Genomic DNA, 72,089 nt, shown 5'->3' on the forward strand with positions numbered 1-72,089 from the left:
ACTAGTTGGATGCTTATGTGAAAAATCCTCAGATGAACTCTAGTCACAGAATAAAATTCAACTGGGGCAAAAACCTAAGGCAATTAGTCTTAAAGGAAATGATACTACCATATCCTAGTAGGCATTTTGGAAATGTACAGAACAATACAATATCCAGGGAGAGTACCAAACATCCTGTAATATATAGGGGGTTCCCATAAAAATAAAAATTGCCTCTTGCTCTCTGTCACTTGAATTCCTAGCTGGATATTCATATTGGTGAAAAAAATCTATTTACCATTAGCTAAATATTTGATATGCAATAAAATTCTCAGAAAAGCACTACTGTTTCAATTAAGGGAAATAATGCATTGTTCTGTTTGGAATGTTACCAAGAGTTGCTCACTATTCAGAGGAGTCACGTTATTGACAATATCATTCTTGTTTGTACCACCATGACATTATATTTACAACTGTCACTTTCATGCAGATTCTACATATATCTATAAACATTAGACAGTTCCATGCCCTTCATTGTAATCAAGTCTATACATACATGTGAAAACACATGTAACTGTAATTAAATCAACTCCAAACCTACTCTTCTGCTTTGTATGCTGGGCTCAGGAGTCAGCAAACCAGGGTTCTTTGTGCCAGATCACACTTTATTGGGCCTGCCAACAGGGGGCACTAGAGTGAATTACGGAAAGCAGAAGAAGGGAGATAGGAATGGTCTCTTCCTGTTTTCTTTTTTTTGTTGTTGGTCATGGGGCTTGAACTCTGGGCTTGGGCCCTGTCCCTGTGCTCTTGAGCTCAGGGCGAGCGCTCCACCGCTTGAGCCACAGCGCCACTTCCTAGGAATGGTCTCTTCCTGTGGTAAGATGTCTTGCACTTTCAGTTCTATTTTGTCTGATATATTTGCTATCCTTTTCTTCCCCTTGATTGCTGTTTTTCTGGAATATTTTTCTATTCTTTTATTTTACCCTGTCTCTTCATTTTTAAATGTATCTTTTTATGACATAGTGCTTTTTTAAATTTATTTTTTGTTGTTTTTTTTTGTGACAGTTCTGGGGCTAAAACTCAGGGCCTACAGTTTCTGAGCTTTTCTTTTTTTTGTTTGCTTTTTGTTTTGTTTCGTTTTGTTTTTGCTCAAGGCTAGTGTGCAACCACATCAGCCACAGCTCCACTTCTGGCTTTTGATGGTTTTATTAATTGGATGTGAGAGTCTCATGACTTTCCTACCTCAGTGGGCTTCAAATCACAATCATCAGATTTCAATGTCCTGAGTAGCTAGGATTACAGGCATGAGCCACCAGTGCCCAACAAGTGCTATTTAAAAAAAAATCCTATCTACATATCTTTACTTTTAATTGGTGAGTTAAATCCACTTACACTTTTATTATAGAAAGACCTATTTTATGTTTTCTATTTTTCATACTTCTTTTTTCATATATTGAAAGTTATATTCTGTACTTTTATTTTTATGGTGGTTACCCAAAATTAAACATTTTATTTTCCAACTTCCTTTCCTAACCATTACAGGTTATGTAAGTTTGGGTCAATGAAATGTAAGTCGAAGTGTGGAACTGTCTGTTCTTGTTAAAGAAAATATCTCTTTTTCTCTGCCTACCCTAAAATTGGCAACTAGAGTCCCCACACATACAGGGGACACTGATGTTATCCTGATTATGTCTACGGAGGGGTGGTGCTGAACTTAAGAGTGTGATGTCATCATGTGAAGTCATATCAATCCGGCCCACATCCCAAGCAACTTCTTTTACTTGAAAAACTAAGAGATTTCTTTAAGCCCCTTTAACCAGGGGTTTTTCTGCAGCTGGCTAGTAAGGTACTGCTCATTTCTTAAATTTTTCCTTTCTTGTTAACTTCCTAGGCCATGGGGGCATGGAGATGGTAATGGTGAATATCCCTCAACCTACTCCAGTTTCTGGCACATAGCCTTCCCTCTAGGCTTCTTCCACTCCAGCTCCCATACACTGCACTGAATTTTCTCAAAAGGAGAGCCTGAGACAAAGACCTGAGTGCAAGTACATTCCTTCATACCACAGGAATTGAGGAGGTGGAGGATAAGGGGAAAGGAGGAAAAGCTGAAGAGACCTACTGAGCTCCTAGTGGTGATCACTGGAAACCTGATCCCATTGAGACCTCTGGAAGACCATTCAGAGTACTTCTCAGCATTTTTCCCCAGAATTCTCCACCCAAAGAAAGGGAAACTGGAATAGGCACCCACAAAGTTTCAGCTTCTGTTGGCTGAGTTGTCCCAGTGGGTGCTTATGGAAAGAAGGGGTGCTTATGGAAAGAAGGGGTTTGCCCACATAGAAATGTTTCAGTGTAGAACTTCTGAAGAGGGGAACACAGAACTGAGGTAGCTGCTGTCATGATGAGATGAGGCTGAGCTTGCACAGAAATGCCCATAGCAGCTGCCATCAGCAGTAGACCAAGGGTAGGCGACACCCCACACCAGGGGTTTCACAATTGTTATGTAACCTTCTGAGGTCGGTCAGCTTCCCTCCGTTTTCTGTGGCAACCGCAGCATTGCCTTCCGGAAACAAAGCTTAGTGTTGATGCTTATGTGCAAGCATACCTTGAACTAGCCTCTCTATCTTTCTTTCTTCTTTTTGAATATAATTAGTATACAGAGGTTTTCTGTGCTATTTCCATTTATATTTATAATGTACTTTGACCAAATTCGCCCCCTATTGCTCTTTCTTATTCCCCTTTACCCCTATTAAAATAATTTGTTTCATTATTCTTTGTTCTGTTTTTTATACACAGGTATGAGACTCTTCAATCATATTTACCCCCTCCTTGCTCCTCTGCTTTCATTCTCCTCCCTCCCTTTAGTCTCACTCATCCCAAGTAGTCTTCTTCCCCATTTTGCTCATCATCTGGGATTTCTTTTAAGGCCAAAATCCTACATGAGAGAGAGAACATGCAATATTTGTCTTTCTCAGTCTGGTTTATTTCACTTAACATGGTGATTTTCAGTTTTACCTGTTTTCCTACAAACAACATAATTTCATTCATTATGGCTCCATTGTATACACACACACACACACACACACACACACACACACACACACACACACACACTCAATCCCATTTCCTTTATCCATTCTTCAGTTGACACATCAGATTCCAGTTTGACTACTGATACTATAATCATTGACGCTGTAATTATTCCTAAGGATATATGTCCAGGAGTATCACAGCATGGATGAATGTATAATAATTCTATGCTTAGTTTACTGAAGAAGCTCCAAACTGATTTCCAGACTGGATACACTGACACTCCCACCAATAGTGTATTATAATTCCTTTTCCAACCACATCCTTGCCAAGATTTGTTTTTGTTGTCTTCTTGGTAATAGTCATTCAGACTGAAAGTGAGAAAGAATTTCAGTGTGGTTTTAATTTACATTTCTTTTATGCTTAAGGATATAAAACATTTTTCCATATACTTATTGCTAAACTCTATGTTCTTTTGATAACTATTCGAGTCATTCACACACTTATTAACTGGGGTTTTTTTTGGTGTTTAATTATTTTTAACCTTTCAAAGAGAGTTCAAAAAATTCTTTTGATATAAATCTCTTATCTCAGGAGTAGCAGGCAGATTCTCTCCCATTTTTGGGATGTCTCTGATTGATTCTGATAATTATTTCCTTTGAAGTACAGAGGCTTTTTAATTTGATGCAGAGTTATTTATATTTTTTCTCTCTTATTTTCTATTTGGATGGGTTTTACCTATATCTTCAAAGGCCTTCCCCGTGTTTTCCTCTAGTTGTTCAAAGTTTCAAGCCTTACAATTACATCTTTAATCCATTTTGAAGTAATTTTTGTACAAGATAAGAGAGAAGAGTCAACCTTCAATGTTCTAAATGTGGATATCTCGTTTTTCCAGCACTGTTTTTTGAAGAAGTTGTCTTTCCCCCAGCATATCTTTTAGGAACCTTTGTAGAAAATTGGATCTGTTTCTCTATCTTTAAAATTCATTTCTCTCTGAATTCCTGTCTCTGCTCTTGATTTCAATGCATTATCTTCCCATTTCCAGTCCTTTGATGTATGGTATCTTCAAGTTCGTATTGTTTCTTTATTCTTTGTCTATACCATTTATTGACATTCTTGTATTTCAATGATCACCTTTAGAGACAATTCTCAAAACTTTATTGCCAGCTCAGGTTTTATTTCTGACTCCCTAGTCCAAACTTATTATCTCAAACCAGACATCTGAATATAGCTGTGATTATACAGATCATCAAACATACATACTGGAAAATTCACCTCATCTCTCACCACCTCAATTAATGGTACCTTCACCAACCTCATCCAAGCCATAAACTCCATCAACAGCTTTGATAGCTTTTACTCATGCTTTACATTACCTGAAAACATTTCCTATCTTATATTATTACTAGATTATATTTCAGGTCTACCATCTCCTTCCTGAGTCCTACATATTAATAACTCTTTTTTTTTTTTTTTGTTGGTCGTGGGGCTTGAACTCTGGACTTGGGCGCTGTCCCTGCGTTCTTCAGCTCAAGGCGAGTGCTCTACTGCTTGAGCCACAGCACCACTTCCGGTTTTCTAGTGGTTTTTTTGGAGATAAGAGTCTCACGGACTTTGCTGCCCGGGTTGGCTTTGAACCGTGATCCTCAGATCTCAGCCTCCTGAATAGCTAGGATTACAGGTGTAAGCCACCAGCGCCCAGCCATATTAATAACTCTTATGGGTTATAAACATCTTCTGAACTTTTACAAGAGTATCAGAAATTATTTTCTGCCTTTAGTTTTTCCTTTGCCAAGCAAACTTTGAATTATACCAGAATATGGTTTAATCAAGAGATTTTACAAAGTTTGTTAGAAAAGTTTCTGTCCTTCCCACCAAACTCTCAATTTCTTGCTTCACAGTGGCAATCTAGTTTGACTTTATGAGTGGACTATTATTATTTGCTTCTTTTCTTTAAGTACTGTGCCTATTTTACTTTTAATTTTTCTACATTGAGAATTGAACCTAGGGCACCTGCTCATATTGATACTAATCTAAAGCAAAATATCTGTTTTGTTTTATGTATAATACTATACACAGAGATAGGTAACACTTGCCAACAACTCCAAGCCTGTTTTCAACAGACCTCACACAATGAGTGGTTGCAAAGCATTGTGAAAATACAAGATGTCAACTAAATGCAGGACAATTAGGCTAGGAAAATAATTATAGTTAATAATATGTCTAGCCATCTTAAACTATAATAATTAATAATAATAATAAACATCATATGCTCTTGGTTGAAGCAGGAACAAGGAACCAGAATTTTGTAAGGAGCCTATTTCAATGTTGAACAAACAACAGGTAATATCTTCAGGATTCTAGTCTATGGAAAATTAATACATTTACTTGTCATTGAGTAGCAGAGATTAGCAACCAAAAAACAGGAAAGAACATTAGAGAGGCTCTTCCTGAGATCTGGATTTCAGACTTTATTATTCTGACACTACAATTTCTATTACTGATAGTAATAACAAACGTTATAGCATCTCTTCCAGCGGATCAGGCACTGTTACAATGATTTTCATTTATCGATGCATTCTTTTCTTTTCTGAACTCTGGGCCTGGGCACTGTCCCTCAGCAATTCAGCTCAAGGCTAGCCCCCTACCATTTGAGCTACAGCGCCACTTCCAGCTTTTTATGTGGTGCTGAGGAATCAAACGCAGGGCCTCATGCATGCAAGGCAAGCACTCTACCACTGAGCCACCTTCCCAGCCCTATCGATGCATTCTTTTAACACTTCATGAGCTAGGTGATATTATTCCCTTAGTTCAGAGAAGGAGACTTACAACACAAAGAGGTTTTGTTCCTTGCTCCAGGGATCATCATTGCTGGGGTTTAGATAAGCTACCCAGCTCCAGAGCCTCTTCTCTTAACTCCAGTCCATAATTCTGCACACAACTCTGCCATTTCTCTTTTCTCTGTTCAACTAATTCAATTATAAACACATAGCATTCTTGGCTGTGCAAAACGTACTACACCCTTATCAAGAACTCACTGGTCTTGGTACAATACCAACACTAGAATAAAATAAACACAAAGTTCTCCAGGATACCAAGGAAAGAACATTTTCCTAAGTTGCATCCACATAACCTAAAATTTTCCAGGCTGAATCATGTTTCTTCAATGAATAATACACAGTGATGGTTGTATTTTTTTTTTTTTTTTGGTACTGAAGTTTGAACTCAAATTGCCAGGCAAACTATCTATCACTTGGCCCACACCCCCAACCCTTTGTTCTTTCCTTGTTTTTTAAATACAGTCTTGCTTTTTGGCAGCTGGCCTAGACCAGGATACCCTATTCGTGCTCTGCACATAGCTGAGATAACATGCATGCACTAACACACCCAACTTAAAAAAATTATATGCATTAGCCTCTCTACAGATGTGTTATATATATGTATATATATATATATAGTAGACAAAATAGGTGTTTTGCAATCTGTTAGCAGTAAAGGATTATTTCTTTTACTTTTTTTTTTTTTGTCGGTCATGGGACTTGAACTCTGGGCTTGGGCGCTGTCCTTGCGCTCTTCAGCTCAAGGCGAGCACTCTACCTCTTGAGCCATGCAGCAGTTCCTAGTAAAGGATTATTTCTAACAATATATGATCATTTTATCAGTAATAGAAAAAATCCTCAATCTGAAACCATATAAAAAAGTATCCTAAACATTTATAAAACAGAGCTTGACATGATTCAAGGCAAAATTGGCAACTGTCTCTCATCAAATAAATCAAAAGGCAAAAAAGTGAACAGCAGGACAGAAAAGCTAAGAACATTAGAGCATCCATCCAGCAGTTCCAACAAACAAAGCCAGGCACTGGTGGCTCACACCTGTAATCATAGCTACTCAGGAGGCTGAGATCTGAGGATTGCAGTTCAAATCCAGCACGGGCAGGAAAGTCTGTGAGACTCTTATCTCCAGTAAACAAAACAAAAAAAAACAAAAAAAAAAGAGTTCCAGAGAGAGAAAATAATTTGTTTTTGCTCTTTGTTTTTGCTTTTTCTTTTCTTTTTTTTTATTTTTTAAGATCAAGTGAGACTGAAATCCCTTGACTGGACAGACAGACATACTAAGGTCTGGGAAAGCCAGGACGCTTACTTACCAATCTAATCCAAATGCAGACTCCCAAGGGAGCCTGGTCAAGATATGTCAGGACCCCAGGATGGAGGAGCTGCAGCTGTCTCTCCCACAGTCACCTGGAGAAGCCCATTTTTCTGATCGTATTCCTGCTGGCCATCCATCCAGTCTCTGGCCCACACAGTGCCATCACCAGATACCCTGATTCTGGTGTACCCCATGTTTCCTAGGGTAAGAAAAGCTACGTTTATTTCTGAAGTTTCATACATATAAGTGATAGAACTCTATAGTTAATACAGAAGTTTGTACAGTGATTCTTCTGGAAGGGAGGAGACATGGGATGGAGTGGATAATGTAATAAGATAATAAAGATCTGTTTCATTAAGAAGCAGTGTGTTTATTTGATTTTTTTAAATTGTAAGTGTAGATTTGACACATTCTTATGTTTTTGAAGATTTAAAGTTGATTTGTTTTGGGGGTTAGGAGTATGACAAGGTAGTTTATCCTAACAATTGGGAAATAAGCATCAGAAAATCAAATGCTGCCATACAAGTGTTTGAAGATGATAAGAGTCACTGTTTTTTGTTTTGCTTTATGTTGTTTTTTACTAAAGAGGGGGGCTTTGCCCTTAAAGGAGAGTGTTCATTGGCCTTATGGAAACCAATGTTAGCATGCACTAGTTCCAAACATGATAGTGGATATGGTAGATTCCATTTATTGTTCGATGTATTCACCATACCTCGGCATGACAGGATTTTACTCTATGGCTGCCAGGCTTTGCCATGGATTTGCTGTGGTAGACAAATTCAAATATGGTAGTTCTGAGCAGCACCATGAAAGCATGCGATTGTTCTGATACCCGTAAGGCCAACACACTGCAGACTTCTGTCTGAGCTGCTTCTCCAGCCCAGGGCCAGATATGCAGCTAGGCAACAAAGAAAACAGCAGAAGTAAGAGAAAAAATTGTTATAAACTAAGGCTGATGGTGATACTAGACTACAATGTGTGTTACCTTTCCTTGAACTTTGTAGTGAAGTAAAGCAGATGTCTAGAGTCTATGTCAAAAGGGTTTAGACAATCTGCGTAAGGTCTGGGTATGCTGAAAGGTGGAATTTTTGAATAATAAGGAAGACTGAAAATTTAAATCAGAGGGGGATGGCAGACACAAGGTACCAGGGCATGGATAAGGCTAAGATCAAAGACAAGGGGCAAAGATACCCAGGTGTTTATTGGTTGAGATGGGGAACTCCTAAACTTTTTGCCCATGTTGGCCTGGAAAGGGAATCCTCAGATCTCGGCCTCCAGAGTAGCCAGGATTACAGGCGTGAGGGAGGACACCTTACTCTGTTACATCGCTTTTTGGTTTTGCTGTTGTTTGGTGGCTTGTTGGTGTCAGTACAGGGGCTAGAACTCTAACCTGGCTTTTCCCACGCCAAGGCCTACACTCTCCCACGTGAGCCGCACTTCCACTTCTGGCCTTCTGTTGCTTCACTGGAGATCCAGAGTCTCACCTCCTTTCCTTCAGCAAGGCTGGCTTTGAACCGTGATCCTCCATCTCAGCCACCTGAGCAGTCAGGCTTGCAGGCCTGAGCCAGCTGACCCCGTGTCTTCACAGTCCCAGACAATTCCTATCATTTTTTTTTATTCTGCTCCTCAACTCCACCAATATTTTCCAGGATCATCTGATAACCTAACGGACACTACTTGGCCAGACTGTGCACATATCAAGTCCATGATTAACTTAGTTGTTTAGGGGACCCCCCCCACCCCCCCGCTCTGTGGCCCGGCAATGGGGTTATTCTAGTCAGTAAAGCCATTTCCCTGCATGGTTTGGCGTTTGTTCCACTTCCTTACATAGAAACCCCTGGTCCGTTTCTGTATTTTCTTACCAGGCTTCCCACCGTGTCCTTGGAAGGCCGACCGTCGGATGTTACCAACACTATGAGGGTGGTCAGGCCTTGCTTCACGTGGGCCTAGTACTGTTTCCGACGGAGACAGCGGCGTCTGAGGGGCGGGAGCGAATGGGAGGCGCCGAGGGGCGGCGGCAGCCGGCGGGGGCGGGCAGGCTCCGCCCCGAGGCCGGCTGAGGCCCCCTGCACGCCCCGCCCTCCCCCGCCCCGCGGCGAGGCCCCGCCCCGCCCGGCTCCCAGGCAGGTCCGCCGGCGGCGGCGGCGCCCCCTGCAGGCAGCGGCCGGCAGTGCGGGCGGAAGGAACTGGAGCTCGGCTGCTGCCACCGTGTCCTAGCCGCCGCCGCCGCCGCCGCCGCCACCGCCGGAGCTCCGCGGAGCCCAAGCCCGAGCCGAGCGCCCTCCTCGCCGCCCGTGCGAAGCGTCCCCGCGCCCGCCGCAGCCGCCGCGCCTCCGGTCCCGCGACCGCGGCCGGGCCCGGCCCCGCGTCGGCCTTCTCTGCTCGTCCTCCCCGCTCCGCACCGGCCTTCACTCTGGAGCGGCCCCGGCAGCCGCAGCAGGGGCGGCGGCGGCGCATCGAGGAGCTCTCCAGGTCGTCCCGGGAGAGGCTGCTGCAGTCCCGGGACAGGATGTTCTCCAAGTTCACCTCCATCCTGCAGCACGCCGTGGAGGCGGTAAGGCCGCGCGCGGGCCGCGGGCGCACGGCAGGCCGGGGCCGGCCGGGCCGCGGGCGCACGGCAGGCCGGGGACGGACGGCAGATGGCGGCGGCCTACGCGCCCCGCGGGCCGGGGCGGGCCCGGGCGGGCCCGGGGCTCGGCGACGCGGCCGCGCCGAGATCGAGGCCCAGGAGGGAACGGGGTCGCGGCGGGCCCTCGGGGGCGCCAGGCCGGGCCTGCCCGGGTGGCTCCCCCCTTCGTTCCTCCCGGCGGCCCGAACCTGTTCATTCCCCTCCCTCCCCCCGGAAGGTGGCTCCGAGGGCGGCCCGGCCCTCCCGGCGGGACCCGGTGGTCGCCTCCTCCCCTTGACGGGGACCGGGAATCGGGGAGCACCTGGCCGGACGCCCCCGGGCTCCCAGACCGTTAACCTCCTTTAAAAATAGAAGGTGGTCAGCGTTCAGCAAAACGGGGGCCAACGACCACACACGCCGGTCTGTTTTGTTTTGTTTTGCTTTTTAGGGGGGTGGGGCTAGCTGGGGGGGCAGAGGTGCGGTCAGGTGGGGGGGCTGGAGGAGGCAGAGGTGCGGTCAGGTGGGGGGCTGGAGTTTGGGGGGCTGCAGGAGGCAGAGGTGCGGCAGGTTGGGGGGCTGGAGGTTGAGGGGCTGGAGGAGGCAGAGGTCTGGTTGGGGGACTGGAAGGGCAGAGGTGCGGTGTGGTTGTGGGGGGCCGCAGGGGGCCGGCCCGCCGATTTCACGGCCGTGCTGGCTCGTGCTTCTTCAGGGGACACCCCAGCACCCCTCCCTACCCCTACCCCCATCGATTGATCGGCGATAGGAGATTGGTGGGTTCGATGGAGTTAGCTTTAAACAGCTTCCAAGCTCACCAGGCCAAGGCCATCTGTTTCCTTTTTTGTCTAATAATGCGCTTCCTGGACGCTCTTGGGTATATCCTGAAACTGTGCTCTTTTGAGGAAATAGACCCTGGCAATAGAGGGACATTATTCAATATCCTAACAGACTGAAAAGCCAAAAGAACCCTAAAAAGAGAATGCCTTCCTGTGTTTTAGTAATAAGGGGGGTGGCTGTTGCTTTATTTCAGTTGTTTCCTTTCTTCTGGGAGACTTGCCCAAACTGAATAATGCATTCTGTGAAGAAAACAGTTACTTTGCTCATTTTTCAAATGGCAGTCCCTCACGTTCCGATTATGTGATACAGCATTTTAAAATTCAATTTAAAAAGAATTATTTTTATAGTCAGGTAACAGAAGAGGACTTTCTAATTTGGCTTATGAAAAACAAGAACACTTTAGCATGATTGTCGTTTAAGTGAAATATGGGAAATGTTTAAAAAAAAAAAACCAGCTCTGAGACAAACTGTTGAGGAAACAACAAATCTAGAAAGACAGGTTGTCATGAATGAAGGACCCATTAAGGAGATAACAAATGTTTGAGTGTTTTTTTGTTTTGTTTTTGTTTTTGTTTTTGTTTTAAGAACAGATTTATTTCATTACTGTGATGGTTAATCGATCACATTTTTAAATGTCTTATTATCTTTAATTGTACAAGGGGTGTAAAATTTATAATGTCAGTTTATGAATACAGTACATCTTGATCAATGTTACTCCAGTTGTAGATTTAGCGACACAACTTTTGACTGTGTTATACACAGGCAGTCTACAAAATCATTATGTAAAAGAATTTTAAATTTATAAGAAAATGAAATTGATATTTTGCATTATTCTTCAAGATATTAAGAATCATTTAACTTTTCACATTGCATTGGAAGTAAGAATTTATCACAATCCAGAAGCTCAGCACCTGTGCTCAGGCCTGTGATCTAGCTACTCAGGTGACTGATATCTGAGGATCGCCCTTCAAAGCTAGCCCAGGCAGGAAAGTCCACTAAACTGTTATCTCCAATTAATCACCAAAAAGCCAGAAGTGGAGCTGTGGCGCTAGCCTTGGAGTACCACTGGCCATTAGCACAAAGCTCAAGGACAACATCCAGGCCCTGAGTTTCAAGCCTCAAGACTAGCACACAAAAAAGAATTCATCACTTTCCTTTATCAGGCTGACATTTACAAGACGGAGGATTAGGTGGCTTTTGTCCCCTTTTTTTACAAGCTTATTTTTGTCTAGAGGCCAGTGTTTTCTGTCCCCTTAATCATTTTATAATTTCATAACTAATGTATAGTATGCGTGTGTACCACATTGTTAGGTAAGTTGTCTGCCTGATCCTGTAATATTCAGGTTCTCTACTTTGATAAAGTTTATGAGAAAGGGTTGGAGCAGATTTTATCATCTGGTCCTAGAAATGGCTGCATTACCTTTAGAAATGCACTGTTTTAATTGCTCAGGGCTTGTCCCTCCAGCTGTGATGACACCTGGCCCAGTTTAACTAAGGGGAGGTACATATCCTGCAATGTATATATTTTGGCTCTGGTACTAGAATTTGAATTCAGGGCCTTGGGCCCTACCTCCTTAGCTCACAGCTAGTGCTCTACCACTGGAGCCATGCCTCCACTTTCTGCTATGTGCTGGTTAATTGAAGAAAAGAATCATACCTGTGTCTGCTGTGGTTGGCTCCCCTAAAATGTTTAATGTACCTCACCTTTTCGCGCTCTGCCTAGGAATGAACTCATATGTAATAAGTAAGCCTTCCTGTGGTATTTGAAGAATATTTTTTCATAACCCAAGATTCATTTCTAGTTATTCCTCTTGTTTTGCTTGATAGTTTCTTTATAAATAAATGTTACTGGGGCTGGGAAGGTGGCTCAGTGGTAGAGCGCTTGACTTGCATGCATGAGGCACTGGGTTCAATTCCTCAGCACCACATAAGCAAAAAGAAAAAAGCCAGAAGTGGCCCTGTGGCTCAAGTGGTAGAGCACTAGCCTTGAGCTGAAGAGCTGAGGGACAGCGCCCAGGCCCAGAGATCAGGCCCACGACCGGAGCCTCCCACCCCAATAAATAAATAAATAAATAAATAAATAAATATTACTGTTCCTCGGTTCATTAGCTTTTGTCTGTACTTCTTTTAATTTCTCCTGCAGTCTTCCAAATAACTTATAATCCGTGCTCTGCTGGGGTAGGAAGGACTCCTGTACCTGGAAGCTGACAGGCCTTTTTGCATTGTTGTTGTGTGAGTCTGCACAGCAAGGCTTTTCCAACCTAGTTTGTGTCACTGCCTAGGTTTCTGTATTCCATTGGCTCAGCCTTTCCATGGCTTGGTTTAGTATGGTTGACCAGATAAATGTTCATGTAAATGAGATTAGATGCATTATGTTTTGTATTGTTTGTTTTCCTTACTTCCTGTTAACTACTTACAAACAGAAAAATATAATGAAGATGTTTTTCAAAGACTAATATTTGAATATGTGTTCGTAAGCTAATAGACTTTGTTTTAGTGTGGTTGATAAATTCAGTTGGATTAAAAAGAAGAGCTCTAATGTAAACTAAGGGCCCAGTCTCTCACTCCTGTAATCCTAACTACTCAGGAGGCTGAGATCTGATGATCACTGAATCCAGTCTGAGCAGACAAATCCTAGAGAAAGTTATCTTTAATTAAAAGCCAGAAATGGGAGTGTAAGACAATGGATAGAGTGCCAACCTTCAACCGTTAAAAGCTAAATGAGAACGTGAGGCCCTGAGTTCAAGCACCAATACTGACACAAAAGCAAAACAAAACCCAAAGAGCTTTAATGTAATTCTTGCCTCCATTTCCAGAAGGACAGTCTTTGCCCAGAGTCTTGTACAATGAACATGTTCTTGTCCTTTTAACCAGTTGCCACACAACTCAAGTCTGAAATCAAGCCTCTTTTACAGTAATTTCAAGTTTCAATGGGATTCTTTTAGCACAACTTTTCCAAAGGATAAACAACACACTCTGTGTTTAGTACAGCTTTGTTTTTGTTGAAGGCCTCTCAAGTCACCGACAAAGCTAAAGGTTATCTCCTCTTAGATTCCAGCCATTTCCACCTTGAGGGCAGATTTAATCCACAGGATAAAGGGCATTGTCCCTGTAGTTTTATATGTTTTGTGGAGTTCAATGGAAATCATCCTTCAAAATGTGGGTATTACGTATTCTCTTTAAATTATAGGTAAGAGTAATGGTGATTACTGGGACAAGCTATTATTTAAAATCTACTCTGAGGAATTAAACCTCAAACATGTGAAGTAGGGTTTTTTTTGTTTTTTTATTTTTTCATTTTTTCGGGGGGGGGGGGTAGGGAAGGGGATGCGTCAGTCCAGGGGGTTTGAACTCTAGGCCTGGGTGCTGTCCCTGAGTTCTTCAGCTCAAGACTAGTGCTCTACCACTTGAGCCATAGAGCCACTTCGGACCTTTTCTGTTTATGTGGTACTGAGGAATCGAACCCAGGGCCTCATGCATGCAAGGCAGGCACTCCACCGCTGAGCCACCTTCCCAGCTGTGGTTTTTTTTTTTTTAATGTGAAGAAATTAATTTTTACAAAAGAATGTTCAATTGGAATTTGTATACATAAACATCTTGTAAAACAGTCCTAATATCTGTTTATAATTACCTACTTCATAAAAGATCATTTTACTTTAAACAGTTCATATTATGTCTTGAAAAATAATATTTATAAATATATACTGGTCTGTATTCTTTTCCAATTAGTGATCTCTAATTTCAGTCCTTCTGTCATTCAGCAAGTGTTTTCTGAGCTACCAAGAAAGCATGGCACAGTACTAGGGAAACCAGGTACATGTGTTGTTTATTACAGTGCTCACAGTCTTGATTAGGGACACAAGGCAGAAAAGTTCAATCAAATGCAAGAATGCACAAGAAGGCTGGGCACCGTTGATTAGGGACACAAGGCAGATAAGTTCAATCAAATACAAGAATGCACAAGAAGGCTGGGCACCGGTGGCTCACGCCTATAATCCTAGCTACTCAGGAGGCTGAGATCTGAGGATCATGGTTCAAAGCCAGCCCGGGCAGGAAAGTCCATGAAATTCTTATCTCCAATAAACTACCAGAAAACCAGAAGTGGCACTGTGGCTCAAGTGGTAGAATGCTAGCCTTGAGCTGAAAAGCTGAGGGACAGTGCCCAAGCACAGAGTTCAAGCCCCATGACTGACCAAAAAAAAAAAAAAAACCCAAAACAAAACACAAGAATGCGATCTAACCCCTACAGCCAGATAGAATAGGGTTGCATTTTAGCCTCTGTCTCTTACCTCGACCCATGGACAAATTACTGACTTTTTTGTTATTTTTCTTCATTTCCATTATTATGGAAATAACTAGATCTGTTTCATAAACCATTGTGAAGATTAAAATTAAATGTGCTGGAAATGCCCGAAGCAGAGGCCAGAACCTAATAGATATCCAAAAGATGTGGATTATTGTTAATATTTGGACAATTTAGATTTGGATGATTGGGCAGGTCATTGAGATCTATATGAGGAAGGAAGCGGGCATATTGGAGTACTTAAAAAAAGTTCAGGGAGAAATGAGATGAACTAGATTATGGAGAAGCAGGAAGATAGCAAAGGATGATAAGAGAGTTATGGCCTGCTACTTAGGAGGCTGAGATCTGAGGATCACAGTTGGAAGCCAGGCCACTTATCTCCAATTAGCCAGCAAAAAGCTGGAAGTGGAGGTGTGGTTCAAGTTGTAGAGCACTGGCCTTGAATGGAAAAAGCCAAGTATGGGAGGCCCTTGAGTTCAGGTCTCAAGTCAGTACCAGCAGGGAAGGAGGAGGGATGGAAGGAAGGAAGGAAGGAAAAAAGAAGGAACAAAGGAAGGAAAAAAAGAAAAGGCCAGGCTCTAGTGGTTCATGCCTATAATCCTAGCTCCTCAGGAGGCTGAAATCTGAGGATTACAGTTTGAAGCCAGTCCAGACAGAATAATCCAGGAGACTCTTACCTCCAGTCAATCAATCAATCAATAAATGCCAGAAGTGGATTCCGGTAGCTCAAGTGTTAAAGTGGTAGAGCTCTATCTAGTCTTGATCACAAAAGCTCAGGGACAGCACTCAGATCCAGAGTTAAAGCCCTAGGACTGGCCATAAAAAAGGAACATAAAAAAGAGGAGATGCCAACTCAATAGAACAGAAGCAAAATGAGGGTGGGGCATGGCCGCATCCTGGTGGATGGTACCAGTTGTAGCTATAGCAGGAGAAAGGCTTCCCCAAACAGAGGGAGGTCTCTGGTATTCCCATCCACTTTTGGTTGGAATGGTGATCGTATGACATTTTAAACATCTAATCTCTGTATAGCTTAAAGTTGAATGAGAACCTCTTGGTGCTGATTCACTGATAATTTTTTAACCCAGAGCATTAAACTTTTTATGCAATGATATATAAATAATTTGAATGTTAAAAAATAAGCTTACTAAGTAAGGAAATTTGTTCAGCATTGAATAAGCGTCTGTCTACCTCCTGGGAGAGAAGTATTCCTGAAGTAATGAATGCCCTGCTACTTGGCTGTGTCCTACAACATAAGTACCCCACAAATTCTGTGGTACCTCTGTGGTCTAGTGACTTACTGTCCATTTCACAGGTGAAGTACTGTGGGAAAGGGTGCTGTAATTCTGTCACTACCATAGAGATTGGAAAAATTGAACAAATGACTGCATTTACTCTTTAAAAACTAGGTAGGAGTCCTCAAACAGCTATGCTCATTTGTGTTTGTAACACTTGATAATACATTAACTGTGGAAAACTAAGCCTTCCCAGAGGTTTGACCATTTCTCCAAGTCATTTAGAAGATTTCACAGCATCTTATTAAAAGGAAGTGAATAGTTATAATCCCTTAGTCCATTTCTACACAGAGTGGTACAAAGAGGCAGGTGAGGAAGAGCAGGTATTCAAATGCTGAGGAGTGTTTAGTTTTCAGATCATTTTTTTGTGTCATTACACTTTCTGGATTGAAACACTTGAGTCGCCATGACCCCAGTGGTCACAGTTTGCCCAATAGTTTGGAAGTTGTTTTTACAGGGTTGTAACTTTGAGGTCAGTGCCCAGGACATTAAGATGTCAACAGTGGGCTAGTGGAAGTACAGGAGTAACCTGACCTTTAGGTCATCTGTGTAGATGAAGGGTATGAAAATGGAAGCTTACCCTGCCCTTTCCCATATTCCCAGAATAGAACCCTATTTTTTCTATCTAGGCTGAGCTGGTAAGCACTATGCTTTCTCACCAGTGATTAATGTTAGTGACTAGGAGAGCTCTCCTTCTTTCCTCTTTTTAAGAAAAGATGCTGGAGTGGGTGCTGCCAAATCTGTCTCTACCCATTTAACATATTTGGAAAATACTTACTGGTTTGCAGTGAGATGGCCGAAGGGTCATAATTCGGCCTTAAAAATTCTGAAGTGAATTTCAAAACTTAAAACACAAACCATCTTTGACTTTGTGGAATTTAAATTGGTAATGTCTTGTTCGTGTAGTTATTTTGCTAAAAATATACACTGGCCTAATCCAGGCTTAAAGAAGAAAAAGATTTACATCAGTATGTCATTGAAAGCCTGGAACAGTTTAATCTGATTATGGCATTGACTTGGCTATGTGTCTTAATAGTGGTGATGTATAACTAGCTGCAGAGCAGACCTCTTCCCTTTGCGTTTTAAAGTCCTAGGTACAAAGATCTCTTGTTATCAGTAATTTTAGATACCTCAGTAGTAGAAGATCAGTGTGTTTTGATTTAAGTTATTTTTAGAGCCATATAGTTTGAGGAGGGAAAAGGCCAGTGTTCTAATTAATATGATGTTGATAAAAGCCAGACATTGGTGGATTATGCCTGTAATTCTAGCTATTCAGGCACCTGAGATCTGAGACTCTCAAGGTTCAAAGCCAACCCATGTAACAAAACTGGCTAAATGGGAGCCTCTTGTCTCCTTTTAGCCAGCAAAAAGCCATAAGTGAAGGTATGTGATAGAAGACCAATCGTCAGTGGAAAAAGCTGGCTGAGCAAGAATGCAAGGCCCTAAGTTAAAGCCCCAGTACTGGCATGCACACAGACACAAAAAGGTTAATAATAATAAAGCGTATGGTCTATAATCATCAATCATTTTTACTTTCTTGGCTTCAACTCATTTGTCTTTGACATTCGCATTACTGAATCTAGTCAAAGCCAAAGTCTCATGTTACTTTTGCATTATAATGGACAAAGTAGACTTAACACTTTTGGGAAAACTTCTAATGCCATGTTCTTAATTGTGCCCTTTTTGTGTGTATTTGTGTAGCTTGCACCTTCTCTTCCTTTACAAGAAGATTTTGTTTATCACTGGAAGGCAATTACCCATTACTACATAGAGACTTCAGGTAAGGAACAATGCCAATACTAAAGCAACAAAACTTGTGAAGTACTAATATATATTTCAAAATAAGTTTCAAGGTTGTTTTATACTTTAAACAATTTCATCTTTAGTTTATCTTTTTTGTTCATCATTTTATTCATCTGAAACAATATCTGTTGAGCCTTTATTTGTCAGTCATTGTTTTTGGAGGGACAGGATAGAAGTAGCAGTCAATTAACACTCTTGTCCTGGGAAAGCAATGTATCTGGGAGGCAAACACAGAAAGCATGCCAGGTGATACATGTGGAGCAGGCAAAGGAGAACAGAAGTATGTGCTTGGGGTGAATATAGCCATTTGCTGCCTTAGGTTAGCAAAAGACACATTGTCCAAAGTGACTTCTGAGCTGAAATCTAACAGAGACTAGAACTAGGCTTGTGGCTCCTAGGGAAGAATGTCCCAGGAGGACTAAGTATCCCTAGGACTAGACGATGTGCTTTTCTGATTGGCAGATCCAAAAACTACACAGGAAGACAGGTATCAGGGCCTCTAAGTCATCAGGGCCTCTAAGTCATCATAAGGGCTTGGAAGCATTGGAGGGTTTTGAGTAGAGTTGTAAATAATCTGCTTTAAGGCTACCAGTGTGGCTTCTATGAAAAAGATTAGGTTAAAGAGATACCCAGTAATACTAGTAGAACAATTAGGGAACTTTTGCAGTGCTCCAAGCAAGAGAAATAATGGTGGCTTGAGCCACAGTGGTAAGAAGTTATTTTGAGTGAATTTGGATTACATATAGAGGACAAGATGCAGAGGTAACAAAAGTATGGGGCCTAAGCAATTGGAAGATTAGAAGTGTTACTTACAGCTTAGTACCAGTGGCTCCTATTTGTAATCCTTGCTACTTCAAGAGGCTGAGATCTTAGAATCACAGTTCAAAGCCAGCCCATGCAAGAAAGTCTGTGGGACTCTTATCTACAATAAACTACCAAAAAAGCTACATGTGGAGGTGTGGCTCAAATGGTAAAGCACTAGCCTTGAACAAAAGAGGCTTAGGGACGGCACCAAGGCCCTGAGTTCAAGCCCCAGGCCTGGGTGTATGTGTGTGTGTGTGCGCGCGCACACACACACACACACACACACACACACACACGTGCCACTTCTGGATCACTTGGGTACTGTGGGACAGCTGGTTTGGAAGAGGATTGGGGCCATGTTTGAGATTTCACACATCCAGTTGGCTACAGATATTTGGATTTCAGAGCAAAGGTGTAAGCCAGAGATAGGAAACTGAGCATCTTTGTCAGCACATAGAGCTGGACCTGGATGGAATTTCCTTTAAGGTCTCTAAAGAGAAACATTGGTGGACATACAGTTCGAACATATATCATTTAACAAAGGAAACATGAAAAAAGAAAAAGGAAACTTTGGCAAGCCAGTGGGGTCTTAGGTGATTGATAAATCCAGGTGGCTCACACCTATAATTCCTGCAGAGAAGGCAGAGATCAAGAGGATTGTTGTAAGACCTCATTTCAGCAAACAAGCTGGACATGGTGGTGCGTGTCTATGGTCTCAACTACATGGGAGGCATAGGTAGGAAGATTGTGACTCTCTCTGAAAAATCAAACAAAAAATGGTCTGGGACATGGCTCAAGTGGTAGAACACTTTCCCAGAAAGCATAAGGCTCTGAATTCAAACCCCAGTAACACCATAAAAGAGACTTTTATATTTAGGTAACAAGTGAAAAATAGATTTTATATATGTTTGGATTACAGTTGTTTTTTTTTAAACTTAATCTGGCATTTGGCTGGCAGATCTATAGAAGCAGATTTTGAAAGGAGCTGCCTTTTTAAATGATTATTTTTAACCCCGTGAGGTTTTCCCCCCTCCTCAGAGATTTTAAAGAAATGTGCCAGTTCTTGCTTGAAAAGATTTGTTTCCGTCTAGTAGGAAAAATAATGTGTGCATTTCAATGAGGTAAAAGTAGTAGAGGCTGAGTCCAGTATAGTATGAGTTTACAGAGAGGGTGAAGAAGGAGGAAGCAGGCAGGCCTGGGCTTCAAAGGATCAATAGAAGTTCCCGAGGTGGGATTTATATATTTGTTGATTTATTTGGGAAGTTTAAGTACTGTAAAATCAAATTCACATTCATTAGTTTGTTTATGAAGTACTGGGACTTGAACCCAGGGCTTTGGGCTTGCTAGGAAAACACTACTACTTGAGCTACACTCTCGGTCTTTTTGTTTTTTATTTTGCTTTTGAGATAGGGACTCACTACCTTTGCCCAGGATGGCTTTGAACCACAATCCTCCTGTCTCCAACACCTGAACAGCTGGGATTACAGGTGTGCACACCAAGCCTAGCTTGTTCATTTATTTTTTAATTTAAATCATCTCTTTATAGTTATTTCCCCATAAATAACTGTAATCAAAGTATGCTTGAACATTGATTCTTTCCTGGAGTGTTTATATACATTTGCAGGGGGGGAAATATCATTTTTTAAAAGCAAATTACAAGCTTACTTACTAATTACCTTTGATTAGTATGAGGCTACTTATTTTAGCAGAATATGAAATGAAAGCTAGTAAGTTAACATATGGCAAATTGTAACTGTGTGTAAGACCCTAGACTACATCACAGAAATCCTACAGAAGAAGCAGGTACTGTCACTTATTAGTTCATATTAGAGATGTCGGGGACTGAAGCTTAAGTACTAGATCATCCAGCTACAAGTACCAAAACCACGAATTGAATTCAGGCCGTCTTGACTAGACAGCATTCTGCGTCACATTAGTCACATGCGTCCTCATCCCACTGCTGTCTCCACTAAGCTCCGTGTCGTGGTTTCTCCTGCTTTGTGTGCATGTGAACAGACACTGCAAGATGGCCGTGCACGGCACACAGAGATAGGCCACATACTGTGACGTGCTAAGCGAATGCAGACACAAGATGATCACTCTGCAGCCCTTACACTTTATTATTAAAAGTAACTTAACCCTTACACGATAAGGAAATCTTGATAAGTCTAGTTTTCCAATGTCAGTGAACTTTTGTTTTTGAAACTATTAGTATTTAGTGAGAATTCTCTTGAGAAGCAACTTTAAAAAAAGTTTTGAGGTAGCTGCTGTTAATGAGAGGAGATAGCAGAATCTGTAATAGCAGGTTTCATTTTGGCTTCTCTGACTTATTGATGAAAATGGTTTGAGGGCATTAAGTGACCAACTTCCCAGTGCTCTAAAGTTAATCAAAAACAGTACCTGCCCTCTCCAGGTAGCCTAGGTCACTGAGCTTAATGTTCAAGGCCAACCTGTTTCTATACTAAAAGACTTCAAATTCAGGTCTTTTTTTTTTTTTGTGGATCGGTCGTGGGGCTTGAACTCTGGGCCTGGGTGCTGTCCTTGCACTCTTCAGCTCAAGGCAAGCGCTCTACCGCTTGAGCCACAGCGCCACTTCTGGTTTTTGTCCCTCCCCCACAGTATAACCCCTGCTTTCACTATATTTGATATTGGTATAATTTGTGGAGGAGAAGGGAAAAAACAAATCGTTTAAATAGGGATACAGGTGGACCCATTGCAACAATGAGATGTATAAATCGTTATGTCCAAAAACGAACTTTACAACTTTGGTGGGGGTAGGGAGGATGGGAGGGAGGGAGATGGGGAAACAAAGGAGGAGGCAACAATACTTGATAAGAAATGTACTCATTATCTTGCTTATGTAATTGTAACCCCTCTGTATGATATTTTCACAAAAAAAAAGTAAAAAAAAAAAAGTTTTATGAGAAAGACATTTAAAAAAAAAAGTCTCTCAGACTTTGCTGCCTGGGCTGGCTTTGAACCGTGATCCTCAGATCTCAGCCTCCTGAATAGCTAGGATTACGGGCGTGAGCCACCGGCACCCAGCTAAATTCAGGTCTTTTGAAATGACTAAGTAGAGAAAAAATTTTTTACTGACAAGTACATAGAAAATTTTGATGTTTCAGATATTTTCCTGACCTTGCTCCCGTCTGGCTCTCATTTCTAAATTATTGTGGGTGAATATTAGCTGACTGACTGTATTTCAGAGTATTGATTCACTGTTGGAATAAGAGTATATCAAAAGAATCAATTCTAGCAAAGATAGCCTTTCCATGACTATCACCCTCCTGCGCGTGATTCAGATAGGTCCTGGTTGGAATGGAGTGGGGAGGCATAGAGGGTGTTACAGTTGCAGACGAACGGCTTAAGGATATGTGAATGTTTTTGATGAGCATTTTTTATTGTGTAGATGATAAAGCTCCAGTGACTGATACGAACATCCCATCCCATCTGGAACAGATGTTGGATATACTGGTTCAAGAAGAAAATGAACGAGAATCTGGAGAGACAGGCCCATGTATGGAATATTTGTTGCATCACAAGATCTTGGAGACATTATATACATTAGGGAAAGCTGATGTGAGTTTCTAATCCATACCGTCTTCTTGCATGTAACACACACAGTAATGTCTTAGCAATATGCTCAGTTTAGTTATAGAGGAACATACTATACATGACAAGATTGAAGTCAAGATTCTAGGAAAAAGAATTGTGTGGCCTATACACATACATCTTCTGAGATAGCAAAGCTCCCAAATGCTCTAGACAACAACTAATACCTACACTGCTTAGAATTTCCGTGCAAACACTTATGAAAGTGACTCTAAGCCCCAATACTCAGAATGGAAGGAAATGAGGAAACACCTGGTAACAATGAGTTAGGAAAATTACTTTTTGTAGTCCTGCAAGTATAGATGTCCTGACCATAAATGAACTGATGAGTCGACAGTTCAGTGTTTATGTGTGATAAATTTTGAAAAGTCTTTATAAAGCTACTATCACATAAATAATGTGCACCGCAGCATTGCTGGCGATACTCATGCATTGCTTCTTGAGAAAGGATATGCTGGGAAATGTGTCAGATGATTTTGTCATTGTGTGACGTGCCATCGTACACACATACATGCACATAGCATATCCCTAGATGGCACAGCCTGCTGTATACCTGGGCTGTACAGCATGACACTACGCTGAACAGTAGCAACTGTAACACAGGGTGAGACAGCATATTAAACATAGAACAGGTATAGTAGGAATAAATGTCAAGAAATTTCCAACTCCATTATAATCCTGCAGGATTATGGGCCCTGTTGACTAAACATTGTCATGTGGTACGTGTCTACTTACAAAGCCAATGTTTCAGAGCCTGTAGTGGTGGGAGGGAAGAGGAAGAGCTGGGGTCCAGGCTAAGAGGCCCCGCTTTGAGACTAGTGATATTTACACCCTGTGACCATTAGTAAAGCTCTGGTTCGTCTTTAAAAATATGGAAGTGAAGCTTGGTGCCAGTGGCACCCATCAGTAGTCTCAGCTACTCAGGAGGCTGAGATCTGAGGATCACAGTTTGAAGCCAGCCTGGGCAGGAAAGTCCATGAGACTTATCTCCAGGAAGCTCCCAAAACCAGTATAAAGCTGGAAGTGGCGCTATGGCTCAAGTTGTACAATACTAGGTTTTTGCATAAAAGCTAAGGCCATGAATTCAACCCCCAGGACGCATGCGTGCACGCACACACACACACACACACACACACACGTAAGGAAGTAATTGTTAATGAACCTCCCGAAGTCATGAAGTCTGTTTTGTGAATTTCTATAATAATGTGAAAATTTAAAACACAAAACTATTAGGCACATTTTGTGCTGAATAAGGTTATGAAACAATTTGCTTTTAATTCTATAATGTTATAACTCATTTTTAAGTTAAATGCACTTAATTTTTTTTCTTTTTGTTTGCTAGTCCTGGGACTTGAACTCAGGCCCTGGGTGTTGTCTGAGCCTCTTCGTGCTCAAGGTTAGCACTACCACTTGAGCCGCAGAACCACTTCTGGCTTTTTCTGAGCAGTTTATTGGAGATAAGAGTCTCATCAACTTTCCTTCCTGGGTTAGCTTCAAACCATGATCCTGAGATCTCAGCCTCTTGAATAGCTAAGATCACAGGAGTGAGCCACCAGTACCTGGCTTCAATTTCTGTTTTTAAGCAACAAATCTTCCTATTAACCTGTAACTTATTCTCATCCTCCCTTTTTCCCCTGTCCTTTGGAGAGGGGTTATAAAATGGGAAGTTGAATAATATTCATTGATGTTTATAACAAAACTAGTAATTATACTAGTAAATTTATTGTGATATAGGTGGTTGTAAATACAGTATTGCAACTGTTGAAATAATGTAAAGCATTTGCTGTCTTAAAAATAATATTGTATTTTCAGTATTTTCAGACAGCATGTCTGTGAAAGTACTTCAGAAATACTCATTTTGTAAGAGTATTTTAACTGTGAGGCCATATCATCTGCTTAATTATAGCACAAATAATTGTTGGTTTGTACTTTCTCCATAGTGTGAATAATCATCAGGTCACCCTACTTTACAGCAAAATAACTGACTTGCTCTAAAAATTTCTGTTCTTTGCCTATAATAATGATCATGTAAAAACTTTTGCAAATAGTTTAAAACAGTTGTTAGAATAAATTATAATGGCTTATACTATTTTTATTTATTTATGTGTATTTGCATATATTAGGAGGCCTGTACAGATGATGGGAAGTTATTGATTGCCTGTCAACAAGCATGATAAGGTTCTGCCTTTACTCTGCTGGGAACATACTTTATCTTCTTCTTATTCCCCCCCCCCCACACACACACACTATCATCTGGATGACTTTGCCTGTTCAAATTCTAATCACAGCAGTGTGTTAGCACCATGCTGTTTGTGATCACATGAGGCCATGGTCCCCCGTTATGCTGTGGTCTCAGGTGTGTCATTGTACTTCTAAGAATGCCAGTCACTGATAGTAATTTGTATTATCTGTTCCTCTCCTGTTTGCTTTCCTTCTCGGCCTCTATTTCCAGTGTCCTCCAGGAATGAAACAGCAGGTCTTGGTGTTCTATACAAAACTTCTGGGAAGAATCCGGCAGCCCCTGCTCCCACACATCAATGTACACAGGCCAGTGCAGGTATTCTGTCCCCTTAATCAAAGTAGTCAGTTTGATTTCTCTTAGAATGAAAATATTTTTTATCACAATTAGCTTATGTTGCCTTGTAGTCAATTTCAGTTTGTCTTTTTCAAATAATTATTTTTATTTAACACTTAAAAGGAGTCATACTGTTTTTTAAGAATAAAGTTAACAAGCAAAAATCCTAAAAAGTAACATGCCAGTAAGCAAATAGTTGAATTTTTCTTATATGTGATTGTATCACATGTACTTCATGTATTTATGTTCTATTTAAAGACTTCTTCCATACTTTCATCAACCTTTTATGGTAATAAACTTGAAGAGATTACTAGTATAAGTGAGTGTATCGTTAGTGCTCTATCTAATTAATGTGAAGTATTTGAATCATTTGAAAATTTTAATATCCTGAAGGCAAACAGATGGCTAAAGATTTTAAATTGTTCTACTTTCTAAGTTAAAAAAGTTTTTTTTTGACAGAAATTAATTCGATTATGTGGGGAAGTGCTCGCAACACCAACGGAAAATGAAGAGATTCAGTTTCTCTGTATCGTGTGTGCAAAGCTGAAACAGGATCCCTACCTGGTGAACTTTTTTCTGGAGGTAAGCTGCACTTCTCAAACTTCAAAACATGCTTGCATTCAAATCGTTATGAAAATTGAATTCTATGAATAATCTTGGGAGGAATTTGTTTTGTAAGTTATCAGAGCTGATTTCACTTCCCAGAATTATTTTACATTTAAGATCACCGTTTATTCTAACTTGAAATCTCCTGGGAAAAGAGATGTTCAAAGAATGTGGTTGAGCCAGATCTGTGGGGCAGTACGGAGCCTAGACAGGCAAAAAGGTGAGGCTTGGACAGAGAGTTGCTTGGTAGAGAAATTATAGGTGAACAAGCTAGCAGATTGGTAGAGCCAGCAGCAGGTAGGCTGGCTCTACCATGCATCATGGGTCATGGCAGGTGCCAATCTAAACATGCTACAAAGTCATGGTTTACCATCCAGTCCAGTAGGATGATTGGGATTCATATTTTGTTCTGCTTTTAAAGTCCTAATCACCAAGTCATAGTTGATTTAAGTCAGTTAGTGCTTTGGATTTCACTTCCTGATGGTTTTTGGTTATTGTTGTTTGTATTTTTGCCAATCCTGGTGCTTGAACTCAGGGCCTACGTGCTACCCTGGAGTGTTTCTGCTTAAAGCAAGCACCCTACCACTTAAACCACTGCTCCACTTCCAGCTTTTTATGGTGGCTAATTGTGGGTAAAAGGTCTTATAGACTTTCCCACTCAGGCTGGCTTCAAACTTGGATCCTCAGATATCAGCTTCTTGAGTAACTAAGATTACAGGCCTGAGCCACCTTTAAAACTTCCAGTTTTAAAAGTTAAAAAAAAAAAAAGGCATTCTGCTTTCATCCACTTTCTTGTTTTTTTCCATCAGCAAAATAATTTATTAATAGATTAGAAAAAAATAGGTTTTTCTTCCCCTCCCCTCCCCACCATCTTGCTTTTTAGTTTAAAATCTTTTTCCAGCCAGACTTAAGGACAGCACCCATGTTCTGAGTTCAAGCCCCAGGACTAGCATTAAAAAAAAAAACCCTTCTTCCTTTTTTTTCATTTTGTTTCTAGTTACCTGCAGTATAATCCACTGTTTTTGTGCCAGTCTTGGGGCTTTAAACACAGGGCCTGGGCACTGTCACTGAACTTTTGTATTCAAGGCTAATGCTATAGTACTTGTACCACAGCTCCAGTTTTGGCTTTTGGGTGATTAATAGAAGGTAAGTCTCACAGATATTCCTGCCAGGGCTGGCTTTGAACTGTGATTCTCAGACCTCATCCTCCTGAGTAGTTAGGATTATAGGTATGAGCTACCAGTGCCTGGCTTAATCCTGTTTTTAATTTGCAGTTCTGTGTTAATTTTCTTGGCTGTTAAAAAACACCTGCTTAAGAGAGGAAAGATTTTTTGGGCTCATGGTTTCAGAGTCATTCAGTCCATGGGAAGCTCTGTTTTCTCTGGGCCTGGGTTGGGACAGAGCTTCATGGCAGGGAGCGTGTGGTAAGGAGAATTGTTCACCTGTGGGAGCTGGGAAGTAGAAAGAGAGGAGGAAGGGGCCTGGGAAAAGATGAGCCCTTCAAAGACATGTCCCCTGTACCTGCTTCCTCTAGTTGGGCCCTACTAGTTATTCAGCTATGAGTTCCCAGTGGGTTAAAGCCTTCATGACCCAGTCTCCTCTGACTCTGCGGACCAGGCCTTCAGCACATGAGTCTGTGAGGGTGGTGAGACTGTTTCTAACCACTACTGATTTTGTAAGCTTGAGTTTCACAAACCCAACCCCACCACAGTCAAAATTTATAGTAGTTTCATCTCCTTGCCTTATGCTCTGTTCCAAAAGTATTTTCTTAGGCAAAGTTATAAGCCTTTTGCTTGTTTTTTTTTTCTTTGAGGCATTGGAGATGGAACCCAGAACCCAGTACTTTGTAAACTTTCCCATGCAGATTGCATAAATTTAGGCTTTTGTTTCACCTGGGAAAATTCCTAGTAATAAGATTACTAGATTATATTGTAGGTATATGTTTATTTTTATAAGGAATTGCCGAACTCTCTTCCAACGTGGCCTTATCAGTATGCATCTCAGTGATTATGTCCTCAGCCAGCATCCAGGATTGTCAGGTTTTTAGTTTTGAGTGTTTTTCAAAGTTAGTCTAATAGGTGGGTTTGTCTTCTGTTTCACCTTATTGAATAAACAATTTAGGATGTTAGGATGTTATTAAGTACAGTGAGCAGCTCAGCTACAAAATTGCATGAAATTAAGTTTATAGCTTATGTTAAAGTCTATGGACACATTTCTTATGATGTGCATCATATTTTGTATCTTAGTTTTTAAACTTACTTCAAAATGGTTCAAGTAGTCTTATGATTTCAAATTTCTAAAGATTTGTTAATGAAGGTGATATCACTATTCTTTTTTTTACATTTTTATTATATCTTTAAGTAGTTGTACAAAGAAGTTCCCATTCTACAAAACAGTATATGAATATAAGGTATCTGACAACATTGTCACCCATCACTCTTAACCCATCCCATCTCTCACTTTTTTTTTTAGATTGCGATTAGGTTATTATATAAATTTCACATATTTCACAGTATTATGGAATAGTGATACTTATTAAAGTCACAAACACATTTTAACCTTCACAAGGCAAATTGTCATTATTATGGTCTATAAAGTTTGTGAATTCTATGAGCTTTGACAATACAAATTATTTCTTTCACATCAGGTGGACATCACTATTCTTTTAGGGTTTTTTTAAAATATAGAAAGTAGATTAGTTTCCTAAGAATGGTGTGTTTCTATTCCCTTTTTTTCCCCTAAAGTTATCTTAGATCCTTTAGTGTACTTCATTTTTCATTTTTATTTTTTAGTGTACTTTAGATGTGCAGAATTTTCCTGAAACTTAAGCTTGATAGATTTCTACCACAAAATCTCTAAAACTGGCTTCAGAAGTATATAGCCCTAGATGAGAAGCAGAGGAAATTTGCAGGCCTATATGTGTTAATGGAAATGTATTTGTCTTGAGACACATTTATGTTTAATCTTACTACAAACAACACCCTTCAGAACCATGACATGCTTGCTTGATGTACATTTTATAGCACCTACTTGTCCAAAGTGGGAAGGGAGGTATCTCTATTCTTTTGCCTGGAGAAGAGTATTCACAAGCTGTTATTGTTGGTTATTAGACTCTCCCTAGCATTAGAAGTCTTTTTTTTAATTGTGAAAATACCATACAGAGGGGTTACAATTACATGGGCAAGATAATGAGTACATTTCTTATCAAGCATTGTTGCCTCCTCCTTTGATTCCCCTTCCTAACCCTTCCCATCTCCGCACCCTGCCCTGCCCCTTCACCTTCCACCCCCCCCCCCCGCCCCCCACCCCTGCCCCCAGCATTAGAAGTCTTTATGTGCTTTTTCTTTTCTCCTGCTGGTCATTAAGCTCCTTGAGACAAGGACTGTCTTAATCTTTGACTCTCCTCAGTTGCTCTTATATATAGCACAATACATAATAACAACTGCTTAATTAACCTTGCTGAATGCATAAATCTTTAGAGAAATGAAGTTTTATTACTTTAAATATAGAGAAGAACAAAAATAATGTGTCCCCTAAAGTCTAATGTCTGTTCACTTATGTAAGCCAACATAAATATCTCTTGTGAGTTAAGCACATATGGTAGATGAGTTAGAAAGTCTTTGCCCAAAGGAGTTTATAGTTGATGAAGAGGGTAAGAAGAATGTTCAAATTGTTTAGATGTGATCTAACTGTAAAATAAGGTGAGAATTATAAAGAATAATGCAAAATAAATGACTTTAAAGTGTTTGTAAGATGAAGAGATGACATCTGTTCCAAGATACTAGGAATGAGCCTTGTCAGATGGTTAGATGCGACCGGATGAGTATAAGGAATAAAGTGTGTTGAGGAAATAGTATAATTGGAATATGTAGAAAAAAGCTTAAGCAGACAGGTTAGGAACTGTCTCAAATGGTAGGACAGGATTCAAGCTTAGTTATAGACTGGCAAACCACCAATGGGTGTGAGCAGGTAATTACTCAGTAGTATCTGTACCTTGAGAACTTAGCAGCATCTGGTGTACACTTTTGGGCTCCTTTGGGAAGAGACAGAAGCAGGGAGACCAGCTTGGTTGTGGATGGAGTCCCACAGACAAAAAGGAGCCAGCAAGGACTGTAGTTAGTGGGGAGCCAGGTAGGGGAGGGTGAGATAAAGAGGGTTCTAGTACTGAAGGGGCTGGAGGTCTGTTCTGTGTGCTATGTAGCTACTGGGGGGGGGGGGGCAGGAAACAGAGAAGGGATGGAGCCCCAAGGAAGCTTGCTGTGAGGGGAAGATGGCATTTTAGTTCTGGATTCCCTAAGTCTTCCTGATACCCTGGTGGATACAGCGAGCTGGTATCGAGTGCTGTAGGTTTGTGTATGGGAGAGAAGTCTGGGTTTAAAAGCTTCAGGTATTCAGTGCTCAAATGTATTGTGGAGATGGATGTCTTCACTACAGGCATCTGTGGTGAAAGCAAAGTGCAAAGGTTAAAATAGCAGTTTCTCCTGGTCTGGGGAACTTTTCAAAGTACAAATTCCTTGGCTCCAGAGTTCAGCAGGGTTGAAATCATGTTAGAATTTTAGATGGACTGAACTTTTACTTTGATAAAGACTGATAATGCAGTTGATTTTGTAGGAAATTGGAATATTGAGTTCCATAGAGTTGGTTATTTTTTGTTTGTTGTTTTTTGCTAGTTGTGTAGCTTGAACTCAGGGCCTAGACACTGTCCCTGAGCTTCTTTTGCTCAAGACTAGCACTCTACCACTTGAGCCACAGCACCACTTCTGGCTTTCTCTGTTTATGTGATACTGAGGAATTGAACCCGGGGCTTCATGCGTGCTAGGCAAGCACTCTACCATTAAGCCACATTCCCAGCCCTGTTTTTGTTTTGTTTTGTTTTGTTTTTAAACATACATGCTGTGAACTCATTTCTGAAAATGTGTTTAACAGCAGTAGAAGTGGTTTCTAATTATTCTCCTGTAGCCTTGGAAGTAGACTGTGAGTTCATTTACCCTTTCATGTGCTTCCATAATGAGTAAAGGCCATAACGGAATGGATGGTTGTGATAGGCTTGGTAGACAATCTGGTTTATGATGAAATAAGGTTGTGAAATTTGATTATTGCTCTTACGTTCACATGGAAAAGTAAGACAGGTTTACCCTGAAATGAAGAATTTGTATCAGGTAAGATTCTGTATGTATGAATAGGGTGCTTTAGTGTTTCAAGCAAATCATTCTCAAACACACATAAAAATGGCCTCAGAGGAGTTTCTTGGGTTTTAGAAAGCAGAAATATAAGGGGGCTGGGAAGTTGGCTCAGTGGTAGAAGCGCTTGCCTTGCATGCCTGAGGCCCTGGGTTCGATTCCTCAGCACCACATAAGCAAAAGGAAAAAAGCCGGAAGTGGTGCTGTGGCTCAAGTGGTAGAGCGCTATCCTTGAGCTGAAGAGCTGAGGGACAGCGTCCAGGCCCAGAGTTGAGGCCCCACGACCAGACCCCTCCCCCCCAAAAAAAGAAAGCAGAAATAAAAGGGAAAAAACTTAGGAAAAATACCTGTATATTTAAGAAAATTTGAGGACTCTGTGAAAACTGTAAATGTAATGCTGGTAACTTTTGGACTTTAAAGCATATTTGTTTATGAGTTTACATTTTCCCTTGTGATCTTAGGAAAATTAACATTGGATGATTATATTTATGATAGCCTAGTGAAGAGAAAACACTAATTACACTTGAAATGTTTTTCCCCACCAAGTTGTTTTTAGCCGTAATTAAGTAGATATTGCTAATATTGCTCATTACTTATGGTCAGTGTAAGACACAGTATAATCATACAAAAGTATTAATTTCAATGTGTTTGTAAAATTCTCTAAAATATGGTTTGTTAAAAATTAGAATATTTTCACTCGGCCTAACACTGACTGTTACTATAGGCATATGGAATAGTAATTATAGAAAAACCCATGAAAATACAAGTTCTGGTTTATAAAGTTCCTAACAAACATTACAAACCTGGATTCCTTTTCAGAACAAGATGAAATCATTGGCTTCCAAAGGAACAGCCAGTGTAATTTCTGACAGCACATTTAAAGGGCAGGATTCCTCATCAGCCGATCCCCGAGGCCCCAGTCAGCCAGAGGCTCTGTGTGCTGCTGCTGGAGTGGAGCACCTGGAGCCCGAGGAGGAGCCCCCCCATCAGGTGGATGACCTTTCTACAAGCTTGGATGACCTCAGCGTCACCTCACTGCCAGAGGCCTCGGTTGTGCGGCCCAACCAGGATTACAACTTAGTGAATTCTTTGTTGAATCTCACCAGAAGTCCTGTGAGTCATCATCTCACTTTAAACGAAGGCCTTAAAAGTAGAAAAAAAAAAACCTAGTCTTTTAAAGTAACACACTTAATCCTTTTATGTTGGATTTAATTTGGTGTGTATCTAATTCGGGATTGAAGGGGTGTGTTTTCCCCTCTGCAGGATGGCCGAATAGCTGTGAAAGCTTGCGAGGGTCTGATGTTATTAGTAAGTCTGCCTGAGCCTGCAGCTGCCAAGTGCCTTACTCAGAGCACTTGCCTGTGCAGACTGCTGACGGACAGACTCGCCTCTCTGTACAAGGCCCTACCTCGGTCACTGGATCCATTAGATATTGAATCTGTAGAAGCAATTAACTGGGGGTAAGTACCATTCTCTGTATTTTCCCATATGCCTACATTTTAAAGTCTGTTTCAGTTTTTACAAGCATGGAAATCTTTGAATCTTTACCTTTAAAAAATTGAACACTAGTAGTGATTTTAAAAGGAGATGTTTTCTTGAGTATTTTATTAAATTTATCAACGAATTTGGCAACGAATTGGTGTAGGATCAGTCTAGCTATAATAGTTTGTTCATTATACTGATGATTGGAGGAAGGGATGTTGCCGAGGATGGAACCTAGGGTTTTGCACATGCTAAAAAAACTACCATTGAGCTGCATCCAGTCCTCAATGTTTTTGAGACGAGTCTTGATATATAGCTCAGACCAGCTTTGAACTTTCATTCCTCCTGCCTGTGCCTCTTGTGTGCCCAGCTTTATACAGATCTGTTTTTAAGGGTTTACTGTAAAACCAATTACTTCATCTGATTATTTTATAAAAAGAGGGACTTTCCTTTCTGATAAATAACTTGCACAACCTTTAGAGCAGACTTCTGTGGACCATTTGTGTAAAATCTCTCCACCTTTATTCTTTCATCCCTCTACCAACAATTTGGTTCTCATAGGAAAATACAATTATTACAGAAATTTTATGTACTAGAAAATATAAAGCACCATAAATAAAACTGTACATAAACTGGCCAGCTATCAGCGCCTGAAATTTTGATATAATTTCCTTGTTGTTTTCTCCAAATGTTTAGCCTTCCTTTTTTTTCTTGTTTTCTCTGAAACTACATTTCCCAACGTCCATTAGCTAATCTTGTTAACAGTATTGTACATCAAGGCAGGAAGGAAGAGCAGCCAGCCAGTCTGTTTCTTCTTCAGTCTTCCTTTGCCTGCCTTTTCCTGAATCCTGCCAGCTGAGCACTGCTACCTTGCCATTGTGATTAATTTCCTGCTCAAATTTATGGCACAAATCTAGGGAGGAGCTAAGTGGTTTTCCTCTTGCTGCTCTGTAGTTTCACTCTTTCCACTTAAGGAGAGAAAATGATTTGTATCTTTTAAAAGGTTTTCTCTTATCTCTGGCTATTTTGATCAGTTTGCTGATTGTGATCTCTGTCATACTATGTGTTCTGAGGGTATTCACCTACTTGGCTTCATTTTTCCGTATATAAAATTGGGCTTTGGGGGGCTGGGAATGTGGCTTAGTGGTATAGTGCTTGCCTAGCATTCATGAAGTTCTGGGTTCGATTCCTCAGTACCATATAAACAGAAAAGGCCAGAAGTGGCTCTGTGGTTCAAGTGGTAGAGTGCTAGCCTTGAGCAAAAGAAGCTCAGGGACAGTGCCCAGGCCCTGAGTTCAAGCCCCAGGATTGGCAAAAAAAAAAAAAAAAAAAAAAAAATGGGGTTTGGCTTTCGATAACTTTAGACGTGGCATGTCTGCCTTCCATGTCTGCAGCTTGGACTCATACAGTCATAAAGAAGATGCTTCAGCATTCCCAGGAAAACGAGCCTTAATTTCCTTTTTTTCTTGGTTTGATTATTGTGATCAGCTCATTAAAGAAGCACAAAAGGTTAGAACTGTTTTGTTTGTTTTTTTTAATTGATAATTTTAAAATGTAAGTTTCTACTAAGTAAAATTTGAACCCTTAGTTAATATTCCTGAATATATTTTAATCATCTTAGGATAGTTTATATAGTGTAATGAACGTGTGTGTGTGTGTGTGTGTGTGTGTGTGTGTGTGTGTGTGTGTGTGTGTGTGTGTGTGTGTGTGTGTGTGTGTGTGTGTGTGTGTGTGTGTGTGTGTGTGTGTGTGTGTGTGTGTGTGTGATATTTACAGTTTTGGAAAAGCTCAGGGGTCAAGTTCTGTCCTATTATGGTACAATGCTTTACAAGCACTGACTTCATATCAGTGGCTTTCCTCCAGCTCTCCTGTTAGTACTTTGAAGTTGTTGGGATAATTTTTGTCCTGCTCCTCCTACTCTTGAAAAAAAATTTTTTTAAATGTATATAGCCCAATAGCTAACACTTAATCTAACTTATGGTCAGCAGGCAGTTTTTTCTTTCCACATTAATTCAGATGGAGGATGGAAACTGATATATTGAAATTACAAATTAGACTTTTCTTCCCATTAAAAAAATAATAATAGTGTTCATGCTGTGTTGTAGACTGCTGCTGTTGCTCTTGCCAAAGCTGTCCATGAGAGATTTTTCATTGGTGTCATGGAACCTCAGTTAATGCAAGCGTGAGTAGCTTCATTTCTTTACACATGATGACAAAAGACACCATTTCTGCCGGCCCTACCCATTTAACCATAGTGTGTTGTGCTCAGTTCTGAGATAGGAATTCTGACATCAACTGCCGTGCTCCATCGCATCGTTAGACAAGTGACCTCTGATGTCTTGCTTCAAGAAATGGTGGTTTTTATCCTTGGAGAACAGAGGGAACCAGAAACCCTGGCAGAAATTAGCAGACATCCTTTAAGACATAGGTTAATTGAACATTGTAATCACATATCTGATGAGGTAAGCTATGTAATGACCATACTAGATTCTTGGAAATACCAATTTAAATATACTTGTAATGTTTGAAATACTCTTTTTTTTTTTTTTTTTTACTGTGTTGAAAGGCTGAAAGCATGACTTTTATAAGATGGCAATAAGAACAACTTTTATAAAGTTATTTTCAACTCATTTGGATCAATTTTGATTTCAGATAAGCATAATGACACTGAGAATGTTTGAACATCTTTTGCAAAAACCCAATGAGCACATTCTTTACAATTTGGTCCTAAGAAATCTTGAAGAAAGAAATTATACAGAATACAAACCTTTGTGTCCAGAAGACAAAGATGTGGTAGAGAATGGATTAATAGCTGGAGCAGTGTAAGTGTCTGTCCAAATCTGGGACTTCAATGTTTCATAAAGCTAGAACTTTCTGTCTTCTCTTAGTTCTCTCTGTTGTGTTTAATGATAATAATTTTTTTCTTAATTTCTAATAGTTTGAAAGTTTTGGAAAGTAAAATCGAATGTTTTGATACTATCATTCTAAATTCCAAGAAATATTGCCTATTTCTTAAACCTAGTAACAAAATGCATACTCGAGATTATTACCACAAAACGATCGTCTGTAATATAAATACATTATATCTTAAGTCTTTCTGTTAGAAAATTATGTTAGAAAATTATGTTAGAAAATTTCTTCAAACACAGCAGAGACTCTTTTGACTTAGAAAACATGGTAATAAATGTTTTTTGTACATCATTAAATTAAACTTAGAGATCTGGAAGAAGATCCATTATTTACTGACATTTCACCAGATAACACTTTGTCAAACCAAGAGTGGCTGAGTTCTTCACCTTCTACTAGTCCAGATCACCCCAGAAATGATGGGAAGACTGAAGTCCATAAAATTGTAAATAGGTGAGTAGCAGTATACATTTTTTTTAAACTTCTTTTGGTATATACCAGTTGTGCTTCTGGTTGAGTTGAGTCTTCTTTGAACAGTATGTCAACTTTTTCACCTTGATTATATAACAGGTGACAGCAATGGCAACAGTTGGTATACCAGGAGAAAAAAGGCTTCATAGAACCATTTTCTATTTTGTAGGGTATATGTAGCTCTAGTGTGTTTAACCCTCAGGGTTAGATGCCCCCAGCACTGCAAAAAAATAAAATAAAGAAAAAGACCTTAAAAAGTAATAGTAGCAGCAGTAGTTGTACTACCGTTACTACTGCTACTACTACTACTTCTACTGCTCATAATAGTAATAATAATAAAAGAACAAAAAAGGAAACACAAAGCAGATAAAGTAAAAAAAATTAATAATATGATTGAGTAAACTCTCAAAGTACACAGGCTTTTCTCTATATAAATGAATTAATTGTAAGTAATTCTCAAAATTTACCACACTGAGAATTGCCACGTAGACTAGGCATAGGGCTAGACATTTTCTTCAGTTCATGGTTGTACTTTTCCTTCAATGTCATTTCTGTGAAAATTTTCTCTTATTTTTTTCTTCCCTTTAATGCTGTCAGTGTCATGCCTAAGTCAGTTAATATTTAAAAAATTATATCTGGCTCAAAATGCAAAATTGTATCTAAAGTTCTCTCAAGTTCAGTTACTGAAGGGCCAGTTGTCTGGGAGATTAACAAATATGGCAGTCTGTCATTGCCTAGTAATCTAAACGGAAAAAAGTCTTTTATCTATTTTAAATGGAATTAGTAATTTTGTAATAGACCTTGAAAATAATGAAAGAATATTTAGTAAGTTACAAGGTTAATTCAAGATAAAGACAACACTCAATTTTAGTTTTCAAGTTTCCATTGTTTGTATTTTTAGCTAAACTGAAAATACCACTAGTTACTTTACTGGATAGAAAGATCTTCTTGAATTCCAAGAGTATTTCTGTGGGTGATCATGGCCTTTTTCCTTTAAGTTTTCTGTGTCTGGTACCAGATGAAGCAAAATCATCATACCATGTTGAGGGCACTGGATATGACACCTACCTCCGAGATGCTCATAGGCAGGTAAGTGACATCATTATTGGCCATGAAATCTAAGAATGGGCACACGCCTCATCACATTGTCCAGTTGCCCACAGTCATTACTACAAAGAAGTGAGTCCACTCTCCTCAGAAACAAGACCTGCACCCTGCTGGCACTGGCTGTGCTTGTATGGGTAGCCTGAGTTGCATGTCACAAACTGGGTCTCCATCTCAACATTGCTTCATCATCTGTGGTGTCTGACTTTTCACTTTGAATTGTATCTCACTTGGATCCATCTCCCCTATGCATCCTCACAGACAGTGATTTCTCCAAGGTCTGCTAATGTTGTCTTTGCTCTGTAGCGTTTTTCACTGGAAAATGTTACAAACAAACAGGTATTAAATACTTCTTTTCTCCTTTAACCAAATCTATGCTAAGATTTATCTTAGTATATCAACATTTTAATTTTCACAGTGTACAATTTGGTGGGTTTTAGTATGTTCACAGCGTTGTGCCACTGTCACCAATCACTGCTCATTCCAGAACATTTTTGTCACTTCTGAAAGAAGCCCTGTAGAAACAGAACAGGCCCTCCCGCTCCTGGTACCTCTTTCTCCCACCTCCCTAACCCAGCTGGCAGCCCCTAATGTGTTTTCAGTCTCTCTGACTGAACTCTCTCTCTGATTTCCACTTATTTTCCTTCTGCACAGGTTGACTTTGATATTATTCAACAATGGACAAGTCTTATACTTCCTTGGTTGAACTTATTCCTCAGGGTCTTTTTGTTTTTGTTTTGTTTTCGTGACAATAGTCGGGTATGACCTCAGCCTTAACGCTTGCTAGGCAAGTGGCCTACCATGTCAGCCATTCAGCCAGCCCTTTTTGTTGTAGTTATGTTTTTGAATAGAGTCTCATGTTTATGCCCAGGTGGGCCTGGACCGTGATCCTTCTAGCTTCCTGCTTAGCCAGGATGACAGGTGTGTGCCATCTTCCTTAGCTTTGTTGGTTGAGATGCAGATTCACTAACTTTTTGCCCCAGCTTAATCTCCACCTCTCACCGAGCTGGGATTACGGAGAAGGAGCCACACTTGGCTATTGTTTTTGATAATACCATATGTGAAATATTCTGTGGATTTCATTTTCTAGTTGTTGATAGCTATGTATAAAAATACAATTGGTTTTTGTGTCTTAATCTTGTATCATGCAACATTGCTGAGCTTGCTTAGGCCTCAGTTTGAAACTCCTCAAGGCTTCTCCTGGCTTATTTTCTTTAACATTTTTTCTAGCAGGAAAGTTAGCAGCTCTGTCCTTGTCCCACCTAGAAGGGAATGATATTCCCCTTCTCTGTGGCATTGCTGCAGCTATTACTGCCCTGTGTTGTCATTATTGTTTAGGGTTCGAAGGTAATTGATCTCTGAGGGTTGACTTTGTGCTTGATTTACCATTGAGTCCCATAGTACATGTAGTTTAAGGCTGTGTATGTTTTACAACACTATACCTATTTGGTATTTGTTGAATAAGCAACTAGACTATTTCAATATTTGAAAGTAAATTTCAAAATATGGAGTTTTCAAATTCAAAGTTTCTCAAATCAGGAAAATTTTAAGTGAAGAATTATAATTTTCACTGAAATCCTTTAGGTTGAAGCATGCTAGCATAGAATTCATCTTCCTCAGCATGTAATTAATCCACAGTACTTGAAACAGAATTCAAGTTTACATTGATCTGTAACTTATTACTAGGATGAGCCAAGTTCACATGCTAGTCAGGCCACACAATTAATAACAAACTACCTTTAAGAATAGCATTTGAGTGTTTAGCTGCTTTTATTGTTTATGTAACGTTTCTTCATTTCCATTTTGTGATAACAAATGCAACTATTATAATGATTACAGAAATGTTAGAAACAAGACAAAGGCTGAGAAGGTGGCTCAGTGGTAGAGTGCTTGCCTTGCATGCATGAGGCCCTGGGTTCAATTCCTTAGCACCACATAAGCAAAAAGAAAAAAAAGAAACAAGACAAAAAAGATAAAAATTTGAAGCCATTGCTTCCTAGGTCCTAAATAATGGGCTTTACCACGCTGTGCCCCCTCATGCCCCCTCTGAAGCCAGCGGTCTCCAGATACTTCTTGGAGCAAAGCATTTCTATTTCATCTCAGTCTGTTTCTTGGTAGTTCTTTAATGATCTAAACATTTTCCTCCCTAGTTCCGGGATTACTGTGCTATCTGCTTAAGATGGGAGTGGCCTGGATCTCCAAAAGCACTGGAAAAGTGTAATTTAGAAGCTGCTTTCTTTGAAGGTCATTTTTTGAAAGTCTTATTTGACAGAATGGGAAGAATTCTCGATCAGGTAATAACATTTTAAAATACCAATTTCTCCATTTTTTTGTGTGGGTGTGCTACCATTCACTATGGCAGGTCTTAGTGTAAGTTTTCAGCCAAGTATCTTTATCTTCTTCATTTCTCCACTAGATGACTTTTTCATAAAACTTTATTGTCCCCACCTGGTGGATTTCTGATGTGTTCCATATGTGCAGGGCATTATGTGATGTCCATACAGCCATTGAAGACAAGTGCCTTGCTTCCATGCTAGACACAGTGCTGGAGGTGATGAGAGAGAGCAGTTGGTTAATATAGACACAGTAGAATAAAACTTGTTGGGCTCAATTCAGAAAGTCTAAAATGTCATTGCAAACTGAATTTTGGCCACTCTAGCCTCATAAAAATTATGAATTTGCTCCAGAACATGTAAGGGAGAGAGCTGGCATAAAGGGCCTGATTTACTTTAACAGTGGATAAGCATTGCCCTCAGTTGATACGTGGCTGTGTGTGCCACCAGCTGCTAGGAGAAATGAATTTGGGAATAGAGTCCTCATCCAGCTTGTGGGTTTTGTTCCCACCAATCAGTCTCCTTGGCTGCTTAGAAGAAGACAGTGTAAGGCATGAGAGGTTCTGGTGAAAGTATTTAACAGAAGCTTTTTTGTATACAAAAGTGTTCCTTTTGTTCTTATGTTGACCAACTCTGGAACGTACTTCCAAGTTGCTTTCTGTGGAGAAATAAATTAACAACTAGATTTCTAGTAAAACTTGTGAGGTTTTTTTCTTTCGTTGTTTTGTTTTGGGTTTGCACTTGCTAGTCAGCACCACACCATGTAAACCACATCTTTAGCACTTTTCACTCTAATTTTTGAGATACGGTCTCTCTTTTTGCCCAGGCTAGCTTGGACCACGCACAGTCCTTCTACTTATACTTTTCACCATAGCTGGGATGACAGGAATTCCCCACCATACCCAGATTTCTTGTTGAGAATAGAGTCTCACAAACTCTTGCCCAAGCCGGCCAGCAACTGTGCTTCTTCATATCTTTACCTCTCCTATAGCACGGATGGCTATAGGATATGTCACCCATCTGTCAGTTTAGATGGAGATTCTTTGCCTGGGCTGACCTTGAACCACAAACTTCCCCTTCTCTGCCTCCCAAGTAGCTAGGATTATATGAGTTACCAGTGCCTGCCAAACGTGTGGTATCACATACCCAAACTGTCTAGGAACTGACAGCCATCGCCTTGTGGGGGAACTAATCCTAGCATCTGTTTCTGTATGTAAGAGATAAAATGCCTGCTCTTTTCTTTGATCTTCGTTTAATATGTCCTGGTGGTTTGTATTTAATACTTTTTTTTTTCCTGTCATGGGGCTTGAACTCAGAGCCTGGGTGTTGTCCCTGAACTGCTTTTGCTCAAGGCTAGCGCTCTACCACTTGAGCCACAACACCACTTCTGGCTTTTTCTGAGTAGTTTATTGAAGAATCTTACGGATTTTCCTGCCTACGATGGTTTTGAACCATGTTCCTCAGATCTCAGCCTCCCTTGTAGCTAGGCTTACAATCATGAGCCATGGGTGACTGGCTGTGTTTATATGACTTTTATATGACACATTGGTTTTTTTGTGTGTGGGTGAGACCTCTTAAACACTGTTTCATTAGTTAGTTCAACCTGCATAAAACAGATATTTCTATGTGTCACATCTTGGTGAGCAGGTGGAGGATTTTCCTTTCTTGATAAGACAAATTAAAGTGATCAGTTGAAGGCACATTGTGTATGCAGTAAATGATATTGCCTGTCTTTCTGTCCTTTGCTCCCCACAGCCCTACGATGTGAATTTACAGGTGACCTCCGTGTTGTCCAGACTCTCCCTCTTCCCTCATCCACACACACACGAGTACCTGTTGGATCCCTATGTGAACCTTGCCTCTGGCTGTCGATCCCTGTTTTCTGTAATCGTCAGGGTGAGTTTAGTTCCATTCTGTTCCTTAGGAATGATAAGCCTGTCCCAGTTACATCTTCCTGTCATGGTATGTGGTTAACATAGTCAGATAGAAAATAGTAGATACCTGTTACCATACATTCTGATCTGTTGCACGTGTGGGGCTCATTCTTTAAAAACACACACACACACACACACACAACCAGCCAGACACTGGTGGCATACACACACACACACACACACACACACACACAACCAGCCAGACACTGGTGGTACACACACACACACACAACCAGCCAGGCACTGGTGGCACACACACTCACACACACACACACACAACCAGCCAGACGTTGGTGGCACACACACACACACACACACACACACACAACCAGCCAGACACTGGTGGCACACACACACACACACACAACCAGCCAGGCACTGGTGGCACACACACACACACAACCAGCCAGACGCTGGTGGCACACACACACACACACACAACCAGGCACTGGTGGCACACACACACACACACACACACACACACAACCAGCCAGGCACTGGTGGCACACACACTCACACACACAACCAGCCAGATGCTGGTGGCTCACACCACCAGGAGGTTGAGATTGAGGATTGCAGTTTGAAGCCAGCCTGGGCAGAAAAGTCCCTGTGAGACTAATTTCCAATAAACTACTCAAAAAAACTGGAAGTGGCCCTGTGGCTTACATGGTAGAGCACTAGCCTTGAGCACAGAGGCTCAGGGATAGCACCCAGGCCCTGAGTTCAAGCACCAGAACTGACAAAAAAATCATAAAAACAAACCTTATATAAAACTTTATATTGTAAAGAATTGATAGAACTCCTTGGTCAGAGATGGCCATGGAATAATGAAAACTAAGGCTCTTTATTTAGAGGTAAAACAGGAAGTTATCTGTATCTAAGACCATCCCTACATAGTCAATTTCAGGAACCTCAAGTTCCCTGTTTCTGTGCAGGTTGTTGGAGACCTCATGGTTCGAATTCAACGTATTCAAGACTTCACTCCCAAGCTTCTACTAGTCAGAAAGCGATTGCTGGGTTTGGAGCCTGAAGGCCCCATGTAAGTCAGTGCTTTACCTTCTCCTATCCAAAACTTGCACCACATGCAGTAAGTGATGTGCTGACAGATGTCCTGATTTCCATGTCTGCTTTTTCCAGTATCGACCACATCACATTGCTAGAGGGTGTGATTGTGTTAGAAGAGTTCTGCAAGGAGCTGGCAGCCATTGCATTTGTGAAATACCACGCCTCCTCCACACCATGAATACCATCTCTCAGGTCTCTGGAACTGTGCCATTGTGGACATTTCATCAGAAAAGACTTATCCCTCCCCACAGGAGAGGACCAACCGCCTTTTAAATGAAGTATTGCTGTAAACTGGACGGAACCGTTAAGAACCAACTGAGTAGCCACTCAGCAGAATGTGCTACATGTTGTTTTCATTGGCTTTATCTATGGTTCCCACACAGAATTGCATGCTGGCAAAGCCAGGATACAATCAAAGGAACTTCAGGAAATAAGCATTTCTAATGACTGAAAAGCTACAAATTTTCTGATGTCATGACTTTGAGGATATTTGTGTTACTTTAATATCCTTTGGGCAGCAAAGCATTTTGGCTTTCTCTGGGACTCAAATGCTTATATTCTTTTGGATTAATAAGTAGCAAAAAAGATCACTAATTTTATAACTTTTTAAGGTTAAGGTTCTTATCAAACAAAATATTTAAAAAACTGTAAATGAGAAAGAAGTTATTCAGGAACCATCAAGTGAATTATTAATGTTAATATTGATTATAGGAGATAAAAATGTGTAGCGCAGCATAACTTTATTCAGTTTTTCTAAGAATAACAATTTAATATGATAAATTCTTGATTAATATACTATCTATATTTTTAAAGAAGCATTCTTTTATCTTTTGTGCATACGGCCATGTTAGTGATTGGTTTTCACGTATGGGTTCCTGTTTATTTAAACTGTCACTTTTGCAACAGCATTCAATATCGGTTCATGATTGGTGATGTTTGCTAAAATAGTATTTTTTTACGCTAATTAACATGTTCTAAGTTGAGAACCTTTTTCGTCCTCCTCTCTCCCTCTCCGAAAATTGCTTTATGAAATTGCTTTATAATTGATTTTCTTATTGAAGCACAAGGTGGTGCCTAGGTGGACGACTGGCTGGTAACACTTAGGTAGCAATCAGCATGCCAATGGCCTCCTAATGTTTACATTTTTTTCATTGTGTTCAGTCTTTTGTCGTAAAAAAAATTCTAAAGACATTAAAGAAAACAGCCTTCTAAATGTTTTGTTTACATGTGACAGGGTGTGGGGAAGATGTCATGTGACTAGGCAGGTGGGCAGGACCATCTAAGTTAGCCAAGCTGTCCTGTGTCCAGCCTGCTCTGTGTGATTGACAGCTTGTGTTTCCTGTTTGTTCTGTCATTGATGTTTATCATTCAAATGTTGCTTATAAGCTCTTTTTTATTTTAAGTTGAAATATTAAGCAGCAGCACTTTCTACTTTACCTTCCCACTTTCTGATCTTTGGAGAAGACACTGTGAGAAGCGTGTTTGCAGTGTGGTCACCGCACCTGTCCTGTGCAAAGAATCCCCACAGGCATCTGCCTGCTTGTTGTATTCATGTTTCTGATTTAATTTATACTTAGTTTTGGCTATTTATTGAGAATTGGTATCTATGTGTGTGCCAGTACTGGGGTTTGAACCTGGGGCATGGGTGCTGTCCCTTAGCTTTTTTGCTCAAGGTTGGCACCCTGGCACTTTGGCCACAGCTCCATTTCTGGCTTTTTGGTGATTAATTGGAGATAAGAATATCACAGTCTTTTCTGCTGGGCTGGCTTTGAACTGCAATCCTCAGATCTCAACTCCCTGAGTAGCTAGGATAATAGGCATGAGCCACCAGTGCCCAGCAGAGAATAAAATAGTAGAAGATTATGAATAGTCTCCACTTTGGAATGCCCACCATTGTTAAAACTTCAAACATAATGCAACTCTTTCTTAATTCATCATAAGATGTTCATTAAGCCAACCAATGAGACAGCAAAACTGGGAAGCAGTTTCTTCATGCATGATCCCCAGCAGAGACTTTGAATAACAGGAATTGTATTTATTGATTAGTTTAGTCAAGGGACCCTGCATCACCTCCATTTTAGTGGTAGTCACTTGGATGTAGCTGTATTCAAAATAAGGCATTTACAAGATGCTAGATAGCTCTTAATGTGTTCATCATGCTTAGGAAGTAGAATAGCAGTGATGTTACCTCACAAACCAAATATTCTTTTATCCCTGATTTCACAATGGGACCCTATAGCTAAGCCAGGAAACCAAGCACAGAAAAGCTTTAACTCTTTTATTTCTTTGTGTTGAAGCTGCTTTAGAGTTACTGTGGCTTTGATTTGTAACCAGCTAAAGCTTAAAGTTTAATTTGTTCCTCTTCTGAGTTTCTTTCCTGTTTATGTATTTTAGTTCAGACCCAGAGCCAGCACAAGTACTCACAGCGAGCTGGCCTTGTTGCTGGCCTTGTTAGGACGCATGGACATCACTCCTCCTCACCGTGGCCCCTAAGCTGACTGTTTCCAGTACTTGGTACTTGCAGAAACAGTGACTCAGATGCACTATGTTGGTTGAAAAGTGTCCCTTCACAACCAGTTGCCATAGCAACTTGCAAACTAAATTTTGCCCTTCCTTCACCTTGCTATAAATAGATATGCACATTTTTTTTTCAAAGTTTCTAACAGAGTAGTCTTTGGGTTTAATTTTAGTAAGGGGCCATATTCCTTACCTGATAGAACTCAGATTTGTCTCAGTCAATTATCATTAAGTTCTCCCATTAGATAGATCTATGTAATGTTCTCACAATGTATCTGTGCAATATGGAAGCTGTGCCTGGATTCATGACTTTTGGTTTAATTGTATCTTTATTATATATGTACCATATGTGTGTGTGTGTGTATGTGTGTAAGGACCAAAATCCTTAGCTTGCTACACTGTTGCTAGTGTAAAGATTGTTACGCTTAATTTTATGGGGCACAAATTATAGTTATTTTATAAATTTACAGTAACATTTCATAAATTTTTGAATTACTAAGCAATTACCATCTAATTGTGATGTTCATAGGTATTGACAGAAGAAGTTGCAGCAAAGCATTAAAACCACAAATTATATGGTAGTTGTATTTTGGGTTGTCCAGTAAATGGAAATACGCATGTCATGATGGCATTGGCTATGTTAAAACCTGATAGGTAATCATGCTGTGCCCTGTAAAATAGTGTCATGTAATAGTCTGTGCGCCTCCATCCTTGTTTACATTAAACAGGAGTTTGGGTGGACTTTCTATGAACGTTGTGCAAGTCTGGCAGTGTTACCACAGCGTGGGGTTGAAGTTCTCGGCTCTGTGGAAAATCTCTTCCAACACTGCTCCTCCACCTGTGCCGTCTTCAAAGGAGGTGGTGACCAAGGTTGACTTTTTGTGCTAACAGTGCATGCAGGAGTAAGAGGGATAATTTAAATAAATAATGTAATTTAAGCAAAATATTGTCTTCTATTTCTGTACAACTCTAAGTGGAAGTGTTCTTCACATCTTAAATGCAAAAAGAGTAGCACAAGGGAATCAGTGGCCATTCTATTACTGACTCCAGTACTGCTAGAGAGAATCAAAGGAGTGCATATGAGTATGGGGGGAGGTATGCTTCCTGGGAAATACCATATACTCCATTGCGTCCTTAATAACCACTGCTCTAAAGGAAAGAATGCTTCTGTGGCCCTTAGAAAAACAATTCATTCGAAGCATTCTTTGTTGTTGTTGGTTGTGGGGCTTGCACTTGGGGCCTAGGCGCTGCCTGTGAGCTCTTTTTGTTCAAGGTTAGTGCTCTACCACTTTGAGCCACAGCACCACTTCTGGTTTTCTGGTTTCATTGGAGATAAGGGTCTCACAAACTTTCCTGCCGGGGCTGGTTTGAACCAGGATCCTCAGATCTCAGCCTCCTGAGTAGCTAGGATAATAGGCTTGAACTACCAGCACCTGGCGCTAAGCATGCTTTCTTAACACATTTTAGAGTCTTTTTTTTTTTCAGCTGACATTGAAACAGACTTTAGACTTTTAACATCCACTGAAGTATTTTCCCAAGTCCCTTAATTGGAAACTGAAGAAGCATGGACCACCAGCTCAACCAGAAAGGAAAGTCATCTTGGAGCCTGTGCTTCTCAGAATAGCCATAAGAGGAAAAGAGGATCTAAGGATGAAGGGATGGGCAGGCCAACGCTTAGACCAGAGCCTCTATAAGAGGAAAATGCACGTGAGGAATGCCTAAAACCCCACTCCAAATTCCTTTGGACTGCTCTTCAGGATTTTGCAGTTTTATGTGGAAAACTAGTCATCTCAAAGGATTTAAAGAATTCGTCTAAAATTGTGAAGGTCCGTAGTGTGCTGTCGTAACTCCAGTCAAAGCTCTGTCTCTTTATCCCAAAACCAGAAGCAAAGAAATTCCCTGCCTGTCTTTCTGCTTGATACTGAAGAAGCCACAAAAGAGGTGGGGTGTGTCTTAGGCCCACACAGAAAATTGTTAGGGGTTGAGTTTGAACTCAAGACCTTCAACTTGCTAGACAAACATTTTACCGTGAGCCATACTCCCATCCTTTATTTGCTTAAATTACTTTTTAGATAAGCTCTCAGGTTTTTCTTTTTCTTTCTTTCTTTTTTTTTTTTTTTTTTTTTTTGGTCAGTTGTGGGTTTGCACTCTGAGTTTGGGTGCTGTCCTTGCACTCTTCAGCTCAAGGCGAACGAACACTCTACCGCTTGAGCTAAAGCGCCACTTCCCGTTTTCTAGAGGTTTATTGAAAATAAGAGTCTCATGGACTTTCCTGCCCAGGTTGGCTTTGAACCGTGATTCTCAGATCTCAGCTTCCTTAGTAACTAGGATTACAGGCATAAGCCACCAGCACCCAGCTAAGCTCTCAGTTTTTTGCCCAGTTTCAAACCACTGCCCTACTTATCCTATGTAGCTGGAATTATAGGTATAAAACTATGCCTGGCTTGTTTGTAGAGATGGAATCTTGCTAATCTTTTTACTCAGGCTGGCTTCAAGCTAGGCTTTTAACTTCACTTGATATATGCCCTACAATCTGCCTCAATCCCATCTAATCCTGTTTCATGCACACTCACTTGTTAGAATTTGGATCTTCTGTGTGTTACCTTTTTCTGTACTGTTTATACAAATATACCAAAAATAAGACATGAGTTTCATTTGAAAACAAGAATTTTGCTTCTTAAATACTTACTGAGAACTTTTTCTAAACCAGGAGGTCCTGAAAAACATGGAAAAAGATATTTCTGCCCTCAAGAAGTCTCTATGAAAGTTCATTGTGTCTATACCAAGAAAGCAAAACCACACTATGTGGTAAGCGGAGAAACAGTACCCAACAGACTAAGTCAGTAGTTAGTCAGTACTCTGCAGGGTCCATAGTATTGTAGATCATCTAAAAGGGAAAAACAAGCTCCACTATTAACTGGGTATTATTATAGTCAATAGTTAATAATAGACATACTAAGATAAATGTAACTAGCACATGTATATTATATATATATATATATATATATATATATACATAATTTTAAACATGTAGGTAGGAAGATAGATAGATAGATAGATAGATAGATAGATAGATAGATAGATAGATGGATGCATACATACATAGATTGTATGTGTTGGGCTGGAGATCAGACCTATAGCCTCATCTACAGCTCTAGATTGCGTACATTATTTTGAGGGTTATATTCTAAACTGTTGAGTTATACTACATAATCATAGCCATCTTTAAGTCTGCTCAGCAAGAAATGAAGACTGCCCCCTGGTGGAGTGCATGCTGCCCGCTTTCACTGCATCCTGAGATTGACACAAAGCTCCTCCCAAACAATTAGGTTTGGGTTCCTGTATTTTTTTATTTTTTAGTAAAATAGCAACTTAGTCTCCTGATTTAAGGAAGCATTTTCTAGCAGTATTGCAAGCAAGACAAATAACCAAAAAGAAAAGATTCAAGAAATGACCTGAAGAAGTTGGGTGTGGCAGCTCATGGCTGTCATTCTAGCCACTTAGGAAGCTGAGAAGATAAGGATCTCCAGGACCAGAGCCTGAGGCCAGTCCAGGCAGAAAAGTCCTGAAGACTGACAACCTCTTGAAAGGCTGAGACTGGGAGGATTGCAGCTCCAGGCTAAACCCAGGCAGAAGAGCCCAGGAGACCCTTCCACAGAAGGTGGGGTGGGGGTAGCAGGAGGCCATTTCTGTCATCTCAGCTACAACAGGAGGATCACAATCCAGGCCCATGCCTATGCTGGAAGTGAGACTGTCTCAAAAATACACAGTACAACAATGGGTTGGAGTCATGGCTCAGTGGAGCACCTGCCTCACAAGCATGGAAGCCTGAGTCCCAAATCCCAGTACAACCAAAACAAAACAACAACTACAAACCCAAAATGATCCGAAGATCAGATAAGATTAAGACTTGGTTTTACCTCAGCACTGTCATAGACAGTCTTCTCCCTTGGGTTGGGGACAAAGCAGCTGCATATTGAAGAGAGCCAACTGAGGTTGGGGGAGATAGGCCACTTACTGGGTGTGTGTGGAGACATGGAATGGTTAAACATCCCTTTCTCATCTCACATATCCCACACAGACAGTACTCGCAGCTGCCACTGAGCAAGATGAAGAAGTATGCCTTCTGTGTTCTCCATTCCCAGGCTTCCAGTCGGATGTAAGGAAACTTGGTGTGAAACTCGGTGTTGATTAATATGACCTATGACCTGATGCTTCCCTCTAGGTAGATTAGTCTATGTATCCTGTAAAACATACACACACACACACACACACACACACACACACACACTCACACACACATACACACACACACACACACACAGAAGCATTAAGGTTATAATATTCTTCGTGGAGTAACCCAAGTCCTAGTGGCATGAAAGTACAGCATTCCAACAGACTGAGAAATCTGGTTGCCGTGGCAGGTTCTGCTGTTAGGTCAGGCAGGCGTAGATGGAGAACACACTCTTTGATTTGGTAACTGTTAGTATATATAATGGCCCCCATGTGATGTGTGGTCGTCTGCACAGTGTCCATATGATGGATTCTTTAGCACAACCTTTTCCCCTATGTTGTGCTCAAGGCTTGAGGAATGATACTCGGCTCAGAAGACCCAGCCCATAAAATGCACATCCCACGATGGTTTCACAGACATACGTTACTGATGAAAACCTAAATGCACTTGCAAGCTCAGAGAAGTAAATGCGGTTCAAGAGCAAATGAGACAGCCAGGCACTGTTGCTCATACCTGTCATTCTGGCTACTCAGGAGGCTGAGATCTGAGAACTGCAGTTTAAAGTCAGCCTAGGCAGAAGTAGAACTATGGCTCGAGTGGTAGAGTACCAGCCTCAAGCAAAAAAAGGCTAAGAGATAGCACAAATCCTGAGCTCAAGCCTCAATACTGTCACTAAAAAGCAAATAAATAAAAAAATAAACAAAAAACAAGGATCTCAATGGCTCAATAGCTATATATAAAATGATGTTTATCAAAATGAGCTCCAAGAAATGGAAATAAGAGGTGGGTTTTTTTTTAAATAGTGATTGTTATTTCTTTTTTCTTTTTTTTTTTTTCTCTCCTTTGGTTTATTCCCTGTTGTCACTGGTTTTGATTTCTGTAACCTTTGTCTTGTATGTAGTTTATCTGATTTGGGGAAGGGAAGGGAAATCATACTGTGGGACAAAGGGTGAACCAATGCAACAGTGATTCTCACTAGACACTATGTTGGAAATGAACTTTATAGCTTGTGGGGATGGGGTTCGGAGGAGAAAAAGTGGAGAATATGAGGGAAGGGGTAACATTGTTCAAAAAGAAATGTACTCATTATCTGACTTATGTAACTGTAACCCCTCTGTACATCACCTTCACAATAAAATTTAAATTTTAAAAAAAGTGACATTAAGAAAGACAAGCAAAAAAGCATTTCCAAAGAAGGCTCTGATTGCCTCTGGCCTACAATTTATGAGAAAGGAATCATAAAATCAATTTTACTGTAATGCAGAGAGATGAGATGACACACAAATTCACTATTGTTGGAATAAAGCTATTTTTCAAAGCCCTGAGGATGAGATTCATTTATGCAATAACAGGAGCAATGTATTCCTTATTCCATTCACGAACAGAACAGTGTGTAGTGTTTTAATTGCCTAGAATTTTCCAAAACAGAGCAGGAACTGAAGGTTTCTAGATGTGGAAACAAACTAAATGTTCTTAAAAGACATTATTCTTGCATGTTTAAAATACACTCTTGTAGTTAAATCTCTATTCGGTCGCTCTTATCAACAATGTAGAAAGCCAGCTTTTTATCATTCTGTGATCTTTGTTGGAGCTTCAGTTATGATCTTTATTTTCATTCTGTTGTTGAAATGATTAGAAAATCTTGAACTGCCTTGGTGTTTGGTTCCAACGGGAGTACAGAAATAGAAATTGCAAAGAAAGTATCTTTTAGGATGTAAATATTATCCTAGCAATCTGTGTGCCTTGGACTCTTCCACAATAGCAGGTTTCATTTTATAGAAGGCTTTTGTTTCTATAAAATGATCCAGTGTAGTACAGATTCAAATAAACCTTTCCCCAAAGATGCCGTTAGCAACAACATATGTGACTCGTTAGAATTTGAGTTCAGATCCACATCCTAAAAATAAAAGCTATAAAAGTTGAAACGTGCCTAGCAATTTCTGGGTATTTTTCTTTGCAATTTGACATTGAAATAAAAATAATCATGCGCCACTCTTAATGGTTGGAGGTTTTTCATGCATAGCATATAACATAATTGATATTCATTGGAGTTTGGAGTATTTCAAAGAAAAAGCTGATATACATCTTGCTCAGCAGTGTTGCTCATTATCATTTTTATTTCAATGAGAAGAAAAAGACTAAGGAAGTGTAATTAATTTGACATAGATAATTCTGGGCTGAGCATTTCAATATCAACACCATTTTAAGGCTGTTGAATTATTAAAAATTCTTTGTCCTCATTTTGCAGCTTGCTTGTTGCTGTGACTTCAGATACAAGACCATTCTGTCTGGGTCCTTCCTCCGGAAATGTGTGCTCAGCTACTACTGACCTCTTAGAAAAGAAACCCTGGCATCTTATTTGGAGAAGGACGAGGAGGAGGGGGAAGAAAGGGAAGAGAGAGACCTTTTCTACTGGTTCCTGGGTTCTTTTTACAAATACAAGGTTCTGAACCCCCTGAATCAGTCTTTCTTTGCAAAGTCTTCATATGGGATTCTCACATCACTATGGAAGTTGATCTCTGTCTCTTAACAATGATTTTTTCAAAAGATGTTTTGCAGGAGCAGCTGAACTGTCTTCAGGACCACTAGTCAGCAAGCCTTCAACAGCAAGAGGCCACTGTACTGACCCAGAGGTAAGCTTTGTTCTCCTGATAAGATTCCCAAATGGGTCTGCTTAGAGAAAATCTTTTGCATTAGATACATGAAGCCCTATAACAGAATGTTGAGATCAGAGGTCCACAATGTATTACATGTGACAGCGATGTAGTAACATGGTCCACACTGTTAAATACAAAATTCTCCATGGTTCCAGTTTCCGAGACAGTCAGGATGGAAAAATACAGTACCCCAATAGTTCCATGCTCCATGTTTGCCTTTTAGGGTCCTGAGAGAAGACAAGTTCTGCACAGGTTAATTCATAGTCCTTGACTTCCATTCTTCTATGTTCTGCTTTAGTATTGCTGGGCTGGGATTCTACAAACTGGATTTGTCCTTTACTACCTGGTTTTCTACTAGATTTTGTCAACAAGGGGGCTCCAGAGGGAGATAGGGAAACAGAAAGAGGAAATCAGGAACTTCTTCCTTTGACTTTCTTCCTCTTGGTAGCCACTGGGTTGCAGAGGTTGCTTTCAGCCTCTGTATTTCTTAAAATCTGGCAAGAACCACCTCTTCCAGCCTCCCCAAAGAAGCAATAAAATGGCAGCCTGAGCCCAGAGCTCCAGTGTATAAGGTCTGTAACACCAAGAGTATTTTTTCTCAACCTTGCTGCTGGTAACTACTTCCTGGGCTACTTACGGATTGTGGGTTGCTTCCTGGGTTATTTATAGATGCTCCCACTGAGTGATGGCTTTTCCTCATTCAAGCCTCAGGACTGAGATAACCAACCCCTTACCTGCAGAAGTCTCTGATCCGCCCTTTCTACCTTTCAGCCCCAATTCAAAGGCAACTGTTGCTGCTAGCCTCTGGATGAGTGACCGCCCCTCCCCAGTTTTTAGGGATGTTGGTGCAAGTAGTATGTCAATAAAAATATTGTCACCTGCCTCCAGGAAAGATGGATGAGTAATCTAAATCTGTCTATCATTTTTCTTCCTTTTTCTTTCTGTGTGTGTGTGTGTGTGTGTGTGTGTGTGTGTGTGTGTGTGTGTGTGTGTGTGTGTGTGTGTGTGTGTGTGTGTACTGAAACTTAAACTCAGGATCTCATGCTCAGATTCATCTTTCTTACTCACAGCTGGTGCTTAACCACTTAAACCAGGCCACTAGTCTACCATTTTACTGGTTAACTGGAGATGGAGTCTCACAGACTTCTCTTCCCTGGCTGGCTTTGAGCCTTGATCCTTTAGGTCTTAGATTAAATAGCTAGGAGCAGAGATGTGAAGCCACTAATACCTGGGTAATGTATGGATTTTTTTTCTACATTTTCTGAGGTAATTTTGGTGTCTCAGCTCCTTGGATGTCAGCCACCAATGAGTGTACATTTCAGTAACTCAGCCAAGAAAACCATAGCACCATCTTCCAGCTGGATGGACTGACACCTTAAATCCAAACTCTCTGGTAAGTGCACCCAAGTCCATATATTTGATTTAATTTTATATTTATCTTCCACAATAATACTCAGATTTCTGCCTCTATAAATTAGCAAGACGATGCCATTCTTTTGAAACATAGACGTCTCCCCTAGAATAAGCTGAGATCTGATTCTAACCTTGTAAGTCTAGAAGCCAAATGTTACCACTGACAGATAAGACTTGGTTCAAGATTCTTAGCTTCAATCAAGTCTACTCAGATGTTGTCATTCAAAACCCCAGGGTCGCTGGGCACTGGTAGCTCATGCCTGTAATCCTCGCTACTCAGGAGGCAGAGATCTGAGGATGGCAGTTGAAGGCCAGCACAGGCAGGCTTGGTGAGACTCTGATCTCCTACCAGAAAACCAGGTGTGGTGCTGTGGCTCAAGTGATAGAGCTCTAGCCTTGAGCTGAAGAGCTGAAGGACAGCACCCAGGCCCAGAGTTCAAGCCCATGACTGACAATAAATAAATAAATAAATCCCAGGGTCACACTCTCACAAATAATACATTTTCACATGAGTGTTATGATTCATGAGTTCAATTTACTTAAATTCTGTGACCTAGACAATTAAGTTTTGGTCATGTTTTTGGCTTTGGGGCTAAAGAAATTAAATCCTGTTAAGACTGCCATAGATCTCTCTGGTTCTTTGTGTTTTGGTGGGCTTGAATGTAGCAGCTTAAAGCCTTGAGCTACTAATTTCTGAAAACTCTTGATGGGTTCAAACCATCCCTTTCCTGTGCTCTGTATGCATAGTAATAAAATTAGGGTACCCAAGGAACAGTGATCATTTATGCCTATTGTTCTTTTCCTTTTCTATTGCAAATGAAAAACTACAGTGACCCACAGAGCACTCATTTCAGTAGACATAACCCAGTCAATTATAATGATAATTGAACTATGCTTTTGCACACAGAGGTACAAGTAGCACTTCCCATTGACAAAACAGCTCAGCATGTAAGTCCAAGGATATGATCAAACCAACCCCAATCCCTTATGGCACAGTATCCTTTCCTGGTACCAAACACTGTGTCAGAGTTCAGATAGGAAAGCAGAAATCACACATGGTATTTCAACATGATGATGTCCTTGACTATCTTGATGAGGTCATATCTGCTAGATCACTCTAGCACAGAATTTCTCCTCCCCTTCTTCCCTCTCTCGATACTGTTCTCTCCAGAAATAAGTCACTGTGCATTTACTTCAGGAGTGAATTGATACTCTATCTTATTGAATATGGAGGATGCACATAAATTGTTCAGGATTCCTCCACAAGGAAAATGTATGCCTGCCCATTCATTGACTAGATTTTGGGTTAAAAAATCTGTTATGACTGGATATCAGTGGCTCACACCTGTCATCCAAACTACTTGGGATGCTGGGAATAGGAGCATTATGGTTCAATTGTGGTTCTTCCCAGGAAGAAAGGTTTCCAAGACCCCTTCTCAATGGGTTATAAGATCACCTTCCCAAAGGTTTTCAAGACCCCACCAGTGAACACAGTAACATGTGCCTATCATCCTAAGCTACATAGGAGGCTGTGATCAGAAGAATCACAATACCAGGCCTGATTAGGCAGAAATGTTCATGAGCCTCCATCTCAATCAAGGAAAGCTGGATCTGGAACACACACCTGTCATCCTAGCAATGAGGGAAGGCTAAAATAGACAGACCAAGAGTCAGGCCCAAGCCCAGGCAGGAAGCCAGACCCTAGCTCAAAAATAACCAGCATGATCAGAGGTGTGATTAGAGCACCTGCCTAGTGAGTGCAAGACTCTGAATTCAAACCTCAGTACTTAAAAGAAAATGGAGTACGACTTCATAGGTTACATAGGTCCAGTTTTGCTCATTGGAATCTCTTCCATTTGTCTTCCTTTGTCTCTGACACATTTGTCAATGTGTGTGTGTGTGTGTGTGTGTGTGTGTGTGTGTGTGTGTGTGTGTGTGTGTGTGTGTGTGTGTGTGTGTGTGTGTCTTACTTTCTGGGACTACAAAATACTCGAGGCTCATTCAGTATAGAACCAGCCATTCCCCTAAGTCGTATTCAAAGCATTTAGAAATGGAATTCCACAGCATGTTGTCTTGACATGCTGCTTTGGGTTCAAACAGTCTAGGAGAGGTTGTTGGACTGAATATATGGCATTTATGAAGCTCTTCCCACCTGCATTGGCTTAAGACGGGAGAAAGGATATTGGTATGCTAAGAGAACTGCTCTGAGTGAGAACAGAGCAAAAGGTTTCACTATCACCAGCACTGTAAGAACATGGCCACATGGAAGATTCAGTTTCTTTCCCAGCAAGTCACATACTGACAGGCTTGAAAGCTTTTCAGAATACAGCAGCATTACACCTGTGTCCCACTGGTGCACAATGAATAATTCCATTTTGCCAACCCTATAATTAGCTTGAAGCTAGCAGCATTATATTGTATTGTCCCCTTTGTGTTGTTACTTTTGTGTATCAACTTGCCAGTAATACACATTCACAATGAACTACAATTTTTATAACATAGACTCTGGCATTTCTTCATCTTGAAATTACCCACAGTGGAGGTGAATCCAGGCCTTTCCAGGCCACCAAAGCCCTTGTATATAGATTTTTCTTTTCTTCTGACAGAAGTGGCTTGCTTACATCTGTATGGATGAGAACACAATTACTATAAATTGGAGAACCCGGGTCAGCTGGGCGCACTTGTGTTTGTTCTGCAAAGGGCAGCGCTTATGTATCTTAGGCTGGATCTTGAAAGCTTTCCTGTCTCAGAAGCTCTCTTGCATTAAACATGAGAAGCAGATAAGTACAGTTCCCCACCGGGGATTGCAGGCAGCTCCTCGCAACCCGGAATGCGCTCTGCTGGAAGGGAAGGAGGGGTGCGGGGTGGAGGACGGCTTTGGCCAGAGGAGACGGTGAACGCCGTGCTGACACTTGTGTGGATTTTGACCAAAGATCTGTCTGATTTGGATGTTTTGTATCACAAAAACGAGATGATTACAAAGAATTGGTTGCTTCATAACATCCAGTGAGCAGTACATGACATGATCTGAGATATGGCTCCAATACATGAGGGAAGAGAAAAATCTCCTCTAATTAAGAGAAGCAAGGACATAGGAAATGCAAGAGAGAGACACGTGGAAAGGCCTAGAAGGAAGACAGGAGCTCAGAGAGAAAAGGATGAAGTTAAACCCGAGATCCCAGTCTCCCACTTCACAGTTGACCAATTTCCTGTGTCCATCCCCCCATATTACACCCTGGTTTCCACAGCCTTCTGCCTGGTTTCTGGCACCTCCTCTTCCTCCTCTCTACCCTCTGCTTTCTCTCTATGCCCCCCTTCCGCCCTCTGCCCTTTCCTCAGGAAGAACCGAGGGTCCTCAAGGAGTCTGGCAACTCAGCTCACAACCTAGCTTAGCACCTCAGGCTCTCCATTTGGCACCGGCCCAGTAGTTAAGGATTTGTCTTATTCCTGGGACTTGCTTCTGGTCAACAACCGCATTCCCAGCATGACACCATAGCTCTCACTGCCCACCTGGGAGGCTCTAGGAACCTAATGCTACCTCTCTATGCCTCAGTTTCCTCTTGTAAATTGGAGATCATTTTGGCCACCTCAGAGAGTCTGTAACAACTCGGTGGGTGAGCAGTAGGCCCTGCTAGAGCTCCTCCAACTCCTCTGGCTCCTAGGCCTCCTGAACTGTCAAAGGAGGAATGGGCCCTGCCCACAGATCACTAGACAAGCCACCCAGGTGTTTCTGATGGACTATGAGGTTTGTTGTTGTTGTTTTGTCACTTGTGAGGCTTGAACTCTGGGTCCGGGTGCCATCCCTCAGCAATTCAGCTCAAGGCTAGCGCTGCTCTAGCACTTAAGCCACAGCGCCATTTCCGGTTTTCTGGTGGTTTATTGGAGATAAGCATCTCACAGGCTTTGTTGCCCAGGCTGCCTTTGAATCTTGATCCTCAGATCTCAGCCTCCTGAGTAGCTAGGATTACAGGTGTGAGCCACCGGTGCCTAGCTGTTGTTCTTTTACAGTGATTTCAGCATGGTCCATTGTTCTCTGTCCTTAGTTGCCTCCTTCCTACAGAGTGCCCCATCCCCATCTACCTAGACTTCTGCCCCCCTACCCAGAAGAACTAAAGTGGACTTCTGACACTCCCCCCACACATATATGTATGTATGTATGTATGTATATATATATATATATATATATATATATACACATATATATATATTCTTCCTTTCCATATCCTATTACCATTAATGTGATTTTTTAATAGGAAGTTTCTGGAATGATTCCAGCTTAGTTCAGCATTCCCAGTGTTGAAAAGCAATTCTAGCTTTTATCTGCAGCTGTTACTTCTGATAATTTAGAACAAATCTGGAAACTTTGCCCCAGATACAAGGTTCCAAGTCTGTTGCTGACGTCGCCAGCAGGGGCACCCACCAGCTCTAGGATACTTTCAAAGGTCAGCCACGTCACTCAGCCAGTCACTGGCTGTCAGAAGTGTGTAGAGGCCTTTGATGAGCAAGACGGAAACAGAACAATGAGAAGAAAGGATGAACCTAGGTTCAAGATAGTTACCAAGTGCCACCACTGGAGGGCGATATCTCCAAACGGTCTCCCTCCCTACCAGGAACGGGGCACTGTCCAGGGTTCAGTTCCAGTGAGTTCCAGAATTCATGTAATCTGGAGGGCAAACTCACCATCATCTTAAAATGTCTTGAGAAAAATCTAGCCAAGCCTTTAGCCCCTATTTTATCTTCTTCCCCTAGAACTTGATTGGGTAATCCTCAAAGCCAAATTAGAGAAGAAAATTGGTTTCTATAAAATGCAGCCATATCACAACCACACTAAAGTGCATATAAATTAATCTGTAAGGACACTGTAAGTCTGTCTCTGTCTCTGTCTCTTTCTCTCTCTCTCTCTTTCTTTCTTTCTCGCTCTCTCTGGCTCTCTCTCTCACACATACACACACACACACACACACACACACACACGGGCACTAGCATGCTACATGGAAGGCAATGATAGTCTCAGAAATAGAGCATTCCAAAGTATTGTGTGTACATAGCCTACATCAGAATTGAGATTTTTGGGTTCTAACAAGATTCAGGGAATATCTGGAAAAGGACATTTTCCCGCTTCCATCCCCCAATATCAACAGATGGTTACTCAATTCAGGCAAGGCTAATGACAGGGTTTGGGATTTTCAGAGTGAAAGGTTTATGTTGAACAGTTTGAAGATGTAGTTCTTATATCATACAGTTCAGGCTTTAAGTTTGTTCACGAAACTGTGCTTGCATCTCTACAATTTTATTTTTGAAGATTTTATCACCCTACCCCCCACCCCAAGGAAAACAAGCTCTCCTTAGTCATCACCCCAATCCTTCCACCTCAGCCCCCCAGCCTTAGACAACCACAAAGCTCTCTATAGATTTGTTTACCTCAGGCATTCCATGGGAGTAGAATCATACTGGATGCGTGGCAGAGCAAAGTTTGCAAGCTTGGGGCAAGAGCTGGTTCTCTACAGGCAACAAGGAACACTGGGGTGAAGGAGGCCAAATTGTCAGACTTCTTGGGACCCTCAAGGGCGGGCCTTGGATTATACTACACAGTCTCTGAGTTCCTACGGGAACGCCGAACACTCGAGGGTAAGCTCCATCCTGTTCGGAGTAGGCTTCTAGAAAGTCAGGTTGTCAGGACCTTTCCCAGGACTCCAGAGGTCTTGGGTGGGGCGTCATGTCTGTATTTTAAGGATGTTCTCCTAGTGATTCTGATGTGTACAAGGCATCAGACAGATATGTGAGGACCCCTATGAAAGGTTCCATATCAGAGACAAGACAGAAAGCTGCCTTTGTTCATGCATTTCCTGGTCCATCCATCTTTCTGAAAGAAGTAGCCACAAAGGCATTCCTGCTGTCAAGCCTGATTCAATTATTATATGGAAATCTCATTCTTATGCAGACCAAGGACAACTTTCCAATATGAAAGTAACAGAAATCCCTGCAGACAATTGCAGACTGCTCATCTGCTAGAGTGTATTTACTCACAGGAGGGCCTTGAGGACTTCAGTCACTGCGCAGGAACCTATGAGGGGTCCGAATGGTATAAACATGCCTGAAAATTCCCCTGGGCCTCTCCAGATCTGCTCCCTCCAGCCCCGTCCCTCCTCCCCTCCCCCCCCCTTGATCTTCCCCCAGCTTCCCTTAGCTAAGTCCTGTTTTAGGCCTTTGCATGACAGAAGCATCTCAACAAGTGAATTCAAGTTGGATGTTCAGGCACAGCTTCTTACAGTTTCCTCAAAGCATTTGAGGGTTGGGAAGAGAAGTAGGAGCCATATTTGAGAAAAAAAAAATCCTAGTGGTTTATTACTTTAGCAGGGATCCAAGATGCTGATGGAGTGTCTCAGCTCCAAGCCATCACATCATGAGCTGCTAGACAGGCTTTATTGGCCACTTTTAGCAAATAAAGAAAAGAGACTCTGGGACATTAAAAGATTCACCCAAGATGACCCATCTGGCCTGTGGTCACCTCCTCCTGGGCCTTCTTCCCAGATTGCCAAGGCCCTGGGCTTGCCATGTCGCCTGCTGGCTGTAAATATTTTAGAGAAGTGTGCTGAGATGTAAGACACTTGAGAATTTTTTTGCCCAGCTGCTTGGCTACAGAGGCTGGCTTTACGGAGGCACTCATTCACTCTGACAGAGCCTCGCTGCCCGCTGGGGCTCAGCAGGAAGAATGGGGAAGATCTCCACATTTCAAGCATGGCTAAGCAGGGAGTTTTCCCCATCCTAGGGCATCTCTCTCCTTCTCTCTCTCCCTCTCTCCTGTCTTCTCTTCTCCTCCCTTCCCTTTCTTCTCTTCTTCCCTATCCTCTCTACCTTCCCCCTCCTCCCTTCCTCTCCCCTTCTCCTCCATCTCTCCTCTCCCTCTCTTTCTCTCTTTCTCTTGGAAAGCCCAAACAGTGAAGCAATTTCCAAAATGGTCAAGCCCTGTTCATCTCATCATGCTCATGATGTGTGTGTGTGTGTGTGTGTGTGTGTGTGTGTGTGTGTGTGTGTGTGTGTGTGCGTGTATAGAGAGAGATCTAATCATGATCAAGACTATGTGTATATGTGTGATCGCATCATGCTCATGACTCATGTGTGTGTGTGTGTGTGTGTGTGTGTGTGTGTGCGCACACGCATGCGCACAAGAGAGATCTAATCATGCTCATGACTGTGTGTATGTGTGTGTGTGATCACATCATGCTCATGACTCCTGTGCGGGGCGAGGGGAGGGAGTGTTGCTTGTTTGCAATGGTTTTGGTTGCTTTTAGTCCTTCCTCTTTGGCCAGCACACAAGCTAGGGCACATAAGCAGTTAAGCTAGGGCTCACTGACCCGAATCAGCTCTGCCTGCTGCTTATGCATGGACAGAAGCAATGCTCCTGGGCTTTTTCTGAGCAGCTGCAGCCTAGTAGCAACTGTTCCTCAGTCTACTGGAGCAGCCACCTGGGCTGAGGCTGCTACACAAAGCATGAGGCCTGGCCCGCCCCGCCCTGTGTGCTTTCTCGCAGGATGGAGGACCTCTCCTGTTGGAGAATCTGCTGTGCACATGCTCTCTGCTGCCTGCAGCCTGTCCTCCCGCCCTCACAAGCCCTGGTGGTGAGTGCTCTCCACAGGGATGAGCTAATAGCTCTGGGGGGAGGAGACAGACACTAAAGAAGTTCCTGCTGGTGCTGTGTGTGGTGGGAGAGTGTGAAAGATTTATCTGACACTCAGAAAACATCTCCAGAGCCAGTCAAATTCAGGCTGCAGCCAGGGTGACTGAGGGTTGGTGACAGGGGTGCAGTCAGAGGGGATGGAGGAGAACAGGAGTGGGGGCAGGGCTGGGGGGGGCAGGCTTGTGTGTGTGGGGGGCGGTGCTGGGCACTGAAAGAAGGCCAGCATAACATAGTAGACAAAGCCGGTGAATGGATGCTGCTCAAATCATTTTTTGTAGATGAAACTTGGACTGGGGGGATCGTCTATCACATTCTTTCTATGAGGAAGTAGTCCAGCTCTCACAAGTCCATTTCCAAAGAATTCTTGGAGCAAAACCAACCAATTCATGAGCTGTTGGCCAACTGTACCAATTGCACTAATGCTTGTCTTCCCACGTCTGTGTAGCTTAATTTCCTGTCCACACCATAATTCCATGAATTCAGAGAGTCATCATCCTCCCCACTCCCCAATATAGCCCTGGCTATTTACTATTAAATAACGTTTAATGAGGAAAAAGATAAAAATGATACAAAATCGAACTGGTTTAACATGGATAAAGATATATGGAACATTCCATCCCAGCACAATGTGGTAAACAGTAGATTTTTTTTTACCTTCTAACACAAGTCAAGCCATACTTCCTTCAGAAAAGCCACATCGGAAAGAGACTGGTTTCCATCCTCCAAACGCAAACATCCATCTGATTACAGTCCATCATCTACGGCGCAAATGGCTTATTTGCTCAAAATAAAAAACCAGCCCCATCCTAAAAATGGAAGTACAGGGATGGGGGTGGGTCATGTGTTACAGGTGCACACCTGTAATCCCAGAATTGGGAGAATGAGGCAGGAGGATCTTAAATTCAAGGCCATCAAGAATACATAGTAATTTGTAGGCCAACCTGAGCTACATAGCAAACTCTTGTCTCAAAATAAATAAATAAAGCAGTGGGGATTGAATTAGGCTATCTTGGATGGTAAGACTGAGGAATTCAACTTGAATTAGTTTAAGAAACAGACTCATATCTGGGAAGAATCATGATCCAATGGGGTGAGGAGTGGGGGTATCAAGAGGTATTTAGCTACCACAGGGTTCCATCAAGCCCTGGTCCTCTGAATGGAAACAGTTTCAGGACAAATGTCAGTGTGGAATTTATGCACCTAGTGTGTAAGCTTTGAGACTTGTTTCTTTAATGTTATCAGAAGAACCATGTGGGTTTTTTTTTTAAAAAGGTCAGTTTTCGCATGTTTAGGTCTGCTAAGATTTTAGCAAAGACCTAGAAACTTTCTGGATTTTTCTTTTTTTTCCCCCTCCAGCTGAAAGATGTTAGCACTTGTAAGAATTTAACCAATGTGGGTGTAAAAACCCAGCATGGTGCCAGAGGTTCCCTGTGTTCCCGCTGAATGGTGAGTGTGAGTTTCATCCTCTCCTCATGCATTAGGGAATGAGAATTAACCACCCCTGTTAAGTGACCTAGGATGGGAAGAGCTTTGTAAATGTCAGCCACGGTGATCAACATTCTGGTGATTGTTTGGTTTCCCTGTGAGACTAGCCCTGAATGAATCAATGCCTTCCCTTACTGCTCACCCCACTTCCAAGTATGACCTTCTTTCCTCTATCCTGTTTTCATGTTCATGCTTGGAATTATTCTTGCTTTTAACAGACCTGGGACATTTATGGCATGTTTGAACTCATGATCTTGGCCCTTTGACACTAGGATGTGATGCCAGCAGAGAGAATCAAGTATCTGTGGTGCAGACATAACCACCATTTATTTGTTCATGTTTTTTCTGCTGCTCACCCCACCATCAAGTTGGTTTCATTGTTCAATGCCTCCTTCTGAAGCCCATTAGGAATAATTCTCCCTCTTTTTTTTTTCTCTTCTCTGATTTGTGGGTATAGAAAGATCAGTCTTTCCCTTCACGGGGGCCTGAGTGAAATCTGTGACAGAGTGTAGAGAAGATATATCTGACTTTGTCACACCAGGTCTTAGAAATCTCTAGGCTTTGCTAATCTTGAGAGGTTATCTTTTTTTTTTTTTATCTGGTCGTGGGGCCTGAACTCTGGGCCTGGGCGCTGTCCCTCAGCTCTTCACCTCAAGGCTAGCGCTCTACCACTTGAGCCACAGCGCCACTTCTGACTTCTTTTTTTTTTTTCTGCTTATGTGGTGCTGAGGAATTGAACCTATGGCCTCATGGATGCATGGCAAGCGCTCTACCACTGAGCCACTTTCCCAGCCCCAAGAGTTTATCTTTTAGGTCATCCAAGCAACATAAAAAGACCTCAAGTGGACTTGGTTCCATTAAATGGGCTTCTCTCAAAACAAAAAAAATCAAAGTCTTCTTAATGCTAGGGGAATCATCTCAAGTATCTTAGTATCTTTTCTACTCTTTATTTAGTGCTTTGGATCAAATACCAAATACAAAAAGAAGGATGAAGAGCAGGGGGAGGCAGAACTAAGCTTTTTATGTGCATATAGGTGCATGACATTACTACAAGCATTTCATATGGTACACATCACAAATTACTTTGTTTTTAAAACTCTGTGAGATGGTTACTGGTTTCCTCATTCCACTGATAAAGAAACTGAAACATAAATAGTTTAAACAACCTGCCAAAGATCAACCCACTGCTAAGCTGAGACCTGGCTCTCAAATATCAGCAGCAGACTTTGGAGTCTGGGAGAGTGTGGCCATAGATATTCAGTAATTGACTAGTTCAGATAATTGATTACTGGGTAATTGCTTTTTAATAAAAATTAAACAAAATGTTCCTTTAAAATTTTCTCAAACTAAAAAAAAAGAATCTTTATTAAAAGTGTGGTAGGCCAGATTTGGCACTGTACATTAAAACATGGTTTATCTCCTTTAATTTTTGAATAACCTCACAAAGTGTATGCAGCTTTCTCTGTTCAGATAAGACCACACAACTAATTTATTAAGATTACACAGTGAAACTAGGCACCAGTGGCTCCTGCCTATAATCCTAGCTAATCAAGAGGCTGAGATCCCAAGGATCACAGCTCAAAACCAGCCTGGAGAGAAGAATCCTTTGCTGGAATCCATCTCCAAAATATCCAGCAAGAATCCTTTGCTGGAATCCATCTCCAAAATATCCAGCAAGAAGTGGGAATAGGGGTATAGCTTAGTAGTAGAGCACCAGTCTTGCAAGCTCAGGGCCTTGTGATTAAACCCCAGTTCCCAGAATAAAAGGTCACACAAAAAGATTGTACAGCTGTTAAGTGAAGGAGATGAATCTTGAATCACAAGTCTATTTGATGCAAAGGTCATAATTTCACACATTTTGTACAGTTGCTAGTTTTTCAGTAGACATGGAACCCATTTAGTCATTTTCTATAAAAATTTTATAGCACTTTTCTTTTGAGATACATGCATCGGGCTAAGTAGATCCTATTCTATATATACCCACTGCCACAACTACTTTGTTGGGAGAATACCAGCCTCAAGACTCAGAAGCACATTGATATTGGAAAGACATCCTTTCCAAGGTGGACCACAATTTTTTTTGGGGGGGTGTCCAGTTGTGGGGCCTGAACTCTGGGCCAGGGCGGTGTCCCTCAGCTCTTCAGCCCAAGGCTAGCTCTCTACCACTTGAGCCACAGCACCACTTCTGGCTTTTTTCTTTTCGCTTATATGGTGCTGAGGAATCGAACCCAGGGCTTCAGGTATTCAAGGCAAGCGCTCTACCATTGAGCCACCTTCCCAGCCCCTGGACCACAATTTTATAGCCATAGATTGAAAACACCAATTATGATAACACTTTATATTTTTATATTATTATTTCACTAAATAATAAGCACCTTATATTTAAGGATGCTTCTTATGTGCCTGAAGTTCTAAGTATTTCACATGCATTAAATCATTTAGTCCTCACAAAAATCCCTGAAGAAGGAGGTCTATTATTACTTCCATTTTTGATTGGGAAACTGAGGCACAGGAATACAAACAATTCACTCAGTGGTGCCCAGCTAGGAAGTGTTAAAGCAAGTCCTGGAGTTAGGCCATGTGGCTACTGGGTCTGTGTTCTCAGCAAGGCCCGAAATTGCCTCTCTTTGCTTACTTGAGAAATGTTAGGAGCTGGGATGTAGCTCAGTGGCAAAGCGCTTGCCTAGCAAGTGCAACGTCCTGGGTTCGATCCCCAGTACCAAAAAAGAAAAGACAAAAAAAAAAAAAAAAAGAAATGTTAGTTCTATTCCTCTCACCACATACTAGGCAATGGGAATTAATATGTGAATTAATCATGTGTATTACCTCACTTGATATGCATAATGAATAATCAAAATACTTATTTATTATTATTGTATGCAGCATCTTGTATGAAGCTCTGGAAATGGAGCATTTATGTCCAAGGAGCGGAAAGAAGCAAACAAGCAAATATATCATTATGTGATAAAAGGCTACAATAGGAATATGATGGCTATTGTACATTTACCATCACTTCTCAAACTTAATGCCCCAGGACACTGACCTAGGCTTTCTTATCCTTTGACTTCTGGTTAGATATAACCATGAGTGGATACCGAGAAGAAAAAAGAAATCAGGGCATTTCTCTCTTCCCCTCAACTAGGCAGTGACTTTATATCTTCTTTGGCTACATTCTATTGGGTAACTCCTGTTTCCTGGTCCCAGCTCTTGACAGCATCAATCACATTCTACCCTTTTGATCCTCAGGCTTAGGGGTAGAGATGGATTCTTGGGCTTCTTAACCACTTGAATGCACCATTTGTGTCTTGAAGTGCCCCTGACTTATACAAGGGATAAAGGTAGAGATTAAGAGGGGAATGTACAGGAAGGGTTACCTAATCTAGACGTGGTGGGAATTATTGATTTGGGGGCAAATGTAGGCAGGAAGAACATTCTAGAAAGAACAAATAAGTGACACAAAAGGCAGAGCTTCCAGAGGGCTTTAAGACATAGTCCAAGATAGAGAATAATGAAAAAGCATAAAGAAGCAGATTCTAGAACATGGAGACAGGGATGCCACTGAAGGTGAGTGACTCTCTTGCTTGTTATAATTTTTTTATGAAGCATTCAACAAAATAGGTACTGTTTAGTACAAGGTCTGGAGTTGGATTTTGGAGGTGCCAAGTGATATGATGTGCTGATACTGGCATTAAGGGCACATGGGGGTAAACTAGCAATAGATTTGAGATTGTTCTGTCAGTCTTTGGTGTATATGAGGCCAATCTTGCTATTGCTGATGTCTGCTATGGGGTGGAGAGAAGGGATGAGACCAACAAAATAAAAGGTTGGAGATAGAGAGTCAGCAGAGTTCAAAGGAAAAGAAAGCAGTGGTACCCAATCACTGGCAGTCTGCCTGAAAGTCAGCCAACCAGGAAGTCAGTCCAGTGGGGATGCTTCTAAATTCCAACCAGTCAACAATATCACAATGTTATATATATATATATATATATATATATATATATATATATATATATGTATGTATGTATGTATTTTTTTTTAAAAAAAGACTATGGACTGTTCTCATCTTTATTTTTTCTTATTTTAAACAATCTACATTGACCATTTATCACTGTTATAATGAAGAGGGGAAATGATTCTTTGTATAAAAAAGCACTTAGTTTAGCATTATAGCTCCAAATGAATTAATTTTAAATGTCCCCCCAATCATTTAGAATCACCTTTCAGATCTTATGGGATTCTTGCATTCATGATAGGCTACTAGGAGGGATGGGAAAGAATGGTGAAGGGGTGACATCAATCAAGGTGCATTGTAAAAGTAAACTGATGTGTTTAACTTTGTACAACTATTTTGTGCAACTGCTTAAAGATAATAAAATATAACTGTTTTAAGGAAAAGAAAAAATAGGCCACAAGATGGATGACTCTAAAGGCCTTAACTCAACAAATATTTATAGTGCATTTGTGTGGCAAACACTAAATTAGACGCTAAGAGACAGGTTCTAAGTGGGTAGTTGTTGTTGTTGTTGGGGGCTTGAACTCAGGGCCTGGATGCGATTCCTAGACTCCTTTGCTAGTGCTCTACCACTTTGAGCCACAGAACCACTTCTGGTTTTTTTGGTGGTTAATTAGAGATAAGAGTCTCACAGGTTTTCCTGTCTGGGCTGGCTTTGGGGTGGCTTTGAACAGTGATCCTCAAGTCTCAGCTTCCTGAGTAGCTAGGATTACAGGTGTGAGCCACTGGCACCCAACTTTTAGGAGGTGGTCTTTAATGATGTAAGTCTTTGCTGAAACCTAAATGAGAAAAGCACATTTTCATAATAACATGAAATTGTGCTCTTCCCTTCAAACATGTCCAACTGCTCATTATTAGTGAGGACCGTCAACATAATAAGGGAGGGCAAAAGATGAATTCTAGGTGTTTTTAGGCAGGTTTGGGATGAATGATCCACATAATGTGCATCCATCAAAATCTGACAGCATCTTGGACTGGGTCTTGGAGAGTAGCAGATCAACTTAATTTCTGCTACTATTGTTTCTTTTATTTTAGAGGAGGAGAGCTTTAACTGCTTCTTCTCTTAATAAAAATAGTGTGTGTGTCCTAACTGCATCTAATTAAGCCATATTTCTAGTGTGGAGAGTGGGGAACATGACCTAGAGCCTGCTATTCTCTGTGTCCTGATTCATGCAAGCTGCTCTTAAATGAGGAAGAAATGATGATTGAATATTGTGAATGGCACAATAGTTAATCTCGTGTGAATAGGCAGTAGGAGGAGAGTGTGTTTGTCTCGGGTTTGTTAGAAAGGTTTTCATGATGAAACACTGAAAGATTTCTCCCATTTTCGTCCTGCTGACAATGTATCGCTGATAGTTTGACTTAATGAGGTTCTTAGATTTAATAAAATAGAAAAAGGCAGTGAGCCATTCCCAAAATGACTCAGAAGAACTATTTGGCAAAAATAATTGAGGTTAGAGAATACTGGTGCAAGGAATTCTATCCATTTCCACTACCCTAGACAGTGCCCACTCACTCCATCCTCCTTGCTGATTATAGAATTCATCCCATTTGGGGCAACTTCCCCTAATAAAGGCCATTTTTCATAAACTTAAGAGGTACTGAGGAATTAATAACAATTTTCTAAGTAAGCAGTAAATAGTAGTCTCTACCATGCATCCTTAATAATGATGCCTTAGCTTTGTATAGTCTGTTAGAGTTTTCATAGTGCTTTCTTAGACCTTTAAGTCATTAAATTCTCATTCTAATCCTGTCAGCTGGGGATAGAATTCAGACCTAGATCTTAGAGCTTTGTGTCTGATTCTCGGTTTGATCTATTTGAATTACCATGCCTTAAAAAGATCATATGCACGTGTGGCTAACTATCAGGAAAAGATGACACTCTATTGGCTAGAATGACTGATCCCAATTACCAAGGAGAAGTTGAGTTTCTGCTACACAATGCATCAGGAAGGACTACGGGACATAGCATTCTCTAGAATACCTTTGCCCATGATATATAGCAAAGGTTAGTAAAAAAAAAAACAACAAAGGAACAAGAAGATACACAGGCTCACCCAAAACAAGGGGATTTGTCCCAAAAGAAATTGGGGGCTGTTTTGTATATGTCACTGATATGAGTGGAATCATTTTCCGTAATATTTTTTCTGCATGTTTGTCATTGGTATGTAGAAAAGCTACTGACTTTATATGATGATTTTTATATTCTGCTGTTTTTTGCCCAAAGTGTTTATCAGTTCTAAGAGTGTTTTGGTGAAGTATTTAGGGCCTTGGGGTATAGAATCATATTTTCTGAAAATATGGACAATGTGATTTATTCCTCTCCTATTGGCTTTCATTTTTTTCTCTTGTCTTATTGCTCTGACTAAGAATCTGAGAACTATATTAAATAAGAGTGGAGAGAGTAGATGCTAGTGACTCTGAGGTAAGTTCTCTTTGGTTCCAGGTTTTCTTCACTTAGTATAATGTCAACTGTAGATTTCTTATTCATAGTCTTCATTATGCTGAGGAATATTCCTTCTATTCCTAAGATCTTTGAAGTTTTTAAAATCATGAAACAATGATGAATTGTGCCAAAGGGTTTTCCTGAATTTATTGATATGATCGTGTGATTGTTGTCCTATATTCTGTTTATGAACTGTATTACATTAATTGATTTGACCCATCTTTATACCTCCAAATGAAGCCAGCTTGATTACTGTAATATGATTTCTATAATCTGTTGTTGAATTGGGGTTGCAAGTATTTTTTTGTAATTCAGATTATTTTTATTAAATAGTTGTACAAAGAGGTTGCAATTCCATAGACCAATTATGAGTATAATATGTCTTGGTCTGTGCCCCCTGCCATCATTCTTGGATTATAAGTATTTTATCAAGAATTTTTTAATGAATGTTCATCAAGGAAATTGGTTTATAATTTTTATCCAGTTTTGGAATCAGGGTAGTTCTGGATTCATAGAATGAGTTTGATGGCCTATTTTCTCTTTCTACTTTGTGGAATAATTATAAGAGAATTAATGTTAGTTCTTCCCTAAAGGTCTGGTGGAATTCCGCAACAATTTCATCTGGTTATGGACTTGCTTTATTGGGAGACTCTAATACTGCTTCAATATCATAGATCTCTTTAGGCAGTTTGTATCCTCTAGAGCTATAATGCATTGTATTTTTATATTTCTTATGCTTCTGTTTTGGGATTTGTTCATCTCAGCACATTCATTGGTCAGGAGTTTTAATTGCCTGTTGTCTTGAAGTATTCTAAATGTTAGGCAGGACAGTGTTTGTCAGAGTTGCAGTGTTACTTGCTGCCAGTGGGCTGAAGGATTGGTTCTATAGCCAAGCATTCACCCACATAGTCAGGGCACCAGACCCTATCCCTAGTTGTTCAGATTGAAGTAAACTAGATTACAGTCTTTTGAGGAAGAGAGAGTTGATTGTCTGTATTTGGAGTTCTTTCCCCACAGAGCTTCCCTTCTTTTTGTATTGAGAGCTGTTATGGCCACAGAGAAGCCCCCATTTGTGACTCTAGGGGCAGCAAGCAATGCACTGGGGTAGGGTAGAGCACTAAGCTCTATACTAGCGGAGGGAGAGCTGAGGAATGGAGGCACACTGTCTGTTGGTCTCAGTGATGTCAAACCTTGTCCAGTAGTTCATCTCTCTCTGCAGAAAAAATGCTGTGAACATCATGAAATTCAGAGGGCCTGGGCTCACGATTCTCCATCCCACCTTGCAGCTATCCCTTGATAGAATGAATTTCCAACTGGCAGTCCCACTACTCTGTTCTGGGAAGAGGCAATGGAATTCACATGACTTTGAGGGCATGAGCTCCCCTGAGCAGCAAGTATATTAGGTGCAATTTCTGGAAGTGGGGCTATCGGTGCTTTCAGATACCACTCGGCTGTTTACCGCTCTACGGGAGAAATGGATATAGAAATCATGGTTTGTTTCGGTGTGGGGTTGAGACTGGGGCTCTCCATTGTACCTAGAAGCTAACACACATAGTTAGAATATAGGCCTTGAAGGCCAAATACTATCTAGCCCACAGGCTCAGTGATTTGTTTCTACCATGGCCCTCTGACAGGGCTTCTGCCCACCATGCTTTCAAGTGACTGAGCTCTACTGTTTAACCTTTTCAGCAGGGTAACTTCAGACTCTTTCCCTCTCCTTGACCTCTTATGGCCATCTCTTCCCCAGCAGGACCTTCCATGATTCTAATAGCTTTGCTTATTGTTTGTTTTCAAGCCCCCTGAATAGCTCAGTCTCAATAGGCACCTCTCCTCTCCAGGTGGCACCTTGCTACAGCTATCCAAGAAACATACCCTTTCACAGCTGAGTATTCATTCCATCTCCATATCCTGCACTAGTTTTAAGGCTTACATGGAGTATAGACTTACTGGGCAGCTAGAATTGCCCAATCTGTTGCTAAGGTCATCTGGTTTACCTTGCAATTTCATCTTTGGCTTCTCTTCCCCACCCTTAGGGAGGAAGGAATGAAGTTTGGGATTATTTAGCTTTTCTCTTTCATCTTCCACTTGTTCCCTTTTTTCTCTTCTTTTTTATTTTGTTTTGCCATCTGTTTTGTTTCTGGTACTCATTCTCTCTTCTTCAGTATATAGTCTCTCCTTTGCTATCTAACTCTTCTAATTCATGGACTCAAAATGGGAGACACTTCTAATTCACTTTGTAATGCTCTGATTTCTAAGGGGAATCATTCCATTAAGTTTAGTTGGGTCTAACTCAACCTCCTGCTACCAGGATATGCACAGCTCCCATACTAGCCAATCAGAGTATGTCATCTTCCAATCTAGCCAATCAAGGTATGTCATTTTCCCAGTCTATCCAATCAGAACATGTCATCTCTCCATCTAGCCCCCACCCCCAAGTGTATCATCTTATTGGCTACAGTGATAGATCCAGATGGTCCATGTGAACCAAGCTGGGTCAGTTGGTTTTTTGGGGCGGGGAGGGGGGAAGGGGGAACCTTTCTACTACAGCGGTCCTATTTCTTCAGAAGTTTCCTAAACTAATTATCTGTGTACTGGATTTCTTTTTTCTTTTTTTTCTTTTTTTTTTTTTGGTCCAGTCGTGGGGCCTGAACTCTGGGGGCCTGGGCACTGTCCCTCAGCTCTTCAGCTCAAGGCTAGTGCTCTACCACTTGAGCCACAGCGCCACTTCCGGCTTTTTTCTTTTTGCTTATGTGGTGCTGAAGAATCGAACCCAGGGCCTCATGCATGCAAGGCAAGCACTCTACCACTGAACCACCTTCCCAGCCCCTGTGTACTGGATTTCTTTGGCCCAGAACTCTTAACATATGGAAGAGAATTTGAAGGCTGAGGAGAGAAAACTAATGACACTTTGAGGACTCAGATCCAACAATGAAGCCTCAGACCTTTTAATTGCTTGGATTAGTGCCTGATGCTCTGGAAACTTCTCAGAGTCTAACTTTGCCTAGCTGTCCCTGAAGTTCTGCTCCTTCTTTTGGGAGCCAAATTCCCAAAGGAAAGAGATCTTACAAAGAATGACAGTGCAGTTGCTGATTTTTTTTTTAATGTCAGAAAAGGTGAACATATTTCTTCAAAAATACTTTGCTCATCTCCAGTTTGAAAGTCTTCTTTTATATTAGTTATACTAGTTTTCCGCTTGCTACTGTTAACACATTGCCACAGCCTTAGTGACTTGAAGTAGCACAATTTTATGAGCTATGGTGCAACCCTGGGGGTCAGAGCAGTGGTGGGTGGGCAGCTGGGTTCCCTGGGGAAGATAGGAGAAAGTCAGCTTTTTGAGTTTCCCAGTTGCTAAGAGCTGCCCACATTCTTTGACTCCTGGCCTCCTTCCAGCCCTGGCGCCACTGCAAATGCTGCTTTTATCATCACATCTCCTTTTCCAGTTTTGACCTTCCTTCTTCTTTCTTTTAAAGGCATAAGCACATTGGACTCACCTAGTTAAACCAGGAAAATCTTTCATTTAAAACCCATCTATTTAGTCACATCTGAAATATTCTTCACTATATAAATAACTATATAAAT

General features: G+C 41.0%; 2 protein-coding genes across 13 annotated transcripts in view; one reads left to right on the forward strand and one right to left on the reverse strand.

Moving 5' to 3' along the window:
• Ablim1 (actin binding LIM protein 1) overlaps nucleotides 1–5,942 on the reverse strand; it is a 285,103-nt gene extending 279,161 nt beyond the window's left edge. For 2 of the 11 annotated variants that reach the window (XM_069988083.1, XM_069988072.1), the window contains exon 1: nucleotides 5,836–5,939. In XM_069988083.1, coding sequence (XP_069844184.1) covers nucleotides 5,836–5,875 — 40 coding nt within the window. In that variant the 5' untranslated portion in view covers nucleotides 5,876–5,939. Of the gene's footprint in view, nucleotides 1–5,835 lie in introns of all 11 variants that reach the window. The other 9 variants (XM_069988078.1, XM_069988079.1, XM_069988081.1 and 6 more) reach the window with 7 other exon arrangements.
• Nucleotides 5,943–9,341: 3,399 nt separating this feature from the next.
• Nucleotides 9,342–46,719, forward strand: Fhip2a (FHF complex subunit HOOK interacting protein 2A). Of its 2 annotated transcripts, none has more exons than XM_069988086.1 (17): nucleotides 9,342–9,709; nucleotides 17,894–17,972; nucleotides 22,209–22,378; nucleotides 24,864–24,968; nucleotides 25,446–25,568; nucleotides 31,592–31,885; nucleotides 32,036–32,232; nucleotides 33,649–33,763; nucleotides 34,360–34,436; nucleotides 34,524–34,716; nucleotides 34,907–35,076; nucleotides 35,471–35,614; nucleotides 36,631–36,721; nucleotides 38,887–39,030; nucleotides 40,825–40,965; nucleotides 41,939–42,042; nucleotides 42,141–46,719. In XM_069988086.1, exons 1-17 carry the CDS (start codon nucleotides 9,665–9,667, stop codon nucleotides 42,244–42,246), a joined length of 2,298 nt encoding a protein of 765 aa, XP_069844187.1. In that variant the 5' UTR covers nucleotides 9,342–9,664; the 3' UTR covers nucleotides 42,247–46,719. The 2 variants fall into 2 exon arrangements, with proteins under 2 accessions (XP_069844187.1, XP_069844188.1); XM_069988087.1 differs by lacking the exon at nucleotides 9,342–9,709 and adding an exon at nucleotides 10,098–10,183.
• Nucleotides 46,720–72,089: the final 25,370 nt, after the last annotated feature.

This window comes from Dipodomys merriami, unplaced genomic scaffold, assembly GCF_024711535.1.
Source record: "Dipodomys merriami isolate MVZ:Mamm:240054 unplaced genomic scaffold, mDipMer1.0.p SCAF_35, whole genome shotgun sequence".
Taxonomy (NCBI): Eukaryota; Metazoa; Chordata; class Mammalia; order Rodentia; family Heteromyidae; genus Dipodomys; species Dipodomys merriami.

Coding starts and splice junctions, on each gene's coding strand:
- Fhip2a (XM_069988086.1), top strand. CDS start 9,665: ATGTTCTCCAAGTTCACCTCCATCCTGCAGCACGCCGTGGAGGCG. Junction 35,077..35,470: donor GGATTAATAGCTGGAGCAGT/GTAAGTGTCTGT, acceptor AATTAAACTTAG/AGATCTGGAAGAAGATCCAT. Junction 42,043..42,140: donor TTGGAGCCTGAAGGCCCCAT/GTAAGTCAGTGC, acceptor TGCTTTTTCCAG/TATCGACCACATCACATTGC.